This window comes from Poecilia formosa, unplaced genomic scaffold, assembly GCF_000485575.1.
Source record: "Poecilia formosa unplaced genomic scaffold, Poecilia_formosa-5.1.2 Scaffold150, whole genome shotgun sequence".
NCBI lineage: Eukaryota > Metazoa > Chordata > Actinopteri > Cyprinodontiformes > Poeciliidae > Poecilia > Poecilia formosa.
The window spans coordinates 643,463-711,990 of record NW_006800089.1 but is presented as its reverse complement, the minus strand read 5'-3'; the positions used below and the strand labels follow the sequence as shown (position 1 = coordinate 711,990).

Sequence of the window (68,528 nt, the reverse complement as noted above, 5' to 3'; positions counted from 1 at the left end):
GGGGGGAGAGATGATGAATGGCACACACACACAGCCAGTTTTTCATGTCTTTCTCCCAGCAGGACTCCCTGGAAATAGTCTCATCCTGCCCTTTATGGCTTCTCATACTGTGTCCAAATAACAAATATGTGGGGAGTGATGAAGCAGTGGCGCAAACATTACCAAAACACTGGCAGACTCATTCTGCCTGGCAGCAAATGTTACTTCCATGCACAGATTGTTAGAAAAATAAAATAAAATAAGGCAAAAATGGCTTTTGTTTCTCTTTCGTTTCTGATCGGTTGTGACGGACGGCATAAATAATGCATTTTGGATGTATTTACTGGGCACGTATCAGCAATACAGTAATGTGGAAAAAAAAGCAGGACACCCCACTGCAGTCTGTCTTTCTAACATATTTGGACATGTGGATATATATTTATTTCCCCACAATACTGAGAAATTCAAGTAAAACTGGAACCGCAAGCAAATATTAAAGGGTTCCAAACCCGACTCAGACGTACTCTGGCTGCACCAACACAAATCCAATATAGAAGCTTATATATCAATTTTCAATTTAACTGATTAAATATTTGAAATATGCTTTAATGAATTGCATACAATTCAGGAATACCTCTGCAAGAAAAGTAAAAGAATATTCAATTCAAGGTCACCTTCCATGTTTGCCTGTTTTCCCGGAATAAACTGAATGATGATTTTTTATTTTTTATTTTTTTTCAAATGCAGTTTTGGTTACGGAGATTTTTTGTTGTTTTGTTTGTTTATTTTTGGATATTTAAAAGTTCCAGTGTTAAATGTTCTTTAGAGATTAAAGTTTTTTGTTTTTAATCTTTGAGTGGATAAACCTGCATTCATAATCTACTATTCTTCTTCTTATTATTATTATTAGTAGTAGTAGTAGTAGTAGTAGTAGTAGTTGAAAATGATATTGTGAGTGTGTGTGTGTGATATAAAGTATATTGGTGAAATAAAGAGAGACGGCAACGGCCATGTGAATGCCTGCGTCATTTATATGTGACATAGCGCCACTACGGGTGAAAAACAGTACTGCACTGCCTCGCCCCAGACGTTTTTCATGTATAACAATGAATATATTCAGCGATTTTGACCATCAGAATGTTACCAATAAAAATAAAAAAAAATATGTAAAAGTCAAGTGGACAAAATAGACTTTCTCTCATTATTGTTTGCATATTTTTTAATTCTCATGTACCTATTTTATGTGCTGTGATTGCACATTGATTGATTTCCACTTAAAATGAGCGGTGAAGTTCCTCGCCTCGGGTGCACACGATGATGAGAGGATCATTACTCAGCATCTTGAAGAAGGTTTAGCCGGGGTGTGCTGCCGACTGCGAAGTGGGAGTGAAAATCACGGTGAGATCAAAAGAAGTTCTGGAGCGGCTTATGTGTCTGTTAAGGAGGTTTTAAAGTGGCAGCTGAACTTTAAATCTACCGTTTCATTATACAGAAAAGTCTTCAGAGGGAGGACATTGAAAATAGTGTTTAAAAGAACCAGGTCTGACCATCCAGCCAGGCTCAAACCCCAGAAAGCGTCTGGAAAAGTCCAAATTTCCAGCCGCTTTCTGGAAATTTCTATGACATTTTATTGTTTCTCCAGAAACAATAAAATGTCATAATATCAAAGAAAAAAACAGAACCTACATGTGACAGGGCAGCATTGCTAACCAATTTGTGTGAGTGCGTTCTTTTCTTTTTCTTCTTTTCACGCAACACAAATTACTGACGTTCAAACTATATGTCTCCCATTCCACAAATGAACCCTTTATGGAAGAGGTTTGTCACACACAAGCCCCTCTTGTTTGTTATATTTGGTTTGTTACAAACACTTAATGGTTGTGGCTGCGTTGTAAGCCCACTGGGATCTCTTAGGGTCTCAGTACTGTTTCAAATTGCTTTGAAGAGAGAATCTCTAAATCTTTTGCCATGTTTTTTTCCCCCCATGCAACAAAAACTCTTGGGTGGCCTTCAATTGCCAGCTATCAACACAAAGATGCTTTTGTTTCCATTTGGTTTGCCAGCTCTCCTCATTTGTTTTGGTTTTTGAGTCAATCACAACAGTGGCTCATAGAACACAATTATTGGAAAAACTCAGCCAGTTCGCAACAGGATATGTGGTGGACTCGGCAGACCAGTGAAAGAAGAGCCTCTGATCAGATGAAACCAAAATTGAACCTTTGAAAGAACGTGCAAAATATGTGGCATAAAATGAATGCAACACACTAAGCAAATCAGTTGAGACACATATTGATGAGAGGCAAACAGAACTGAAACAAGAAGCACCAAAATGCTTTGAAATGTTGCTGCATGTCTGCTCACCTTCTCTTTTTACCCGTTTCCTGTTTGATCTTCTGCAAATAAATAAACAATTCTAAAACTTGCAACACAAATACTGAGAAAATCAGGCAAGAAAAGGCATTTATTTTATGACCAAATCTAACCGTAGCACAAGAAAAGTCAGAAAATGTGTGCTGTGTTAGGACAACTTTGCACTACATAAATCTGGCCTTTATGCAAGAAGAAACCCACTGTTGGAAGAAAACCATAAGAGGTTCATCAAGAAGTGGAAGAGGTCAGATAAGAGCAAAATGTAACTTTTCAGTAGGTGTGCAGAGAGCTAAGTGTAAAAAAAAAAGAAAAGAAATAAAACCGCACAAAACCATTAACACATTATCTCCATGGAGTAACGTGGGAATTAATTCCTTCTGCAGAGACAGATCGGCTGATTACCGCTGATGGAAGCTGCTCTCATTGCAATTAACTATGTAGGGTAGCTGAACATATGCCCGCCACATTTTTCAGATATTTTTTTTCTAAAGTAAATCTCAACACCATGTACGTTATTTTTTCTCCCCCGCCCCCCGCCCTCCCCCAGTTTGAAAATTCTCAATGAAATACATTGGAGTTGACGAAACATGGACAAATGTAAAGAATGTGAAAACTTTAACAGTTTTTTTCTCTGAATCTTAAAATAAATAAATAAATAAACTCTCAATATGCGTCTCGTCAATACATTTCTCCTTCCTTCTCCGCGCATGCTCAGTGTCTTGACTCAGCGGACCTACATCGACGGCAGCTAGAGATCAAGCGGTCCGACGACAGATGGATGCCCAGTGAGAGAAGCGGTCCGCTCCGGCTAGGAGAGGTAAGACCGAGGCCCCCGCTTCCTCCAGGCGGTCCCCACAGCCTGTCAGGGCTGATGGGAGGCCGGAGGTGAGTGCGGTGAAACACTTCGACTGACGGCGCCGACGGAAGGGGGAAGAGGCTGCGCGGTTTGCGGTGACTCACTGTGAAGTAGTGGCAGCGGTTAGCTAGTGCGAGGCGAGCGACGCGTTAAAATGACCGCAGGACGGCTCGTTCCCGGCGGTTCGGGGGCACGTGAGCGTCTGGACCGCAAGCCGACTTTCTGTCTGCGTCATGGGAGGTAACCGCCGAATTTGAAACTGGGCCAATAAGGTCTGGTGTATCCGAACAATTTCGGGTTCAGTTTACCTTTACTGTGCCTGAAGCAAAGTTTTCAGCACGACGGACAGTTCCGGGCTGAAGTCCTAAATGGATGCGGCTCAATTCCTTTCCTTTTTTCACACTTGTTGGATTGTTCAGGTTATAAAGTGGAAATATAAATAGCTAGATATTTTTTTTAGGTATGCAAAGAGACCAGCTGCCCCCTCCTCTGTTTATTCACTAGGATTGTATAGCAGCTTGCAAAGTTGAACTTTTCCACATTCTTTTACTTTACGACCACAAAGTTAAGCTTTTGTTTCACTTTTGTTCCTATTAGTGCTCTGTATTGAACTCCATCAACTCTCTCCAGTCAGTGTTGAAGAAGGCATCCACGCACCATGATGCTGCCATTACTGTGTGTCACAGTTGGGCAGATGTTTTCTGCACGATCAATGTTTTTGGTTTTCTGCCACATAGTGACTTTGAATTTAGGTCTAAAAGTTGAATTTACGTCTCATCTGGCCTGTCACGGTAAACAACAAATCGCTTGATAGCATGATAAATTAAAACTAGCTCAATAACTTCAATTTCCATGATTTATAATTTTTTTCTCTTTCTACCAAAAACTGGTTGACAAAAGTCTGCAGGCTGGTGCTTTGGTCTCAATCAAGCCTTTTTTAAGGACAATTTTGTTTATAGATACTTCATAATTCTAAATACTTTAAAACGCTATGAACACTTATACAAGACTGTAGTTTTCGTGGCTCCCTCTTTTTCCATTTAAACAAAAAAAAGTGTGATTTACTTTCTTTTACTAAACATTTTGTTATTTAAGGAAAAAAAAAATCAAACGTAGAAACAGAACAAGTAAGGAGGTTCCTCCAGTTTTGGACATATTACTTTGAAATCTCTTCCCCCCCCCCCCTAACCATTTTAGTTGTGATGCAGCATCCTACGGACAGGTGAACCCGTGTCCAGGTCCAGTCTTTCATTAGAAGCTCTGCTTCAAAGCAAAGTGGTCAATGAATCAGCAACAAGCGGACATGAAGACTCCACACAGCCACTGGGACATGGGTGACTCATCCATAGGTGGTGAGAGAGGGAAGCATAGGCCAACAGTAGCTGTCAGACATTGTCATGTAAGCGGCTGATGATGATGATGATGATGATGATGAGTTCACAGGTCACAATGCATGACGCGTCTCTGCTGGGATACAAATTACACACATACATGCAGCAATTGTATTTTCCTTTTGTTGTTGCTGTGGTGTAAACGCAGACTTCAGTGTTTGTTTGGGTGGATTTGATGTGATGAGCCAATGGAAATTGTGAGGTTGGAAATGACATCGCATTCAATTTGCAAATGCATTTTGGTGTCAGACCATGCAAAACCCTGTCAGTGATCACGGTGGTAGCAGCATCATGATGTGTATGTGTGGGGGGGCATGATTTTCCTTATCGGGGAAGATGGGCCAAGCTAAACGCAAATCAACACAAGAAGGAAATTTGCAAAAGACTAAAGAAAGGGGCGGAGTTCCTCCTTCTAATAAAATGGTGACCTTTGACATTTGGACATAGTTAAATGGAATTGGTTAAAAAATACTTCATGACAGGGAAGCCTTGTCACAGTAAAGTGTTCCCAGACTTGAAAATTCTTGAGCTTGAGCTTTTTCTTTATTTTTTCGTAAAGAATTACAGGCAAACCCGGTAGAGAAAAACCTCCAGCTGTATTTCCAACACAAAGGTTCTTCTTCAAATTTTTGAACTCAGGTGGATTCGCACAGGTGTGTGCCACAGCTAAACATGTCGCAATAGACAGTTAATCGATAAATCAATTACTCACATAATAAATTCAAATGAGCTCGATAATTTCCATTTTGATGATGAATATTTATTTGAATGGCAATTTTGTTTATGAAAATACACATATTATTTATGGTCTTGGTTGTTTGTGGGATTTAGTTCCATTTTATTTCTTGTTTTCAGGTTGTGGCGTTTTATCTTATTTTGGATATTTAAAATATCTCCCAGTTCCAGTGTGGAGTGTTTGTTACAAAATGAAAGTCTGTTGTTTCTGTGATGGGGTGAACTTGCATTATTATGCCATTGTGAATTTATTATTTGAAAATGGTCTCATAACAACAATAATATCAATAACTATTGGGGCAATTTATCTTCCATCTGGAAGATAAATATCTATATCTATAACATGCACCTGTTTACTTTTTGTTCTTACTCTAGCTAAAGAGGTGAACAATGGTGCTGTGCCCTGAAGGTTGTACATCCGGATCAGGAGGAGAATCTTCTGGCAGTGAGGTGAGCTATCTAGCTAGATTACAACTGAGAACAATCATTTGGTGTATTGAATAATTTTGCTCCCAGTCTCTCTGTGTAGAGGCTGAAAGTGGTTCTCTAGCGGTAGTTTAGTTTCCTCCTACAGTTCAAAGCATATTCAATTCACTTCAACAATGCTTTGCTGATCCCAAAGGGAAATTAAATGTTGTTGGAACTCATTTCATTAAACAGTTATGGTAGATACTGATGTCTGTAGCATGAAAGATCTCCTGTAGCAGTCCGTATTACAGCAACATTTTCAAGAAGCCTCTGATTAAAGACAGGCTTTGTACAGTTTTTATTAAATCTGACATTAAAATGGCAATGTTTCAGAAATAAAACATCATATGGGTGACTTGTTTTGTCATGTCGTGTACTGTAGTCACTTTGGTCATAATGCTGTTCCAGGCGGGTTCCAGCTGTCTTCAGTTTGGGGTTCGCTCCTATCTGCATCACTTCTATGAAGAGTGTTCGTCCTCCATGTGGGAGAGGGACCCAGAGAATCGAGTATCAGTCCACAGCCACAGATCCGCCCTGTGGTGGAACTCAGCTGTCTGGAAGGTAAACTCACTGAGCACTGCACAAGGCAGCTTAAACACAGCCTTCTACGGAAGCCCTGAAAGACCAAATTTTACTTTGTTCTTGACTTGATTGATTAAATTATTTGAATGTTTTTTCCCCGCTTTGTGTTATATTTCTTTCATAAAGTGGAGAATTTAAGAAATTGTTCTCCACTTTAGGATAATAAATAAAAAACATTCGGTAAAATAATTGACCACATTTGGTCAATTTTTGCCTGGGCAAAATTCGACCAAACCTGTTGTTTTTTTGTTTTTTTTTCCTGCTATAGAATTAAAATAAATATATACTTTATAGGGAGAACTACTTAATAGAAAAACATAGCTGGTCAAATTTTACACATCAAAATTACCTGCTGATATAGTCTGCTACCTCTTATTGCTGGCTAGCTGTTAGCGCCTGTTAGCCATTAACGCCTGCTAGCCATTAGTGCCTGCTAGCTAGTAGTGCCTGTGAACCGTAATCTCCTGTTAGCTGTTATCTTCTGCTCTCTGTTGTTGCTTGCTAGCTGCTGGGGCCTGTTAGCGCATGCTAGCCACTAGTGCCTGCTAGCTGGTAGTGTCTGTGAACCGTAATCTCCTGCTAGCTGTTAACTTCTCCAGCCTAAGAGATTGTGTACTCTGTGCTTTGTCTCTTCATGAGAGACTGCAGACATGTTGAATGAGCCTGTGTATTTGTGTCGTCGAGGAGACTCCATGCAGACCTCCTGCTTTGTTTTTCCCTCTCTAATATGGCTAACCTTTCATAATAAGAACCTGGGAGCTCCATGCAGATAGCACAACCTATAGAAATTACCTCCTCAGCTCTTTTCGTGTCTTTGCTGACTACAGGTGTCCTTGGCTCTGGGTCTGCTGATGCTGACAGCAGGTGTTGTGTCTCTCTCCATCGCTTACTCCGCCCCCCACAAAATCGAGTCCTTTGGCGAGGGAGACCTGTACTTCGTGGACCCCCAGGCCATCAGCTACAACAGGGGTCTGCACTTCAGCACGGCATCCGGGATCGGGCTGTCGTGCCTGGGCTCCGCGCTGGCTGTGATGGGGGTGGTCGTCTGGGTCCTGCCCAAAGCCACCCTTAAAGAGCGGCTGTTCCTCCGACCGAGGGAAGCAGATCAGAGGGGGGAGCCGGGCTCGAAGTGGAGGGCATTCAGAGATGGACCAGATGTGATAACTAAGCCGCCAGATACAGGAGAAGGGAAGATGCCTTTTACTTTGGCTAAAGTGAAAAACGTGCAACCCGCTTCCTAGAAAGAGGCACAGTATCTTATTCTGAACCCCTGTTTACATCGCTTCTCTGTCGTCTCTGATCAGATTTTGTTCTGTGAAGTGAATGTTTGTGACTTAAGAGATCAGAAAAACACTTCCACACACTACAAACTCACACATGCTGGGTAGTGCGTTCACATTTTAAGTCTGATTTTAAATTAAAAAGTGTCCCATCACCATCTTCAAACCACATCAGATTTTTACATTTTATACAGATCTTATATAGAGTCCCTAATTTGGACTTAAAAAAAACGTTTGTTTGTTTTTTTATTACTGAAGTTCTAAGGATAACAATTATTTTCTTAAGATTTCCTTAAAATATAGGTGTTTTTGAACAAAACTTTAAGCCATATTTTATGAGCCCTAAAGAACATTAGAGCCACCTGAATAATCATAAACAGTTTTACTCTTTTAACAAAAATGAGACCCAGAGAAATGACCCAGTTAACGTGAAGCAGCAGAAAAACAGAGCCATCGACTGTGGGATGTATTTGTTCAGCACACAACGGTCATAATTATGGTACACACACAGTAACATACCAGATAATTTATTGAGCACATACTGTATTGACTGATCAAACACAATAAAAGTATTGGTACAATATAAGTTGTAAGGTTTACAAACGGCTTTCAGCTTGGGGTGGTTGACCGAATGGTTCGAACTTGAAAAATACAGTTATATTTTATATTTTGTACAGTGAATTTGCCCTACCTAAGATGATGTTTTACACCATTAACTACCACAAACGGTATTCACCACAGATGTATTCCTGCACTTTAAAGAGCATATATCATCATACCTGGAAATATTTTTTTTTCATACTTGTAGCTCATGATGGTTATAATAAAAGCACCACCTGTGAGACAAAAAGATTGAGCACAAGAACTGAGAAGTCAGCCTAGAACACAGAAGTCACCTCGGTGAAAGCATGAATAGAAAAGTGCTAAATAGAAACTAAAAACATGTCAGGAAACAGGTAAATGTTTTCATTTCTGCTCCAGTTCAGTGGTGCTCACATTTCCGCTAATCTGCCAATAGCAGTGCTGATTTTTAGCTATGCGCGTTAGTGGTTTTGCTAGCTTGAAAATGTTTGGTGCACTTAGCCTAAGTAAATTTTTCCAGATAAATCCCAAATTGATTATTTACCGGGCTATTTTGTAAACTTTCAGTTAAATGAAGTTCAACATTGTTGAAGTTTTGGTTATCCACTATTCATTCATGCTCTTATTTTGAAGTGGGTGAAGACTGTTTAATCTGCAGCTCCGTTTCTTTTCTTCACAGGCTCTTTTTTTTCTCTCCCTCCCAATAACTGTATTTAAAGTAAAAACAAACAAACACATGAACAAAATAAAACAGTAGAGGTCAAGATATAAACATAAAAACAATATGCAAAGGCATAATACAGCGACTTAAATGTGTGTAGCCCCTTCCTGGTTTCCTTTTTTTTTTTTTTTTTTTTTTTTTGCATGTTTGTGCGAGCAAATATTTGATTTACGTGTTTTGACTACATGCTAAAATCACAGCACCATCTGGTGGCCTGACATGACAACTACAGCTGATGCAGGGTGTCTTGGCTGTAGGGTTCAAATGTGGAACTTTTCCCCAATCAACATCTGAAAATGTCTTATGCCTTAGTCACATGGTCGGTACAATCAAACAGTCTCCTTCATTTGGCTCCTGCACTGATAAAAAGTAATTGCATCTGGCACATATTGTCATAAGTAACATTCAGGTGGAACATTTTAAGAGACAAGTGGTTTTCTTTTCTATTTATTAATGAGGTTTGCTGTTATCAGTAGACATTTTTTACCTGATGAACAGAAAAATTTAAATCCCACAGCAAATTTTCCTACTCGACGTACTCCGTGTCTCTCCAAAACAAAAACCTGTCATCACCTCAGTGGTTTAGCTGCTGAATCCCTGCTAGAGAAATCTGTCTTTGCTTTGACACACACCGCGTTGCATTTCATCCCGTACATTTGGGATGTTTGTTATCATTCCAGCTGTTTTATAATCCTTTCAAAAAGAGAAACTTTTTTTTTGCTGAATAAGAAAAAAAGAAATCCAGCCTCCTCAGCTACCTATTATCAAGAATCTCAAACACTTTTCTTGCACAGATCAAAGCAGAGTGCTTACTCCATCTTTTTCTGCGGTCTCAGTAAGCAGCTTCAGATTCATTTGATGTAATACCTTTGGAAAGGTCTTTTCCTCAAACACATTTTACGTTAACAAAAGCAGGCAGTTGAGCTGTCCTATCCCAGACGAGATGTCATCGTTCGTATACTTGAGCGCCTCTCTGTTTGAGACAGATAAGACTCTGAAGGCAATTGTGAGGTTTTTTGTTTTTTGGTTTTGTAACTCTTAAAATATATTTGTTATCCAAAATGCTCCCACTTTAACGGGTAACATAAGTTGTTTTCATGGTAAAGAAGTAGAAATCTTTTTGCAGCTGCCAGCTGTCAAGAAATATGCCTGATTTAAACACGTTAGCAGATACATAGTGAGTAAACTTTGACCCAGAGTAGCATATTTTTAACATCTGAGACATCCACATACAGACTGCTATTGCGGGTAGCTATGGCAACCTTGCAAATCGCACTAATTGGTCGTAAGTTGTACACAGTTCAAATCATTCATCTCTGTAATTGTTTTGTCTTTATTTTTATTAAAACTACATCCTAATTGCCTGTGTAGTTGCATGGAGCACGGCAGCTGCTTACTGCCACATTCAAATTAACTGATAAGGTTTAAAAGATGTCGAAAGTCAAATTTTCAGTTCGTCCAGGAGTTACAAACTTTTTCCAACTGTTTATGATGTTTTATTTCTTTTTTTTTTTTTTTTAGAGAGAGAGAGAAATCTGAATTCATTTAGCAGATCAAACAAAACAAGGAATCTCAGTTTGAGTCGTAGTGATTGGTGAATATTTTGCATCACATCATCTCTTGTCCTTACAAAGTCATATTAGTTAGGTAAGAATTATCTAACATGGAAAGAAACACGACAATTTGATTTGATTTCTTAACAAAAACTAAATCAAATTGAAAATGTTATCAGAAAAACTAATGAACTAATCTTACTCGCTTTAGCTTGAGGTAATCATTCCCCTCAATAACCTTATCAGTCTGCCTTCAATTAATACTCTTTTCACCAGCATCCTTCTAGTTTAATGAAGATTACATGTATTTGTTTTTGCGCAGCTCTTTTAACTGCAACATTTTATTCCACTTCAGTTTTGGAGGGTTGTGTCTGGGTTTTGATTTTTCTTTGTTTCAAGGGTTTGGCTGTAGATTGCCTGTTGTTTTCAATCACTGTCCAATGATGCAGATGATTCAGTGGTCTATGCTGTGGATTTTACAGAGCAGCAATATCTCCATCCTGACTAAACGACTTGGTTTCATAAGCTTTGTGGTTATTCAGGCAGTTGTTTTGATTTGTTTTAATTTAGAAAACAGTAGAAACACGGATGTCAGATCTCCTTTGAACTATGTTTTTGTTAAATTACCAATGACACTGTGTAATATCCCATGTTCTTTTGTCTACCTAAGATTTATAGATTATTTTATTATCTGTAATTCTTTTTTGTTTTTCCATATATTGTTAGACATGAAATGGAAGACTTAGAAAAGGGCATGGTTTTTTATTTTAATTAGATTGGATTTCATGTCTTTGACAATTTAGCAGTTTTGCTTTTTTAATTTTGTGAAATATCAAACGTTATTTTAAAATAATATGACATCTGCTACATAGAGGACCCTGTGTGAGACCCTCATCAGTGCGGTGACACGCAGACGGAGGCTCTAGATAAGAAAATATTCATTAACCAACTGGTTTTACATTTTCACACATCTGCGCTAATGGTTGGTTTTACTGTATGAAACACATGTAGAGTCACGTATGCTGCCACTCACCCGGTCACCCCACATACACTGTAATTTGTACTCCTTTGACAGCACCACCTATTTTCTCCCCACTGTAATCTGTTGCTGTAATTGCCAGTAATCTGTGTATCTAGGCAACAGTTGGGCTTCAAGTGCTCTATTTTGAACTCAGAACAAAGTCTCTCTCCTGATTGGTCCTTCACACCACCATCTCTCTTTATCCTCACATGTATCAGATTTGTTGTTTTCAGGTATAAACAGTAGTAACGCTGAGGTAAAGGGAAATTGCCACCTGTCCAGTTTTGTCCTCCTGGAGTTAACGGTTAACTCCAGGAGGAGTTAACCGTAGTGTCGGGATATGCTGCAGTTGTTCAGGTGGATGTGACCGTGTTTCGTCGTTTGCCGTTTTATTGTTTTCCAGAAATAAAACTGGGGTTAGCAACAGCAGTGAAAAGCAAAGGACCAAAAATAAAATTGTAATCTGCATACCAAGTATCTCTGTGTTTGGATCCTTTTGAGTTAAAAAAAAAAAAAAGGACAATACAGCAGAAAGAGATGTACAGAGACTTGCAAAAATACATCCCACCACCACCTTGGTTTTTTTAATTAAATTTTTTTTTGCCACATTGTTACCAGGAATACATCGATTCACTTTTTTCACTTCCAATACCGATATCTGAGATTTAGCATCAGCTGATACTGATCTGATACAGAAAAGCTGTGCTGAATTGACTTAAAACGGAATACAGAAATGCACCACTGATCAAGAAACAACCAATCAGAGCCAGGAGGACGGTCTTAGCACTGGCAATTATGCTCATGTACTTGCTTCTCACATCCTCCCACTTGCTTTTTACTAAGCTACAGCTAATGCTAGTTAGCGTAGGCACTGATGACGCGGAAAAACAGTTTTCCTGTAACGATAAGTTGTTTCTCCTGATTTTTTTCCCCCCACGTTTTATCTGTCTCAACACAGTGACAGTTTTAACAAATATGTGAAAATCATATTTTTCTCAACGGTACATACTGCAGGACTGTACCGTTTAAGGACTGTAAATACAAGGCACTGTGTACATTAACATGCAGAAGCTAGTGAGTCTGATTTTTTTAATGTAGCTATTACATTTTCACAAAGCTTGCGCCAGACATCTGGTGTCACAGCATAGCTTACGCAGAAGATCAACGTAAGCTAGTCACCATTCAGACACTTTTAAACATCTTCTACAGCATGTCACCACAACATGATATTTCTTCTTCTGCAGTCTTCTGCAGCGCCTCGCAGAGAGGAGGGTCTTTCGCCAGCTGCAGTCACTTGGGTTGAGTGAATCCCCGGGCTGGAGCTACAAAGACTAAGCCACACATGGACAGTGAGATTCTCAAGTCTTCGTACAGGCCTGAGGTCAAATCAGGATAGTAACTGCTGGGATGCTGCAGCTCAGCAGAGAAGTGTAGCTAAAAACAAGAAAACGTAATCATTATGTTGGTACTAGGAAGATGTTGTGATCTAACTATTCAGGCCATTGGAGACATTGCATGCTACAAAAAGCGCAAATATTCATGCACTCCACAAATCAGGTCAGAGAGACAGGAAAGAAAGACGAAAAGAATTCCCATTTAAGCCAAACACGTGGAAGAAGGTGCTCTTGTAACAAGATGAGATTGAAATTGAATTACATGTTATGGGCTGTGTGTGACATCAGCTTGAACACACTCACTGAGGTAGTGGCAAAAAAGGAGTTGATAGGAAGGAAATGGAGTTGAAGACAAGGGCATTTGCCTCTATTTATAGCCATAGCTACAATGGAATTGTTCAGATCTAAGCATATTTATATCTTCAACACTGGCCTAGTCAAAGTCCAGACCTAGGCTTTTGCAACTTGGACAAGAGGTTGTGGGAATCAAAGGTCTATTTTTACATCCGAGCGTTAATAGTATTGTAGATTTCCCAAACATTATTTTTTTAGAGTGTGTATAGCCCCCTACTGTAAGTGTATAGGCTTTAAAGAGAGAAAACATTCCGTAACATTTTACATTTGAAGATGTTGCCTGTTAATGTTTAATTGGATGTCTGTCAACTTGAAGTTCACGGTTCAAAATTTCTACTTTCTCTTAACGGGATTGGACAAGCAGGTGTCGTTTCCCAATAACGTAACCTATCAGGTTAGGGGGGCGGGTCCTTGATTCGGCGGCTTGGTGAAGAGAAGGTGATACGTGGAAAAAGATAAGAGTGACATGGCGGCGCTGCACGGAAGATTCTTTTTGTAGGTTTGAGCTGTTATTTGTTTTAGTGTTAGTACTTTTAATGTTACGTTTTGATATTATTTAGTATAAGATGGAGACAAAAATTACTCAATGTCTGTGAAGTGTCTGTGTTTGTAAACTCTGTTAGGAATGAGACATGGACGTTGTTCTGTTAGCTTCAGCCGAAGCACATTACTCATGGGCCAAAGGTTTCTGCACCGAGTTCTTAAGGTGGAAATATTGCATTAGAATGTATTTTGGGCTTTGTAATATGTATTATGAGCTAATTTGGGATTTGTGTAATGTCTTAATAGTGGACTTAGATGAGCTGCTCCTGAAAGTGCGGCACAGGATGCGCTCGCGGTCTCACCGCTGTGTTTCCTGAGGTTTTAACTCCTTTCCACGTGCGGACAACAGACTTGAAGGAGGCTGAAACTTCATTGGTCCGGACAACAGGAACATCCTATCGACTGTCAGTTTTTAAGGTAACTGATGGAACACATCATGAAAACCACAACTCTGAACTCCAACAAAGTGGTGCCGCCAACTTGTCGTTCACACTGCACTTCGAAGTCTTTTGTCAAATCGGATTTATATTATTTTATTTTATTTTTTTGCCGTGGCCGTTCACACTTCCAAATATATGCGACTTGTATGTGATCTCCAGTGTGAAGTTCAAATGATCTGAAAGTGTCCCGCATGAACAGTAGAGGGCGCATTAAACCCAGTGCTTTGCCAACCACCATAAAAAAACATGTAGTGCTCAGTGTTTTTGGAAGTAAATACGGATGCTAACGGTTTAACATATCTTACGATTTTGAAGTTGTTCGACCAGAGCCAGCACACGAACAACTTAATCCTCAATATAATTGCCCATGGTTTGCATGCATCAGGGCGCAGAATGGTGACATTGTTGAGTATCAGTGACGTTCAGGTCAGACGAATGCAACATTTGAATAGGGTAGCATTTGAAAACACATCCGACCAGTGTTGTTCAGACTGTCATAAAAAGATCATATGCAGGTCACATTAGGGAAAAAAATTTGGAATTGTGTTACTTCAGGCTGCAGTGTAAATGCAGCCATAAAGAACTAAAACTCCAATGTATTTTGATTTAACACGAGTTCAAAATTTAGGTTTGGTTGGTCTTTAAAGCAAATTATTAAAATTATTATGGTTTAACCCTTTTTTAAGGGTATTTATGGGAGTTTGCCATCTCTGTAAACATTGCTTAGCTGAGCCGACTATTTTAAGCACCTATTTTTGTCAAAATTTAGTTTGTTTGCACTATATCAATTCACTTCAGTATTTTAGACGTTCATTATCTGGTTTTGATGCATAAAATAATTTATTTGACCTTAAATGTTTTAGAAAGGTAAACTAAAGTCAAACTGGAGTGGGTGGGCTATATCCCTGGTTTTTGTTTTACTTACACAACCAGCTAGAATCAGCAAGATGTAAAACATTGTGCATTAAATATCAACGCTACAAACACTGTATGCAAAGTGTTTTTGTATAATGTGTGTGTGTGTGTGTGTGTTTATGAGCTCCTTATATGCCCGGGTGAGTACATTCTGCTGCTTTAACGGGATGACTCACACTCTTGGATGTGAGTCATCCCGTCTTGTCTCCCAAGTCGCATACTAACAAGAGAGACACTTAATGTTCGCCAGTCGAGACAGAATGTGCTCAGACAGTTAAACGCAATCCATATTTATTTCAGGTCAACACTTTATCGTCACAGTTCTGTTTGTTCTGCAGTTCTTTTGACCCTGAAGCTTTTCACTTCTTTTGCTTTACCTTTTTTGAAGCACGTTAATTGAATCTTATTGCATTGCTGAAAATATACTTGCAATGAAGAGAAAACATTGTTCATTAAAAGTGTATTTATCTTTAGTTCTGTAATGAATAATTACCAAATGCAGTAATATGGAAGATGCACATTTTCCCTCTTATCTGTCTGTTTATCTTCTGAATGATAATTGTTCTCCCTCAACAGATGGTTGTGAGGCTGTTTGTCAGTGTTTACTGGCAGACCTCTGCTCCCTTCACAGAGTATCTGTCTTATGATAGGAGTGCATTTACACCACCCCAGTGTAGTCCGCTTTAAGTGAACTCCACTTCATTTGTCCATAAACTTTGGTTTGTTTGAGGAAGTGTAAATGCACAATCGAACTCCAGTGTGGACCAAAATATCGAACTCTTGTCTGCCTAAAACTTAGGTCTCTGTTCGGTAGAAGAACTCTCTGGTGCGGTTCAAAGGCAGATGTGAATGCCAATTGGACAGCAGGCCTCTCCAAAAGCAGGAAGTGAACTAAGGCACAGGGCATTATGGGTAACAATAACCAAACAAATAAAATAAAATTTCTCTCGGCGCTAGCAGGAGAGTTGACTCGTGGTCTTTTACCAAAAACAAGAGACTCCTATAACCTAACATCTGACGCAACTCCTATTTTTGTTTACATTTAGTGAAGGAGGAAGTTGCACTCGTGTCTTCTTCAGTGGTTCTTGGTGCAGAGCCTCCACAGGCGATGAGGGGAACATGTTTGGTTCGTTTAACACAGCAGCTGAAAATATAACAAACTTTGGTCCCAAATTGAACAAGTCTACTGGACTGTCAAGTGTGAAAACACCCTTATATGAACTCTATTAATTAATTAGGTACTCAAGCAGATTTGTTTGAGTATCTCAAACTGAAAGGTGGCCTGCTTTTCTATTCAACCACTTTTTATCTTTGAAGACCAGGTGTATTACTTTTTCAAATCAATTTCAAAAATACTTTATTGATCTCAAAGATAAATTAATTGTTGTTGTTACTCGTATTAATTCAAAATTCTTTAGAGTTATTGTAGATGGTGATGATTATTGGCAGGAAAGGCCTCCTGTAACGGTCTGTTTTGCACCAAATAACTTTTTTTTTTTTGTTTACTTTGTGTTGGACTATTAAATGAAATGCTCATAAAATTCAAATGTTGTGAATACTTTTTCACCATTAAAGTTGCCATCTGTGTCACAAAATAAAATTCCCAGGTTCTCTGTTCCTGCTTCATCCTTTATGTTGATTTCAGCTGGTAAAGCTTTATTAGTGAGTGCAGATGAGGAGAGTGAAACCTGAAAGCGGAGCCAACGTTTCCTGTGAAGATGGAAGCCGACGCGCTCCACCGACCACAGAACCTCAGAGAGTGAGTCACGCTGTTGTGGGAAGCTGAGGATTGTGGCTGCCGTCTGGGCAGATGATTGGCAGCTACTGCTGTCCAAATGTGCCGGCGTAGTTGTGTGTGAGCAGGGGACGGGAGCTGCTTCCCGGGCTTCCTCTGAGTCCGCTGCGTGGATGTGGTACCATGACATCACATCTGCTGTTTACGTTTGATATTACAAAATGCAGAAAGTCCTCCAGCCAAGCAGTTACCTCCCGGTGTGCTGCTGCTTGGGGGGAATTATCGATGGCGGCGTTTAGTCTCGAGCCAGAGATATTTCCAACTGTTTCCTGCTCTCAACAAACACATAGAATTTTAGAACATTATGTAAATTATCATCTGGTCAGCTGAAGACCGTTGGTGGTGTTAAAGCTGATCACTGTTTCTATGCCAGGTTGGCCCAGATACAGAAAAAACATCCTGAAATAAAAAAGCTTCCAGTGGTGAAGTGGTGTTAAAACCAAACTTTCTATTAAGATATTTAGTTTTTTAGATCCTCTATGCTTTGGAGGTTGAATATTTTTTTTATCTTGTACTTTGACTTTAGCACGTGGTTTAAAACGGCCCAGTCGAAGTTCAGGTCAACTGAGAATCTTTTTCAAGCTTTAAAGGGCCAATACCATGTAAAAATGGACTTTTTTGAGCTTTACACTGTTGTAATGTTATTCCTTCATCGAAAGCATACCTGGAATGTTGCCTTGGTTCTTTCATGGATAAGACATTGTGTGTCTTATGTTAGAAAGTTTTAATACATATGTAAAATCTTGTTTGTTTTGGTTATATGCTTCAGCTTTAAGCAGACGTTCGATGTGAGTTCACTGCCAGGTGGAGGTTGAACGGCTGTAGTGCGTAGCGGCAGTCCAACAGTGAGAGCAGAGCCAGCGTCTTTCCCACTGCTAGCCTGAAGACTTAATTATTTTTTGGGTTATTTGTTTAGCTTTCTGACTGTGATGCTAATCTGGATGCTCTCTGAGCGTTGAAGTTCCTCACTGCCGTTGAAGTTACTGCGCTTGTGCAGTGTGAAGGAAAGAGGAGATGAGCTGCACATGCAGGCTGCGAAGTGAGATATAGGTGATCAGTTTGTGTGATTGGCAACACAAGACCGTGATCGGCGATCACCAATCATACACTTTTTCACGGAAATTGGCTAATTATGATTGGCGGCCAATCGATCGGCACACTTCTCTGGTTACTTGATTATGCTAAAAATGGAACTATGTGCCTGGAAAACACGATATATGTTTTTTTCCTCCGTGGCTTTTCACTCAGCTTTTAATGTTGGTTTTAATGTTTGAATTGTTTTTAGTGTTGTGTTAAAGTTTTACATAATTGAAGTTGCATTGTATTGTATCACATAAAATTCACTGAGCTTGTTGATTGCGATGTGTCAGTCAACACCTTGCAGGAGTAAAAACATCTGCAAGGTGCTGTAATGTAGTATCCCCCATTCTCTTCTTCCTTCAGTTGTTACTTGTTCAGGGTTTGGGGAGGAGCCTGGTCACCTAGGTTACCAGCTTAACGCACACCGGCAGGCAAAGGGAGAGAGAAATTTTGCTTAATCAGACGGGAAATTAAAGAGCATGTGGAACCTAGTTTAGTTTGAGAAAACCCAACCAGAGAACAACGTTATGAATACCACATAGAAATTATTATTATTAAGTTCCAGAATGACTGTGTGGCAGCCTCTTGGAGATGATCCTGGAAACGGGTGTTAATATGGAGTAATAGCACCTGTTCCTCTGATCCTTGTCAGTAAATGAACGCTAGACCTGGAGAAATGACAAACAACAAGTATCAACAGCATCTGTTCCTTTGTTGTGTGTATGATGTATGAATTCTGGTAATAGCGAGACCTCGGTAAGAGGGGAATATTGACAATACAGACTGCTTTTTTTATGTCTGCCCTTGAACACGATGTGAACCTTGTTGTGATGTGACCTCCTGTTCAAATAGCCTTGGAAGAAAGCTACTTTGTCCTGGAAATATATGGGAGTGCGTATCTGCAACATATCCTGATAGACCAGAGTCTGTCTCTAGCGGTCAGGGAGTGACGGGTGGAGGCACACTGCAAAGCCACACAATCTTACCAAGTATTTTTGGTCTAGTTTCTAGTGAAAATACCTTGGTACACTAGAAATAAGACAAAAACAACTTACTCATGGATTTTCAGCAAGACATATGAGCTTGTTTTACATCAATAATTTAACATTGATGAAAAAATATTAGTTCTACTAAGAGATTATTTCACTTATAACAAGACATTTTTCCCATTATAATTGAAATACTTAATATTTTTCATCAATATCAAGGAAATATTGACTTAAAACAAGGTCCTATATCTTATTAAAAGTTGCTTGCAAGATATTTGCACTAGAAATGAGACCAAGACTTGGTAAGATTTTATTTTTGACGTGACATGGACTTCATAAAGCTTAATAAGTGTTTTACAATCACAGTGGACCCACAGCAATTTGGCATTCAGTTCTTGGGGACATGCGCATTTGCAGAATGTTTAGTAGAACGTTACTCTACAGTATTCACTGATCTTTTTGGTTGAAGAAAATTTTACTTCTGGGTTGTCCCTGGCAACAGAGTAGACAATGTGCTGAATGGAAATAATTAAATATGAACTTCATTATGGTTTATGTACATTTGAATGGGTGTGAGAGGAGGGGTCTGTTTGTAGAGTGTAGCTACGTTTCATTACAAATGCGCACAAAATATTGTCAGTGTTTCGCTGATGTCAAAAAAACAAAACAAAAGTTTTGCAATTGCAATGTTTCCCTTAAATCACATGAATACGTTTGTCTACACAATACGTCAGTAAAAAAAAAAACACGCCACACCCTGGTCTTCCAACTATTTCCAGTCATCTTCCTCTTCGTGGTTTACACCTACAGAAACATCTGATTGTTGGTTATGTGACAAAAAAGTGTTTCCATTGCAGTTTTGCAAAATAAACCAATTTAGATATGGCCAGAAACACCCACCTCATCCTAGCACAAAAACATTTGATTGAAAAACAGGGTTGTTGTTTTTTTCTTCTTCTTTCTTTAAGCAAATGTAATTTCTGAAATGAATCTCAAAACATCTGTTTTTAGGCAGAAATGTACTGTTTTGATATCTGCATAGGGCCTAATGCGTCACCCCCCCACACACACACAATCACGTGCACCCAGGTAGAAATTAAAAATGTTCCTCTAAAGGAACCAGAGATGCATGCACAGTTCCAGTACAAATGAAGTAGCAGTAGGCAATCACAGCGCCGATGAGCTCATCAGAATTCTGCTGAAGAAACGGTTACGGTCGACCACGCTGATGTCTCACACATCACGACATGAAGAGATGTTATTTCCATCTGCAGCCACAGCTCAATCTATCCACACGCGGTGGCCAAATTCTTATCCAGGGAGCGTAATGTTCAATTCATCACCATGAAATACTCTACAGTAGGTCACAGTACGCTGCACGCATGCACAAGGCTGATGGTATGTACAGTAAGGTGGCGGCGGCCGGTCAGTGGAAGAATGTGTCTTTTGAGAATGTTTCTGCAGCTTCAAACTCATGCGCTCTGGTCGTTTCGCATGCACTTGATTTAACAGGAAGTTCTTCACATTTAAAAAACCCTTCGGCCTGAGCTGTGCTGATGTTCCGCCATCTGAAGATGAAGAAGTCCTGCTGGGAAGAGGAAACTCCAACGTCCAAGCTGGAGTTCTCATCAGTTGTTGGTTTTGACACATCTTTGATTTTAACATGAAAGTGAAAAATGAAAAAAAAATCTGATTTGTATTGCTTTGCTTCAAATGAACTGTTTAAACAAAGACTTTCCTTAGCAACCTGCTGTAGAAATTTTATTTAATGGGTGAAAGTTATTTTTATGAAAATATTGGCATGACAGCAAAAGCTTTATACCAAATACCGTAACAACCAGTTGTTAGCGATGTGTTAAAATGTCCAGATTGGTGAACCCTTGGTATTTACAGGCCTAGCTAACATCCACAAAAACTTGAAACCCTTATAACTGTGTAATTTAATATTTCAAACACAAGATATACATTGATATACATAAATACACACAGTGAAAATTATCATGGTACTACCGCAGACGCTAAAATCTAGTCTCCCTTATCTTCAGCCTTGGAGCTACAGCCAATCAGCACCAAGTAAAAGCTGCTCTGGGAAAAAAAACAGCCAATAGCATGTCAAGTACCATTGTGTCTAGGTATTTGAGATACAGGGCTGCTTTTTCTTAGAAAAATTTTAGCAGTGCTGTACAAGAAACCGTGCTGGGTTAATCACACCAATCAGGTGTGAAACTTTGAAAAACTAAGTCATACTACTATGTTTTTTTTTTTGTTTTTTTTTTTAAGAGAAGATGCTCTCTCCCTTTCAAATTATTTGAAACTAAAGCTGGTTTGGTTTTGATATGCTAGAAAGTCTTCATGAAAAACTTGCCTTTTTGTCCTCAACTTATTTAAAGAGACTTTTAAATAGTCTAAAATGAAAGAGAACTCAGTTTTCGTGTTTGTGGGATTTTACCTGCTTGTTGACACTGGGTCAGATCAAAGTACCACGTGAACGAAACGATTTCCCTCAAATCACAAGCAGTTTACTTAGGGTGGAACAAGTGGATCAAAACTTTGTCAACTTTGTTGATGCTGAAAACAACTTTTCACTTTTTCTCTCGTTCCCCCTGCAGCTCTTGCCGCAGGAGAGATGGGAAGGCTTCATTGGGGGATTCGTCTCCAAGGTGGTTTTTGGCTTCATTGTGAGTAACTGAGTTTTTACAGCTTCACCACATGCTCAGCATTTCCTCTTATACGGCTTCCAAGAACCCAGAGAAGGGTAAAGATCTGGGTTTTACAGGAAGCGAATGATTTAACAGTCAGTAGCTAAAACTACATCACAACTTTTGGATGTAGTTTGGCTTTGGAAAAATCTAAAAGTAACCCGTGATGCTTGTATCACAGTTTGACAACCATGGAAATATGAAATAAAGTAATCTGCTCATTACTTAAAAATATTGCAAGCAACACAGTTTTATAACATTATTAGCATAAAAATGAAGGCAATTCCTCATTTGTTTGTATACAATTTTTGACAAAACACCATAGGTCAAAACAAAATGCCAAAAAATGTATAATTGTGTGGGGAGTGTTGTGGAAATTTTTCTGTAACAAAGAATGAAAAAAAAAACTGTTTCAAAGCCCACAGAACCAGAGAGAGAATATATTCTTAATCAGTATTTATTCGAAGGCTTTATGGTGTTCAAAGTCTGCTGACTGAACAGTCAGGAGGAAGAGCCTCCAGCAGAACAAAGCTTACAGTTTTATAGGGAGGGTTTCATTCCATTCACATAGTTTGACAATCTACTTGGTTACAAAACACATTGCAGGCATAAGTATGTTCTTTCAAACAGTTTAATAACTTTATTATAACACCATGGCCAAAGAAATAGCTTCAGAAGAATTTCTCATGAGCATGTGCATTATACAAGAATCACTATACTGTTATGCATTGGTTTACTCATAATCGTATAGTAATCTTAAAATTTTCCACTGCAGGGGGAAAAAGTAAATAAAGGTCTTTTGGACTATGGGGAAAAGGCTTTTCTACCTTGACTCCTGGAGTTAGCCGTGACTGGAAGCTGCTTACTGCTAGCTGCTGGGGGAGTGGCTGAGTATGGATTTCATACCCGTACCCTCTTGCTTCTGTTGATTCTGGTTGCTAGGTAACGAATAGCTGTTGCCGTTTTGGATTGACACATTTTTGAGGTGAAAAATAAAGATACTTATATGTAAGAGTTGTTGTGTTAAATTGTATTATTCAGGGGTGACAGTCACAGTTGGTAAGAAACAAAGATTCCCATTAAATTCCATAGGAAATGAATGCGGGTCATTTTTGACCCACTTATAGAAGAAAGGGTTTAGTAATAGAAAACATGCTCTGTCGTAAAATGTATAAAAGCTAATTTGAATTGCATGATATTAGAAACATGTTTTTTAAGGAATACCTGGAATATGAAATTATGAAAAATTTTCATTACAAAGATATTGCAGAAAAATGACCTCACCGGGTCAAAAAAGACCCACTTATGCATCAGAGGGTTAAACAATGAATGAATTATTTAGTGATTATTGGTTCAGGCTGTTTAAACAAAACAGAAAAGGTCCATTAAAAGAATAAAATATAAAGCCTTTTCTGCAGTCAAATAACTGTTCTTGAGCTCATAAGCTCAAAAACAAACCTGTGAGCTGGCACTCTGCATAAATTAACAGCGCAGGTACACACCAGCTGTTTGCTGCTTTCACTTTCAGACACCTCATAAAAAGAAAAAACCAGACACAGCAAGAGAAACTACGGCAGCAAACATGTAGAAATGACAAAGTTCAACGTGTTTTTTTAAATTCAGGGCCAATAGAGAAGAGAGTTGAAACCTTCTAATTTTGCTCCTGTGATATTACTGCACCCGTTACCTCCGTCCTGATTGAAGCAACAACTCACAGCTTCCCTGCTGGCTGTCATGAGTCAGTCATGAAAAGAGCAAGAAATAAGTGAGTGAAAGGAGGAAAGTGTGACCAGCTGAGGGGGGAGGCACGGAGGAAGAATGAGGAGGGATGGGGGTAAATTAAAAACACTTCATCACAAAATAACCTCAGGAACACTTTCAACATTAAGATATTGATGATATAAAACAATGTTAGACTATGCAGGATGGATTTTATTATTAGCTTTAATAACTTGCAAAAAAAAAAGTCTGTCTTCCTCCTCCATTTAATCTACTCTGTTGTTCTGCTGTAGTTAAGTATTTATGAGACGAAGGTGACAAAGAGGGAGCTAAATTCAAGGCTGCAAGTTTGAAAGTTTTGAATAATTATTGCTTTGCAAAGGAAAGTATTCAAATTTATGAGTCATCTGCTTTATATCCTGATATTAATTCTCAAAATATACAGCAGCACCTCCATTTCCTAGGATTACATCCATTTCAGTTTGGATGTAATCTTATCCATCACAATAAAGCACCTTCAGAAAGTATTAAAGGGGCAGTTTTATGTGTTTCCCTGGCAAGTAGTGAAATTTTATAACGTAATCAAGTAAGTACGTTACCTTCAGTTGTAAAAATGCTGTATATTTAAAATATAATTTGTGATGTCATTTAATTGCTTGAAATTGGGCCTCTGTCCCTTTAAGAACCTTCTGCTCTTGCTGAAACTACCTTCAGGATGTCATCACAACATGGCTCCTCTATTAATCCTTCAACATTTTTACCAGCGTCTCATTTAGAAGAAGCTCATGAAATGAGCTCAGAATGCACAGTTCCACCAGGTGCTAATTGCTGCTGGCTAGTCTGAAGGAGCTGAGTGGGGGAGTCACGGGGGAGGTCAGATCTGTGAGGTGGAACCACAGAAGTTTGGAAAGTGCAGGTCTGAGGAGGAGCTCTGTCTTGAAGTCGGATCTCAGCCCACCCAGGTGTTTTGCTCAGCTGAATGGTTGCCATGAGAGATTAAAGTATTTTCCAAACATGCATAAAAGAATCAAAGCAACACTCGAGGTACGATTTGATGAGGGAATAACATTATATCATATTGTAACATAGTCATTTTTACTTAACATTGCCCTTTTAAAATGCTGAAAATATCTAAAACTCACCTGGGCAACGACCCTGAACCCAAGCTACAATGGAGTTATTTAGATTAAAGCATATTCTTTTGTTAAACTGGTCTAGCCAAAGTCCAGACTGAAAACCAATTGAGAAATTGTTCAGATTTGCTTTTCTGAGTGCTCTCAAGCCAACCTGAGTTTAAGATCATTTGAAAGAAGTATTGACGATATATTTTGTTTCTAAATTTCCAAGGCTAGTAGAGATACACCACAGCAACATACAAATGTAGCCATAGCAATTACACACTGCATTTAGGCTAATTTAAAAGATGAAATGGAAATAAAATACATTGTGGTTCCAATGTGGGATGTAAGGGAACATACATCGCTATCTGCTAGCTTAAAAGAACAACAGAAGGCAACTTCCATTTGTGATTCAAACAACGAAAGACAAATAAGGGCTTTTCTGATTTCAAGGTCCCCATTTCCTCTCCTACACAGTATTTGAAGATTAATTTTTTTTTCTAATCTCAAAGTTAACTGACAGGGAGCGTCCAAACGTCATTAAGCTAATCAAAAGTTAGCAATGTGCAGAAGTTATTTTTTTTTTGTTCTTTTTTTTTTTTTTTTTTCCCCCCCCCCGTCTTCTTCTTCCTCTGAATCCCATCAGGAGATTTAGCGCAGTCAAACACCTCTGCATATTTTGCCGTCACCATCGGTTTGTTGAGCATTAAAAATGTTAATTGGAATCTTTTAAAAAGGAAAGAAAATATCGCATTACCATCCCACCTCCTGCAGTCACAGCCTGTCAAAATGCAATATTCCAAATTAGATTGTATTTGGATAATCTTTTGAACTGTAATAGGTTTCCAGCCAGCAGGCATATTACTATTGGCACATCATTATTAAACAAAAGTGACACCGAACCATCACTTTGCAGGCGGTGCCAGATAAACGTTCGACACCGTGCAAATAATATTAGTTCTGCTTCCAGAGTCACCGGCTTATCTCTGGGATGCTATATTGGGTTCATATCCCTGTCGGCTGGTGAAGGCCTTCTGACGGAAGTGTCTAAATTTATGAGTAGCCCGTATGTGTGTGGTGAATGTATGAATAGGTGGTTGTGTGTGTGTGTGTGTGTCGCACATTAACACTTTTATATGTAAATGCTACTATAGCTTTGTGTGTGGGCGGCTAGATGAGTGCGTGCAAAGCTGGATACATTCATATGTAAATAGGTGGTGTATGTGTGCCTGTATGTGCAGACGGGACCCGTATCATGGTGTAATGAGATCCGCCACTGTTGGTTACCCTCACACAGTGGTAATTATGGCAGCGGTGAAAAGGACTGATGCTGAAGGCAGGATGGATGCTTTCACAAGCACATTCAGCCACACACCGGTCTCCCCGGACAGAAGGCTGCGGGCTAAATGACGACCCGTCCGTGTTTTTTTTTTTGTTTTGTTTTTTTCCAGAGGGATGGCCATATGACTGCGTTAACTGGAAATGATGAATTAGACCTGCATGCGCCTTCTCATCAGCCCCATCTACCTGTTCACGCACACAGTAACAGATTTAGAGGACATTTGAAGTGATGTTTTCCAGCAGGGTGTAGAAGAGATAACAATAAAAACATTGAAAATGTGAAGAGGAAACGTGTTTTGTTCATTCAGCTGTTGGAAGATCCTCGCTTGATTTGACTCGTGGTGATTTCAGGAATGAATTGAATGTTACACATTGTGGCAGTAGCTGCAAAACTGACACTTCTAAAATAAATTTGCTTAACAGGACACCAATTTCGAAAAAACTAGTTTTTTGGTAAACATTTTTGGTGCAAAGATGGGATGATTTTTGGCATATCGAAATTAATTTTGCAAAACTGCAATGAAAACACTTTTTCGCATCACACAAGTCGTGACCCTCCGGATGTTGCCACTGGCGCAAACCAGGAAGACGACAAACAGGAAGTAGCTGGAGGATGATGCCGATACATGTTTTTTAATGACTTATCGTGTGAACAAACTTATTTACGTGTGATTTTTAATTGTGTTTATTTCTTTAAAACACTGCAATTGCAAAATAGTTTGACATTAGTGGAATATTGACAGAGTTTGTATTGGAAATGCAGCTTGTGAGTCAGGTGATCTGGTAAACAGACCAAAATGTAATCCTAATGAATTGCACTTCTGTATTAAACACGCCCCTTTCCCAATGCTTAACCCTGATCCGCCGGCTTTATATAGAAAACAGAGACTCAACAATCTGCCATGTTGGATCGATGACAGATGACAACGTGAAGAGAAGCATGGTCTGAACCACCCCTCCTTCGGTGTGCTTGCATCCTGTCCCATGTTGGTTCCTAGCATCTGTCATCTCTGTAATTGTCCTTGTGCTTCCGCTTCGCCTCGGCAGAGTGGCCGACCCGCTCGGCGGTGCTGCCGACAGCCCGCTCTGCCTCGTGGGCTCTTCGTCTCTTTTCCTCCCAGACAGTCACATCAAACAGAGTTCTGATTCATTTCCTCGGTGCTCGCCTTGAACCTTTCAACCACAATTTCGCTCCTTTTTACACCTCTCCGACTCCGAACACAAGCATTTCCTCCCTGCTTGTCTCTGTGGCTAATGGACTCCATAGTGCGTCTTTTGTGCCGAGGGGCCCTTAATCAAATGCATTTTTCAGTGCCTCATATAGGCAACGCAGTGGAGAAGCATAAAGAATATGGCAATATTCTACGAGTGGAAGCCATCGACCATCAATATGGTGCACTCAGAGTACACATGTGCATGTAGCCATTTTCCTCAGCTTTTTATGTGGATACCTCTTTAAATGGCTGAGTTGAAAGGCTTTTATAGCTGCTTGTCAACAAGGCCATTTCTCCCAAACTCCAAAACATCTTCATCAAGCTTTTGAATGCTCCCAGCTTAGAATCCATCTAATCATTGTAGCTGTAATGGTAACAGGGTTGAAGAGTTCTTGGAAAAAGCAGCCTTGCCCTTGGCACTTTCCTCTTGGCGTGGTTTTGATGTAATTGGATCGCTGTGACTAAAGCAGCAGGGGGCTTGTTCCTCCTTCTAAGGATTTCTTTTTAATTTCCTTGCTTCTGACATTTGATGTTTACAAGAAATATATATATAAAGAGATAGAGCTATACTGTTGGATGCAACAGGATAGATGTTCAAAAGTGAGAAGATTGAACCATGAACATGTGGAAAGTGACTCAGAAGAATTTAGAACATGCGTTCCTCTTGTAACACCTACATCGCTCCGTTTTTGAAACTGAAAAAAATGGAAAGGGGAGTAGATGAAGAGGCCAGAAGAGTAAGCGTGTACAACCGCTACTTTAAACCCAACATGCTGTGTAAACCACTGCTGAAAACGGGTTTTCAACAATTTCATTTCATTTTTGGACCAGGGTGTCCAACGATTTGTCACATGGGCCAAAATCAGCGAGTCAAAAGTACTGAGGCCAAGAAAATTAAAGAATAAAATCAAGCAAATTAATTGGTCTGAATTTTCTTTTTGTAGGTAATGGTTGTTACTCACTGTAGATCCAAAACATTATTAACACATTAATAAAATGTTAATACATTTGTTGTATTATCATAAAATAATCTAGTTTTCAGATATTTGGGGGGCTCGTTGTTTTAGTAAATTTATTTTCAGTTACAAAAACAGCGCTTGGGTTTAATTTCTTTTAAAACACTTGTTTGATAAATAAAAGCAGATTTGGGTTCAGCAAAGTCGTTTTTTTAGTAAAAGTCTCTGGATAAACGTGGCTCTACTTATGATAAAGCTTGATTGTAAAGCCATGAATACGGTACTTAATATTTTCCCTTGTTATAATATTACCTCTAATAATTTTAACCTGATTAAAAATAAAACATCTGCATCTGCATCAACCACCTGGCTGAACAGGACAAAGTTGTATCATTCTTTTAATTGTAGTTGGGGGCCAAATGGGCAAAAGGGCCCCTGGGCCGCACTTTGTGCCCACCCGTTTTAGACACAGCTCGATACAGTTCACCCCTCCTTCACAATACACTTTATTTTAAGGGTAAAAAAGTGCATGCAGCAGAGTATACCTAGTAAATTTATTTAATGAAACGTTTCATAAACAGTTCTTGTCTACTAATCTTTGGTTTCAAAATTATAAACCTGCTAGGCTACAAATATGCTTTTCACTCAGAGCTCAGCAGCAAAACATATTTTTTGTATTTCATTAATAATAACACAGTTTTCAGACTCGACTGTTTTCAGTGAATGACGGTGAAGGAGCTGAGCTGAGAATTTTATTCCTTTGCTCCTCTGAGATCCTCAGGATTTAATCAAAAATAAATAACCTGTTCAGTATTGAAAGCACCGCTGCAACGTTTTTTAAATGAGCAGAGTTGTTACAAAGGAGGACAGGGAATAAAACACTTGAGACCGCATGTTGCTGCTTTAAGTGTGAAGACAAGTTGTGCTAATTCACAGCTAGCTGATGTTTGCATTTTTAGCATGCCAAGAAGGATGAAAACAGAAAAGGCCAGAAAACATTCGTAAACAAGTGTGAATATGGAAATATTCTGTAAGCAAAACCAACAGATGTGAACAGCTTGGAGTTTATTCATCTATATAAACCCTAAAGCATAAATGAAAAACATCCTTCTTACTGGATAAAGGAAACCGAGATGTTCAGCCTTGGTGCTGGAATGCTTTCTAAAGCTTTTTGAAGCTTACATCAAAGCAATCAGTTCTATCAAAGGGCAGCTGGTATTTAGTTATTAAGCAGTTATTAAGAAACCCTGATAGGGGACTGTGGAATTTGAACATCTGACATCCCTATCAAAAAATACTTAAAGCTGCAGTATGTGACTTACATAAACTATATATATATATATATATATATATATATATATATTTTTTTTTTTTTTACATATTTTTTACATATTTGTTGAAATTGTCACTGTGTCGTGACAGTTTGACATAAAACAGATAATCTGTGAATAATCTGAGCTTGTCTGCCTTCTCCCAGTGTTTGTTAGAAACAACCAGTCAGCCAAGATGCGAGTCTCGTGTGGCACTCTGCTGCACTGCTGCTAACATAGTCGTGCTCAGTCTAGTTAGCATAGCCACCGATGTCGGCACATGGTAAGTTGTTTACATTTAGCAGTGAGTACATGAGGTTGACTAACAGCGCTATGACTCTCCTCCTGGCTCTGATTGGTTGATTTTGGTTGAGAGCGGTGTGTTTCTTCCAATAGTAGCTCAGGAAGGAAGTGGAGGAGATTGATCTTTTCACAGATTATCTGTCTCATAACACACTATCATAACATGACAGTTTTGGCAAATTTGTAGAAATCATGTTCTTTATGAAAAAAGTTACATACTGCAACTTTAAAGGAGGAGGATAAGTGTTATAGGTGCTGGAGTATTGAGAATGTTATGTGCAATTTGGAGGTGTGCTTCTGGAGAGGGAGGCTTATTCCATAGTTTGTGGCACACATACCGATTGCTACGTGAAAGCAGATTGAGTACAGCACTTTGTTTTTAGATGTGAAAATAATGCATGTTTATTTAAGCAGAGATGTTGGCAGAGAAGCCAAGTCCCCGCTATTCTTCCTCCAAGAACTACAGTTCAAAAACTCTCGTGCTTCATTGTGAAAATTTAATCGCAGGTTCTTGATTTGCCGCAGATGATTTCTCACAAATGTTGGACCAGCCACCCACATTCTGGTTGAATTTGAACTTTTGCCATACTTAGTGTGGTGAAAATGGGCTTACAGGAAAACCAGTTGGGTATGATTAAAAAAATAAATATCTAATAGCACAATATGTAAACACCAATAAAAATTAAATTGGTGACAATCGGGTAAGTGGGTAATAAGTTACTCAGCAATACAAGCAGCCAGCGGCAACAAAGGATGCAGAACCACAAGCAAAGTTGACATTTTCCCTCTGTGTCATCAATCACTAACTCGCCACCACACCTCCAATAATATATTCTCTTTAACAGTGAATAGTTTAACAGAATCAGGTCACAGCTTAAATCCGTTGAGAAGCAGAAATATTTAAATAACGCCAACTCAACAGGAACGTGGCTCTGAAATCGGAGCCAAGACGTAGCTGCAGTCGCTGGTTGAATAGAGTTGAAAAGACGAGATTTGACAGCTGAAGAGGAGATTATCCAGCTTCCAAGTTGGACTTTAACACAAGGATGCATAACGTAGCTATTATGTGTGGAGCTACACCAGCTTCTTTTTACAAACAACATGATTCACGGTTCCCATAAAAAAGTGTTAAACACCCTTTAACTTTTTTTTTTTTTCTAACGCAAACTTCAGTGTGTTTTATTTGGCTTTATGTGATTAGAAAATAGAGCATTTTCATCAGGTGGAAGGAACTGGTCATATAATTACGACCATTGTAAACCAAGCACAAAATTCGTTTTATCTAATTTTATGTAGGATAAGGAGAAGTTGTGAATGGTGACATCGATTTTCTACACCATGCTAGAAATGTGTTCTATAGTTTTAACAACGTTAGTGGTGGAAATGAACGAAGCCGTTTGGTCTGTGTTGGCCATGTTAACAGCCGTCTCATTCAACATGGCACTTCTTTCTTCGCAGTGGAGGATGGTTGTTTATGGTTAGTTTCATAGTGTCAGGATGGTACATTACATTCGTCACGGCAAAACGTTAGCGAATGGCTAAAATGTAAACCTTTGAGTCCACACCTTCAACAAGCAGTTGTCTCTCTATAGCTGAGGCTCCAGATCAGTTCGAGGGCCAGAGTCCTGCAACTAATGGTGAAACTGAATCACCTTCTGTGTTTCCGTTACGAATGTATGCGAGTCTTTGTCGATGTTCTGCCCATGTGGTTTCCAGGCGTTGATTACGTCATTCGTGTGATGAGAAAATAGTGTGTCTAATTAGATACGACCAAAGAACTGCCTCATCCTAACTCAAAAGCTTTTAAGCAAATTTAAGTTTATATTTTCAGTTTGTGCAATCCTGTGGTTAATGGAAACACACATGCAGTCGAGCTCTAAAGGCTGGAGGGTGGTGTGTTGAAGCAGAGTGTACAGCAAGGGGGAGATTTCCACCAGGCTACCCACCATGACACCTGCTCACATATTTTAATTAATTAAAAACGCTAGTTAAGTAAATCCACAGTTTATCCACTGTTGCTTGTTGGATAGGATCACAGGTTATAAGATTGCACACTTCCTGAAAGGTTGAACAGATTCACCGTCATAAACAATACTTGTAGTCAATGATGCCAAATTAATCTTCATTACAAATTTGTGTTCTGGACTCGGCCGTCCGACAGAAGTCACCAGTTATCTCCAGTGGATTGGTTTGAATGTTTCCTGAAGGGCAGTGACTGGGATTAGATGCAGGTTGGGATGAACCGTAAAGAAATATTTTGTTTTTTTCTTTGACAAGATAAGTGGAGATGGTTTTCTAAATACCCCAACCAGATTTAAACCCTTTTTATGATTTTCTGGAGCCACTTTTGTTGAAGCAGGAGAAAGTGAGGATGACTGCAGAGGAAGTTGTGTGTTTTCCACAAAGCTGCTGCTTCTTCATCCCCTGAAGGCTGGTCTTAATTGTTCGACGTGATATCTCCAGTCTGCCTCTCCTCTTTCTTTGACTGTTTTCTTCTTCTTCCTCCTCCTTCCCTTCTCTTCCCTCCCTCCCTCAAGCTATTAGGGATTGGATTTGGAGCAGAACGATCCATTTAGTCTCTCTCCTCCACACCGATCCCTCTCTCCCTGCTTCCACACCTCCTCTGCAGGTTTGGCTCATCAAAGCCCAGGCTTAATCTGTCTATTTTTACCTGAAGGAATGAAAGGAAGGGATGAGGTAATGCTTTTCCTGTCCATCAGGTGGGCACCGGTGCATGGGAGGCTCTTCAGTTTGTGCGTGTAGCACAGGGGTTTAGCGCCACCATCTGGACTGAGAGCAGATGACAATCTAAACTGCCTATGCTTTCTACATATCTCTGAAGAGACTAATATAAGCAGATTGACATACAAGGTTCCTTCCTGTTATAAATATTTAATACTTTTTCCAGATTGTGAAGTTCCCTTCATTTTAATTCCACATTTAAAATGGAAATACAAATGTTCACCGAAGCTTAATGGATGATAAAGTAAGCAATGAAGGAAGGAAGCTAGAAATAATGGTGGGTAATTAGTCGGGTAAACAGGAAGAAACACAGGAGAAAGGATGATAGGAATGAGAAATGAACAAAGTAACTTAATTTGTTCAAAGGTACGAGGAAAGGAAGGAAAAATTGAGAGAGAAGAGAAAAACAGAGAAAAGAAGGAAAAAGGACAAAGAATGTAAGAAAGAAAATAAAAAAGAAATGATGGAGACATTATGGGTCTAAGTTTAAATTCTGCTTTTCGGTTTCAGAGAAGTCATATATTTTGATTGAGGAAAAGCAAAGCGCCGCCTGGTGGACATAAACAGAAACTGTCAATGTTACAAGTGAAATAATTTTAATTGTGCAATAATAAAAGCTCTTAAATCTGATGGTTGTTAATGATTCCTGTTCAGAAACAGAAACATGTCGGTGCAGCCACAGGGTAGAAAATGTCTTTTCATCAAGACTCTTCTGGAAAAAATGGAACTTTTTTCCCCAACTAACAAAATTGCTTTGTGGAAAAAGGCCACAGAGCTGAGATATTCTTTCAACAGTATCGTTTTTTCAGCCCTTTAGAAAGTTGATCATTTTCACTTTCTCACAGTTTTTCTGTTTGTTTTAAACTGGTTCTAGGAGCACGACTCTCCTTAAGCGTTTAATAAAACCACCACACCAGTTTTGCTCCTTGCATAGAGCAGTTGATGTTACAGGAAAGCAGTAGTAACATGGCTTTTTAATTGTTTTTGTTTTCTTTCACTGGGAATGTTGCTCTGTCATTCATAAGTAAAGATAAGTGAGCTGGTGTCTGCTGTACCTGAGAGCTTTCTACTTAAAGAAAACTATAAAACTGACTTCTTACATTTTTGAATATTGGTATAAGAAATTGTTAATCTTTTATATATACATTTTAAAAAATGCTTCTTTACACTAAAGTGTACTCTAAAAGAAAAGGGAGAAAACTGAATGAAGACTTTCTCTTTCTTTCCCTGCACTTTAAGGCACAGAAGTGGCAGGCGATTCACAACGTCTCGATAGAAGCATCAAACCAGGCACAAGAACACGGAGTCTGTTTAGTCGTCTTTGTTGTGTCCATTGCAGTAGTTGAGTCGACCGATGCAGCCGCGACGAGGATGATCCTTAAAACTGAGGCAATCCACGGAGAAATGTGGACGTTTCTTTACGAGACACTGAAGCTCATCTAGGGAACAGGAAGAGACAAAAACAGGTTCAAGAGGTTTAGGAAGTAAGCTACAGCATGTGATTAATAAACAAAGATCCTTTCACATCAACAGATTAGAATCTGTTTCACACCTGTGGATCTGAAATGTTCTGGATTGTTTTAAAGACGAACAAGATTTATAGCATGATAGAAACAGTAGCTGCATAAGTTGGAATTACAAAAATAAATTAGCTTAATGGAAAGGAGTCAAATTGGTGGTGGAGGAAGACACTTTTTTTCAATAAAGCTTTTACACTAGGAAGAAGTGGTTTTTGCATCGAAATTAGGGTATTTCACAAAAACTGCAACTGAAACAATTGTCAGATCACACAAGTTGTGTGATCAGCAACTGGATGTTACTGCAGGCGGGAACAGATGAAGATGACAGGAAGTGGTAATGAATGATGGCAAGGTATGTTTTTTGATTGACTTATCACGTGAACAAACTTATTCACATGTGATTTTAAATTGTGTTTCTTACTTAGTGGAAACGCCACATTGCACTAATGTTTTTTGACATCAGTGCAATGCCAACAAAATGCTCCGCACATTTGTAAAGGAAACACAGCTAACGATGTGAAAAACAGCTCTAAAGCTTTGCAGAAAAAGTATGTGGTCAGTATAAAATCCTTAGCAGATGGCATTTATCTTCAGTAAAGACAAGAAAATATTAAGCTACTGCAGCAGCTCAGATGAAGACTTTGAGACACGTTGACAGAAACCGTCTCACACGGTTTCATTTATGCAGTATAGCTGAAAAAGCTACATATTAGCATATCCAGTCAAAAGTTTTCATTGTGACTCTCTCCAGAGTCACAATGAGGCTTTTATTACATAAAATCCCAGTAAAACGGTGAAGTAAATCATTTGTAAGGCAGAAAATGACAAAGTCTTACCATAAGTGACCTTCGCTGTGTGTTGAGCTTCAAGTTCAAGGAACAGAGGAGCGAGCTCCACTTCCTTTACTCCCAACATTATTTCTAAGACGACGGCCAGGTCTTCTCCTGTGACTCCCCCGCTGTCCTCCTCATACAGCTACAACACAGCGACGGGTCAGTTTAGCACAGTGACCCAAATGACCCACACAAACACCAGCAGCACCACTCAGGCTGCTGTTCTCACCTGGAAGGCCAGCTTTAATGTGTCCAGGGGTTTATGAGGTCGCTGTACAGTAGACAGAGCGGTGACATAGTGTCTGACGTCTATCTTTCCGTCTCCATCCTGATATAAAAGACGAATTTAGTTCAACATGAAACAGGAAGTGCAGAACATCTGGAAAGTATTCACAGCGCTTCACTTTTTCCACATTCTATGTTACAGCCTTATTCTAAATTTTGCTCTTTCCTCAAAATTCAACACATTAATACTCAGTTATGATGATGTGGAAACTGTATGTTTGCCAAGGTTATAATAGTTTGGGCTTTTTCATTTTTGTTTTGTTGTGACTTTTTGTCTAATTCAGTTAGTTGTAATTAGTTTTTGACATTTTTTATTAGTTTCTATTAAATATTGTTTAGTTATAACAGCAGTTGTAGATTTTTTATACTTTGGTTAATTTTTAGGTGCAGAATTCAGAAAGGTCAAAGTGTCGTATGGTGATGATGTGTGCATCCATTGGGTAATGAACACTGAGCAGAAGGTATCAATTTCAAAAAATGTATTCAATTATTGTTGAACAACCAACTGCCTGGAGTTTCCCTCCATTTTGTTAACGTCACATCAGTTTGAAAGTTTAATAAATAGATTCATCAATACGAAAACAAAGGATACTACTATTATATATCTTTAATTTCAGTATGTTTTAGTTTTATTTGTAATTTTTCCCCTTCTATTACTGTTTTTATTTATTTCAGTTAACGGAAATGTTTTCTCAATTTCAATGTTTATTTCCTTAGCTTTAGTTTTTATTCTCTCTTGGAATGAAGAAGAACATTTCTATTTTTTTTTTTTGCCTCTGGCTTATTTGTGATTCTCTTGAGTTACAAAAACCTCTGGATATTCTGGACACTCACTGATATTTGAAGTAGTTTAATTTTGGAAGGTGTTGCCTCCATCCTTCCTCACTGACCTGATGGAAGAGGCTGTGGATTTGTCTGAGCGTGTCTGTAACTGGAAGGCTGAGAAACTGGGCAAAGTCCTCCAGTCCCAGTCTGTCCCCCTGCAGCTTGGCGGCCCTCCTGGCCTCCTCGTCCAGCCGGCCGCCTCTGCTCCCCGACTTTAACCTGTCGTGATGAGAACAAGAGGGGAAAAGCTCTGACACATGCACCTTCATGGGCCTGTTTTTATTTCTGTTTCAGACATTTGGTTATGCCATTAGCGGAAGTCGTGATGAGTGGATTATTTGAAATAATAAACTAATGGATTAATCATTACCTGGAGTAAACAGTCATAAAAACAAAACACACCCAGAGGAGTAATTCAGCCAAAAACCATGCAGACATATTTACATATTGCATTTAAGGTAATAATAATAAAAAAAACACCTGGTGACTTCATCCAGTTCAAATTCTGTTATAGAAAATCTATTATTAAGCACTTTTTGCTATCCAATGATTAACTGTTTGATCGACAAAAAACAGTCAACCGATCAGCACATTTCTGTGTTGATGGTAAATGAAGCAGAAAGGGCTGAACTCTTCACATGTTGATGTTAGAAGTCTGTTTCTGTAGCTGTGTTCACTATAAGAACAGTATGTTATTGCATCTTAGGCAATAAAATGTTTCTTATTTTAAAAATAAGTTTAAGTAATTCAAAGAAAAATCTGCAGAATGTGTCCATTTTCTTGTCTGATTGTTGATTATTAACGATTATTATAATAATAATTAGTTGCAGCTCTAATTATAGAAATGAATTTTACAAAGCAAAATACACTGGGAATTATTACTCCTACAATTCAAAGTGAGTTAATCGTATCCTGGACATTAATAATAACAATAATATTTTTGTTAATAAAGGGAAAAACAGGATCTGGGTTTGATACACATATAAACACATTGATTCAGTTTAAGCTACACCCAGTAGCAAGAAGTGTATGGAACGCTTCAATTTCTGACTTCACCTCAACTACATCCCAGTACAAACATCTTAGATCAGTGGAAACACCTGCAGATTTAGCTTGCAAAATCAAAGTTCCAGTAATGGCCCTATGAAAGTGTGTTTCTCTCCTTCCTCCAGCAGGGGTCAGTGTTTCTACACTGTGATCCTCTCCCCTCACTCACCCCAGTTGGCCCAGCAGCTGGTTGAAGTGCAGCAGGCTGGTGCAGTCGTGTATTCTCAGCGGGCCGTGTGACAGGATGATGTCCCGGTCGTCGAAGGACAGGTCTGTGAGGGGAACCTCCAGCGCCCTTCCAGGACGGAGCACACATTTGACCATACATGAGATGGACAAAAAGGACAGCGCGTTTTAAACTTGACCCAAACATAAGCAGACGATCTGCTCCTCGGTGTTTGTGCAAACACGGCTGCACGTGAACTCACTCGGCCATGAGCTTCCTGACGTTGCTGGCAAACAGAGCAGGGTTTTCCCTCTCCTTCGCTGACGGGCGGTAGATGGGTAAATACTGCAGAAAACGGTGAGAGGAGGTGAGCCGCAGTGTAATCGCAGCACACCAAAAACATCGTCACTTTTTAAGCGCTCACCTCGATCTCTATAGAGTTGTGAGGCTGACACAGAGTGAGCCACAAAAGCTTAAACCTGAAGAAGAAGAAGAAAACAGAACTAAATAGCTGACGTTCTGTAGTGTTTGTGTTCACTTTGATAGGAACAGATTTCTGGTGTCTCTAATCACAAATACAGCCCATCAAAAGTATTCACACCCTTTCCTTTCTCGTGTTTTGTCACATTATGACCACAAACTTAAATGACGTCTTAGGAATTGATGTGACTGTCACAAAGTAGAGCATTAATGATGAAATGTGGTAAAGTTATGGGGGTTTTTTACATATAAAAATCTGACAACTGTGGCGAACGATGATATGAAATCTGTTGAATTCTAATGAAATTTACTGCTAATAGTCCAACAATGTGCTATTTAATATAAATTCAGCTGTTCTTTGGAGGCTTCAGAGATTTGTTAAACACTTGTGAACAAACAGCATCATGAAGATGAATAAACACGGCAGACAACAATAGAATGGTTTACATCAAAACACTTCATATGTTGGGACGGCCAAGTCAAAGTCCAGACCTAAATCCAACTGAGGTCCTTTCAGATTACTTGAAAACCAATCTTCACCGATGCTCTACAAATAACCTCAGCGCTTTACCAAACATTTGATGAAAAAGATTGTTATATTTTTAAAGCTGGCCAAAAGATTTAGACTGGGTGAATAAAAAAACACGTTCAGGTTTTAAACGATGTGTAACTTTACTTCCACCTCAAATGGTGTTGGTGTGGTACATAAAATCGAAGTAAAAGGAGTTACAGGGTGTGGTTCTGATGGGAAAAGGTTCAGGAGGTGTGAAAACTTTTGCGCCGTAACCAATTATGCACAGATAGAAACTCACGCTCCAGGGCCGCGCCAGGTCCACGAAAACGTGTCCTGCAGACATGGAAGAAATATGTTACAACACATGCAACAGGATCCTTTCTGAATATTTTGGATCACTTTATTCAAAATGTATGAAAAATATATTCCTCCTATTGCTATATTTAGCATGCTACCAGCAAACGGTAGCTGGAATTAGCAAGGCAAATAAACAAACAGGGCTGGCAGCTGCCCCGAAAGTCAGGACGGTGACTAAACAGAGAAGTTTGAAACAAAGACTTTCGAGGGAAGCGGACATGCAAACCTTAGTAATACCAGCTGCATCATTTATGAGCGCGTGAGGAGAAGCGCTGGAGGCGATGGCAGGGGAGGAGATATGACACCTGTCTGCGCACGCCTGCGAGCGCGCGGGGCGAGGAGCAAACGGGTGAAATATCACCCCGCTGGAACACGAAGTCAGTCGACACACGAGGGGAAACGCACTCTGACACGACAAACGGCAGCCATTACATCAGAGGCGGCTCGGAGCGCACAGAGCCTGAGGTCACGGTCGGACCGGGTCGCGGGTCTGAAGGTAGACATGTGGAAGGATGAAAGGAGACGCTCACCAGTTTGTTTGGGTATCGCAGCACCACTGGCTGCACTGGGAGTCCTGGGATGAAAGCACCTTTTAAACACAAAAATGAGAGAAAATTAAGAGTAAGAACAAAAAAGCATGAACCTACTGGCAGACGGCTTCCCTGTTGGGACTTTAATGTATCCTGATGATGACAGACGAGCTGAACAGCCACATGCAGTATTAATGGCTTCAGGAAAGACCTTTCCAAGCTTCTGTCTGCCTTTTGAAGGCTTTATTATGTGAAAATAAACAGTCAAAAAGGCTACATGTATAATTTATCTGCAGGTCTTTAATAAAAGATATACAGTAACATTCATTTATCACCTAAATCTAAATCTCACGTAACAAGACGGCTACGGTTTCCTCATCTCTGTTCATCATTACTGAGGTCAAAGCAAAAAGCATAAGAATTTGTTACATTTATTCAAGCCTTTTGCTTTCTTTTCAGGTAGATCTGACTACCTGAAACGATCTACCTGATCATCTGACATATGATTCTGACTTATGTCAGAATCATATGTTGTGACATATGATTTAAGCAGCAATCATGAACTGCATTCAGTTGAGAGATTAAGCATAAACAAAGCAAATATTTTGCATAGTTCCTGGTAGAGCAGCTGATTGGAGATTCAACAAACCGTTTAAAGAGAACTACGCTGCTACAAAATGCTAAAAATTGAATATTAAGCTAAATCAGTGGGCAGCTAATCATTGAATGATGATTCTCTCCTTGTAGTCCCAGTCAGTCATCCCTGCATATCCATGATGGTTTCCCATCTTTGACCTTTATGAGGTGACAAATTTGCTTATTTTGTGTATTTAGCTTGTAAATAGAATTATGGGTAATGTTGAACATTTTGTTAAACAAATCTGTGTTCTTCTAGTCAAGTCAAGTTTATTTCTATATCACATTACAGCTAATAACAAATTGTATTATTGCAGGATTAAACCTTGAGAAATTGCCTATTAACACAAAGTAGTTCCTGTTCTTTACGTAAGATCTGGACCAGCTAAGTTCTGGACCAGAGAGTCCAAACCAGCTTCTCAAATGTGGGTCAGAACGAAAAAAAACTGTAACAGAATGTAATATGTTTTTAATACAATACAGTTGAATTAAATTACATGTCAGATTTAAGTACTACATGTCCATTTATTGACATGGTACTATTAAAACAAAACCGGTACACCATGGGTACGAAGTGGTTTTCGTAGTTAAAGTAGGAAGAAAAAACAATTGAAAGAGAAGAAAAACTTCTTGAATTTAGGAAAGGACACAGAAAGCAAAAGCACATCTACACAAACTCCACATATAGCTGGTGTGCTGTACCGAGAGACAAAGCAGGAGGAGACATGTCCAGAGAGGACTGGAAGCACACGGCACAAAGATCAAGTTGGCTTTAACCCACATATACGCAAACACAACCAGAGCTGCACCAACCCACAGGGCTTACTGGGAAAGACTGAATAACAGACTGGAAAAAAGGGGATTAGAAGGAGCTGGCATCAGACAATAGCTGACCACATAACCCCCCTCATGCGTCCGCACATACACACGGACGTTAGCGGAAAAACAAGTCTGATAAAAGAAAGCAAAGGGTCGGACTTTTATGCACGAAGCAGCAGGGCGCCAAACGTCCCTGCCTGCTGGGTTTAATTTGTTCTGACATAAACGCTGGGAGCTGGTCGCAACAGAGTCAGAATCCATTCACAAATAATCATATAAAAGTCCAAACAAACTAAAATAAAAACCCAGGCTGAGGGAGTCTGTTGTAATGCGGACACACCCATTATTGGAAATCAGCCGGAACGTCAAATGAAACGGTTCTGCTTTGGTTTGCGCAGTAAAGGCTTCACCTGCTGCTCTGGATCAAAAACAAAACCTACTTCTAATGTGACAACAGAGATGAATAGTTTCTGTTTTACTCCGATGGATAAGAGTAAATGTTTATCCCAAGTGAAATCAGTCTTGTACTGAAATGGGCTGAAAGGCCGCTCAGCCAGGAAGAGGCCGTTACTCTAAAAGCAACGTAGAAAAGTCAGATTTCAGTTGTACTGAGGGACAAAGATCCTAGTTTTTAATAGACATGTCTCAGTGTGATGAATAGGCCTGTCGCTAAAACCAATAAATTCCATAATAAATTAAAGCAAGCTTAATTTCTATCTGCATGATTTATTATTCTTCTCTTTTCTGTTTCTACCAAAAACTGGACAACAAAAGTCTTCAGTTTGGTGCTTTAGCCTCAACGAAACTTCCCTTTGTTTTCTTTTTTTAAGAATAATTCATTTTATTTGTTGTTTCTGTTGTTTAGGTTATTTTGGATAGTTAAAATGTCTTTCAGCTCCAGTGTTGAATGTCAATTAAAATATAGAGTTTCATACTATTTGAGAAATTAATCAAAATTTGTCCGATTTAAAAGTTTGTCCTTTTTATACAGTGTACGTGACAGTACCTCCAGTTTTTTTGCAATTCTGCGATCATGGACATTCACACAAAATCAAAAGATCTCTGCATATTGCAAATTTTCTGCAAAAATGGTGAAAAACATTGGGTTTAAGTAACTGCTAACTCCCACCTGCAGGTGGCAGTATGTCTTACTCCTGCATTGCTGCCTTAAGCAAACTTGATGTCAAGTTTGAGTCTGTGATCGTTATGGCGAGTAACAAAAATCAAACTAATTAAGTTCTTTAAAGAATAAAAATGTTTGTGTCCAATCTGTCTGCTTGAGGAAAAAATACAGTAAAATTCCTTACAACTATTTATAAAATAGCACCACAAAATCCATGATTTTAATTGAAAAAAATAAAATAAAATAAAATAAAAAATCACAAAAACAATTACAAAATCCTGGAGGGACTGATGCGAATGCACTGTTTTCATTTCCTTCTAGAATTTAAGAATGAGGGTCAAAAATAACTTCCTGTAATGTTCTGGTCATGTTGTAGCAGGAAGGGGACTGAAAACATACCAGCCTTGAATAAGATGAGACCCGACCTGTTGGTGCACGTCCCCTCAGGGAATATCATGATCTAGAACAAGGAGTTTAACATTAATATAGTATAACACGTAAAAACACGGCAAAAAAATGCTTTAGTTTCTTTGAATGCGTTTGAGGTTAGACTTGTGTGTGTGTGTGTGCGTTTGTTTGTAATACCTTGTGGGGACGATTTTCCTGACATATACTACGTTGTGGGGACCAATCGCTCCTCGTGGGGACCGGAGCCTGGTCCCCACGAGGGGAAACTCTGTTTTTGGGTCAGGAGTCAGATTTAGGGCTAAGGTATGAATTGAGGTTTGGTTAGGGTTAGGGTTAGGTATGTGATGGTTAGGGTTAGGAAAAGGGTAAAGGTTTAGGCTGTAGAAATGAATGGAAGTCAATGGAAAGTAGGGTTAGGGTAGGGTTAGGGTTAAACGTGTGTGTGAGTATGTGTGTGCGAATCGATGTGTGTGAACACAACACCTGGGGCCACTTTCCTCCAGACTGGGCTCTTCGTTTGATCTCCTCAACAGTTTTTCTCCTGGAGTGCTGATCCGACCGGAATACCAACACAGGCCTGATGTAGCTGATCAGAGCTGGAGGAGGCCATGATGAAGAGATGCATTTTAGAAGCCAATATGAGAGAGAAAAAAATCTAAATTATTAAGAAGGAAAATATGTGATTAGAAATTTAAGAAAATGCAGCAAAACAAAAAATACTGCAAGCACCAAAAGTCTGTCAACATACATATAACTACTTCTAATTTTACAAAAGCAACTAATAACTTTAAAAAATTATATAATCAAAGTAGCTGTGTTGTATTTATTATTTTAAAAAAAACTTTGGTAAAGAGCTTTAATGCTAACTGAGAAAGTTTATGTTCCTCAAAACTGCAGCACTTTTTAGGGGAGTTACTTCATTATTGACTCCTACAAATAATAGATAAAAATCATTTTCACCATCCAAGTTACTGAAAACACTTGGATGTGTTTTCAGTAACACATTTGGGCAATGAAGTGTTTATGTTTTAAAAAGGAATTTAATCATTTGTTTATTTGCCTCTTTTAATACATTTCTAATATCTAATAAAAAAGATTGAGGTTTTAAGCTTTTTTTGTGCCAACTTTATATCCAATTAATCAATTAATTGGCAGACTAATTGATTACTAAAATAATCATTAGACGTGTAGATGTGTTGAGAGGCTAAACTCTTTAAATCTAGAAGATTTCCATACAAACACTGCACTCTTCTTCCCTTTTTGCATTTTTCCTATTGTAAGCATGGAAATGTCAATGACTCACTGCCCCAGACTGGGACGCTCTGGCTCTCCAGCTTGGCGACAATGGAGCACATGGTCATGGTGACTGGGATCGCGTCGAAATAGGAGGAATGCGGGGCTACGGTGAGGATGGGAACTTCAGAAGGCGGCGCTCGCTCCCCTTTCACTTTGATCCAATGGAAACCACCACAGAACCACATGGCTCGCATAATGACCCGAAGACAAAGATCTATTATTCTGACAAAGCAAACGTTTTATGCATTAATTTCTTTTTGTCAGACCTAAAGACATTACAACCCGCCTTTGATAAATGTCTCTTACTGTACCATCTCGCCCCAACACACCTCCTCCACCACGACTGTGGATCGGGGACAAGCTCGGAACGTCCCAGCGAAGCCGTGAAGGCGAAAGGCCACGCCAGCAGCATGAAGAAAGAGACCAACAGCAGCCGGACTGGAAAAACTGTAACCGATATGAGTCCGATCTGGAGACGAGAGAGAAAAGACACAAAAATACAAATAATCAACAAATTACTGCAGTGCCGCTACTCAGTGTGAACCCAGTGCCTTGCAACAATGTTCACACCTGATGAGCTTTTCACATTCCTGTCATAAAACGACCTCAAACGTTCACTTCATTTTTTGTCCCAAGCTTGTTTCATTAGTTTGTTTTTTTTATTCAGTTGTGTCACATTTCAGTGTCAGATTTACATTAGTTAATTTCCAGTGAATTATTCCATTTGTTCATGTCAAGTTATTTCAGTGACCTTGTAGGTCTTTTGGTCATTAACAAACTTTATGTGTAACTTTCTTGTGTTTTTTGGTATGAGGACCTTTGCAAATGACTGTAAGTAGTTCAAACTAAATTATTGAAATGTGCATCACACATTCATATACAGCAGAGAAATGTGGCTCTATATCCTGGAGGGGAAGGAGGAGGAAACTCACATTCCGTCTGAGCCTACAGGAAGGAGCAAACACTCATCCATCAACATTCCCCTTCTAACACCATACGTTTTGAGCATGCACATTTTCAAGTATATCACAACTTCAGCTTAACCCTACGACTAGGTCATAACAGTCACATTAAATCTTGTTGGTGCAGATAACGTGCAAGTAACTCAGAAATGTCATCAATCTGTTCAGCCTGACTCTTTTCCAGGATGTTTACTGGAAGTCACTGCACACTGAAAAGTATTGTAAGTTGTTCTCTATTGATACTCTGATGAGAACAATAAGGCCTGATGGACTATTAATATTAATCCTAGGTCTAAACTTACTTCTTGGGATCACTCATAATAATTTGGACAGTTTTGCCAGGAATAGGGGTGTCTGGGTGTCCATCTTGGTCCTGCTATCCCCTGGACCAGTGTTTAACTCCAGTCCTTAGAGACCACTGCCCTGAGTATTTTAGATTTGTCTTTGTTCCAGAAGACTTGATTCAAATGATTGCATGACCCCCTCTGCACGCTATCAAGTGCTGCAGAAACTTGTTAATCACCGACTTATTCAAGTCAGGTGTGTGTGTCAGAAGGGATACACCTAAAACATGTAGGGTAAAGGTCAATGAGGACCGGAGTAGAGAAACACTGCCCTAAACCCCATCTTGTATAAGTTGTAGACAATGGACAGATGAACTCTTTGCTGTACCTGTTTTGAGCTAAAATTAAAGGCTTTGCAAAAGAAAGTCAAGTACCAAGCTCTTGAGCGAATGCTATTTCATGAAGCTCCTTCCCCCAGCTCCTGAAAGCATTGTCTAGGACTGGACTGTGAAATACCGTAAACATCTCTTTCAACTGTCCAAAGGCACATGTCGATTTTCCCTTTGATTTAAAGCGTTCCCCAATTTTAAACAAATTTAAATTAAGCCACAGAGTTTGCAAACCACCTGTTTTGAGTTAATGCCTGCATGTTCCATGAAGACTTTGCATAGTGAAACGAGCAATGATCAGGAACTAAAACACATCCCTTGTGCAATCCCCAAAGGAAGGGTGATCAAGTTGGAGGAGCTTGTCTTGCCACAGAGAGATCACTGACCAGAGAGAGTTCAGCTCTGCAAACGTTATGGTTGCAAAGGACATGAAAGTATCATAGATGTATGTTTTTCTAGCACATGATGTACTCTGTGGTCCTCAAGGGACATAGAAAAAGATCAGGTAGAAGTGACACTCCCACTGCTTGAATAAGTAAAAAGATGAATCCCTTGTTCCATTGACCTTATCACGACATCAAGGCAACAAAGAGTTTTTTTTCCAAAAGGCAGGCCCTCTGGCAGTGATTTTTTCCCCCACAGTGTTGCCTTTTTTAACGTAACGTAAGCAGCAGCCGTAGAAGAAACCCGGTGACTAAGCTGTCATTCCTTGTCTCTTTCGGTGTGATGAAACAGACGCGGTGCCGTGGATAAACTAACAGACTTACAGAGTCCCAGCTTGCTGAGTAAATTCAGACTGTGTGACATCTCTGGCTTCCTCCAGCTTATTGCCCTCCCTCAGTTCAATCTTCTCATCTCCCACTCTGATTGCTCTCTTCCCCTCTTTACACCTTAAAGGATCTCAGGTCCCCAGAGTCTTCCTCTCCTCAACCATCAGCCCATCAATCCCTCACTCTCCGTCTCCATCTGCTCCACCACATGTTCACCCATCACTCTGCTCTCCTCTTACTTTGGAATGACGCGCTTGTTGTCACCGCCCCTGGGAGTTGTATCTAAGCTCCTCTTCCTTCCTCTGCCATCTTTCCATCCTTCGTGATACATGTCTGAATGTGGAGGACCCAGGTGCGGGCTTCAGGGCTGTATTAATAAATAAAAACCACCGGGTTGATTTATGAAGCTCAAACACTCTTCCCGACTCTCCACCCCTCCCCGCTCCCTGCAGTTGTGCGTCATGGCTGGAGCTCGACAAATCCGTCTGGGGTGATCCGCTTGACATTTTCTCTGGAGGTGGTAAAAGAATGAGCCAGGGCAGAACAGACTGAACCTGAATTTTATAGGGAACAGATATCAAAAGGCTTACTTGGAATTCGCAATAGTAATAATACACTTACGCACTTTTAGCAGCCTATTAAAATCAGAACGTCAGCTTTCAAGTTCAAGGAAAACTGCCTTTTCCTGTTTAATGTTGTGAATCCCAACAGCAACGTTAGGGTTAGGGCCCAGCTGTGAGAAACATTTTCTTTCCGTTCTAGCTTGACAATATTTATTTTCCAGTGGGAATAAAGGAAGCATCAAGTTCTCCAGAAGTTCCTGTAAACACCGGCGAGCTCAGACTCTGGGACCACACCGGTACCAGCAGATGGCTTGGCTCCCAAAATCACAGAGGAAACATTACATTGGAACTAAAGGTTTGATTCTGCCTCTCCGCTCTTCCTTTAGACTCTGGAACCTTGATGTCTTTTTTTCTTCCACTCAACTTTCCATTAACATGTTCACATTTCGCATATTGTAATCAGCCAGATTATTTGGCAACAGTGGCGCAAAAAGTGGGTATGCAGCACATGCAACGCATAGGGGCGCAGCACCGGAGAGGGCGCCAAAACCCCGTCTGGAGAGTGCCGATTATGTTTTCCCATACACTTTAGCGCGCCTTATGCTCCGTCACCTCAAGCACATAATGAGGTAAATGTAGCGCGAGTCGCCTCGCGGGGGGGAGCGAGCGTATGTTTTCTACGCTGACGTTCCTTCCTTCGGGGGTTATGTCTTCGCATCCACCTGAATAATGTGCAGTTGCGCCACTGTTTGGCAATCACCTTAAGCTCCTAAAGGAAGAATACAATGACCGCCTGTAGGTTAACTATCAAGTCAGCAGTCTTCCCCATGACTTTGTAGGCCATAATGTAATTTATCTGCTTTTTTTTAAATCCATTTTTCTCTTGCGTAATATTATTAAAAATAAAAAGGACCTCTTGTGATCGACACGCAACATTAATCGTGTGTTAACAAATAGGTTTCCGTCTCGCAACCTTACTTGACATCCAAAAAAATGAAAACATCTCTCGAAAACCGAGTAGAACATGTTATTCTCCGATGAAACTGAACAGACATTTCATCCCCAAATATCACTGTATCCGCATTGAAACATAGTATGAGCATCATGCACAGGGGTGAGTTTTCTCCAAGTCAAACAGAGGTTTGTGTAAAAGTGGAGGAAGTTTTAAGGTCTGGAAACAATTTAACTCCTTCTGTTTTTGTCATGATGTGTTGCTGGTGGTGGTGAGAGAGACGCCGGGGAACCCAGGTAGTCATGATGAAAAGGTGATTTAATGACAAACCAGGAGGAACAACAGAAAATACTGGCCGCACAGGAACAGAACACAGACGTGAGACGAGGGTGAGATAAGACGAGGATCCGACGAAGAACACAGACACAGGTGGGTTTAAATACACAGGGAGGGTAATCACAGGAACGACACACAGCTGGGATCAATCAAGACAACACAGACTCAGGGGAAAACAGGACTAGACAGACAGAAACTCAAACTCAAAACACAGAACCTAACAGTTTTCCCTAATCTGGACAGGGAAGGAGGAACAAAGCCCAGGACGATGAGCTGAGAACAATCTGGAACATGTAATGACCCGATCATATCAAATCTCTTTTAATGTGGTCGACATTTTAAGTTGATTTTCTCTTTTTTTCTGTCACTTCTGGCAGGTTCAGTCCTGTTTTTAGCTCATTCTTCTTCATCAGATAACTCAAGCTGGCTCAGATTACATCAAGAGAATCTATAAACATAAATGTTCCCGCCTTGACTCATTTTGATTTAGGCCTGGACTTTAACTAGGCCATTCTAGAAATAAAAAAATGCCTACATCCCTCTTTTTCCCCATAGCATGATGCTGCCACCACCACATTTTGCCTTGGTGTTGTTCAGGATAATTGTCGGTGTTATTTTTGTATGTAGGCCAAACAGTTTTGACTGTTGGTTATAGAGAAATATACAGTTTAAGCCCCAAGTTATTAATACAACTGGAAAATTTAGATTTTGAATTATTTTTATTCAACCAAAGAGTTTGTGATATAAAATATGACAGGCATAAGAAATGAGTTTAAATTTAGAAAAATAACTGACATTTTTTCTGTTTAAATGAAATGCCATGTTGAAATAGATTTTTTTCTCTTGAATTTTTGATTATTTTTGATAATAGGCTCCAGGTCTCTGAGGTTGGAAGGCCTCCCTGCCATCACCCTAATCTGCCTGCACCTGCTCTCTTTCAGGTTTAAGTCGAGTCTCTCCAGTCAAAAGGAAGAAGCTGGTAAAATTAAAAACACTTTCATTTAAAAGGTCAAACTACAGGGCTGAACTCGTACTGTAATCCCTCAAAAATGAAAACAGATTTAAGAGGAAAAGTTTAGTTTCTTCTTTTTAACCTCTCCATCTTGTTTGTTTTTGGCATGCAGGCGTGTTTGCATACAACTGCACACGTTTGGGCAAGTGGAAAAACAGCTTTAGAAAGCCGGTGGCGGAAGGTGTGAAGCAGACACGTGATGGCTGAGCTGCTGCTGCTGCTGCTGTCATCTGCCGCACGCTGACAACCGTTAGCAATCATCTCCTCCAGGCCTGAACGGAAAAACGACCCATTCCTGGCAACGGAGGAAAGGGGCGGGAAAAGCATCCTGCAAGTCTTGGGGAAGTGTCTACGGCCTGCAGCAGGGTTTTTCTGCTCATCTCAGCAGAACGGCCGACTTTTAAAGGATCGGTTTTGCCAGCATTACTGCCAATTTGCTGAACATTTACACATTCCACTCAGAGGGAAAGCAAACTTCTCTAAGCTTGAAGCAGAACTTTATTTCTCCCTTTAAAAGGAACTGAACTGTGAAAAGGTGTTTGCATGGAAGTTGATGCACTTCCTCGTTTACTGAACACACACGGATGATGTGTGTTCAGGGGATCGGCGTGCTGTCGACCCAGAATGTTAATCATGAAACGTGGCTCAACAGCTCTTAGATGATTTGGGAGCACACTGGGTTTCCAGCAGGATGACAAGACAAGACAAGACACAAGACAACATGTAAGCACTGAAAGTTGTTCAGAGGTAACCAACGGTTAGATGTCTAGGATACAATGAGCTACATCACAATCACAGTGCTCACTATCATTACCAAATGGGAAAGGTGTTACAGCAGACCATGCATAGTCAAGCAGTATACTAAAGTCAGAAGAGGCATGTCGTGTATCGTCTTGCGCTACACCGTAGCGACACTGCAAAATGTGCAACATGGGAAACCAGTAAGACGATCTTTGTCGTTTGAGGACTTCTTTGAAGAAAAATCAGGAAATATAAAATACAGACGTTAAAATGTTATCAGGAACAACATTTAGAGGAACGAGCTTCAGATTCTTCCCTAAACTTAGCAACCATGAACAGGAGCACTTGGTTTGCATACTTTAGATCAACATTAGATTCTTTTTCTCTTTTTTTTCCTTTTTTCCTTTGGTTTGTTATTTTTGTTTGTATTTCCTTTTAATTCCTGTAAAGCACTTTATATTGCTTTGTTGCTGAAAATGTGCTATATAAATAAAATTACATTTACATTTAAACAGCCATTCCATTATTCTCTTGAAAATTGTAGTGAAACATTTAACAAAGAGAATCAAATAAGACAGAAGATGTATCCCTCAGGACATGATACAGTTCCAAATTAAAGTCAGCCTAATAAAGCTTAGAGTGTCAGTCTGCGGACATTCACAGCAGGTGCTCGGTTAAAATCAAATGCAAATATAGTAAACTGATGTTAAACTATGGTTGTACCTTCATCCAGGAACAGAGTGGTAGCTGGGGTCCCAATGAAACCACAGGTTTCAGATAAAACTCTGGCAGTTAGATTATGACTGACCAATTACTGATACCAGATCATAAAAAAGCAGCTAGTAGTGAAGCAGCACAACTACCAGGTGGTTAACAGTGGATTCAGGTAGCGGTAACGCATTTTTCCACTTTTCCGGACTCAAATTGTAGTGTTCCCTTCCCTTGCCCCCATTCCAACCTTTTTGGAAATCTTGAGGACTTTTGGGGACTGGAGGAAAAAAGACTTACCTCAAAAGATTGGAAAGCAGGTAGATTTTATTATCTGGATTTATCACCAATCATGAGAAAACTCCATGATTCAGCAGAGTAGTAAAAGGTTGTTCCCTTTTTTCCCCCTCGGGCCGTAATGCTTAGACTTGTCAAAGTAAGATTGTTTTTTTCAAGCACAGTTTGTGAGCTTTGATTCACCGATTAGGCCTTTCCTGGTTCACACTGATTTTCTTTAACGATGATCTATCGACTCTGTTTTGGAGCAACTCAAGGTTTGATTTTTTTTTTCCAATTTATTCCAAGGACCGAATCATAAAAAGGAGAAACTTGATTGTGGTAGCAGCTTTAAATCCGTTAGAATTACAAGCTCATCTCTATCATCACATGAAGCTGCAGACCTTGTTTACTTTATTGAACTTAAAAACTGTGCATCAACGTAGGCGTTCCTGTATGACGCATTTATAGAGCTATATGTTTTTATGCACTGAATAAAAGGGATGGGTGACATGAGGTTAAACTCTTAGAGTATTTTGTGGTATTTGTAATGGTAATGAAAAAAGTGATAAAAAACCATTTACAGTCTTTCTTTAAGCAGCTGTATAGCTGTGACTGCATTTAACTGAAACTGAAGTCCCACAAATATAAACAAAGTTTTCAGGTGAAAAAAAAAATAGTATTTGCCAAAACTGGATTTGGCAAGTCGGGCTCTTAAATGACTGGTGATCGGCCAAAAAACTGCAACCTGTGCACCGTTAATACTTACTGACACTTTACTGGAATCAGCATTGGAGAAAACTGCAAAAATGGTACAACTAACAATGCAGCCATTTTTGGGTTGTTTTTGTTGTTGTTAAAATTAATTGGAGTCTATTTTTGGCATTATTTGGACTATCAAGTATGTAATATTCAATTTCAATTTTACTTTATACCAGTTTGTGTGTGTTTTAATGGATCTTGTTGGTAACTGAATTACTTTTGACCAAGATCAACAACAGGTCCAGTTGAAACTGCATCTTTCTGTTCATTCTGGAACTTTCTCAAGCATCTTGTAGAAAGTACCTTAAAACTGACTATAAAATTGAGTTATTTTTAAATCGAATCTTTTCCACTGATTGTTTCTAACACTAAATGCCTTTTAGCACAAATTAGAGTGCTGAGAAAGTCTAAAAGTTTTATAATTGTACAGTAATGAACGTATTTTAATTCTGCATTAAAACTGTTATTGGCTGGCTACATCCAGCGAGTCCAGCTGTCACAGAAACTACAGAGGAAACACATTTCCTAGAAGGATGCAGCGATCCGCTTCCTCCAAGTCTCCATATTGTTCAGCATTCTTTACATTTTATTTCAGCGGAATGTGACTGCTCGCAAGGTGTCTATCACCTCATACTGACACACAAAATATGCAACAGTGGAGTAATTCCGACTGCAGAGTAACAAAAGTACTTGTTGACATTTAAAAAAAAAGTCTCACCTTTATTTTATCTGTCATGGAAAACTTCAGCTCGTGGACTAACGGGTTTCTGTCAGTTCCCGCAGGCGGACTGCTGGAAGTCTTCATTGTTGTACGGTCTAGTATATATATCTATTTGAAAGGAAACTTCGGTCCTGAATTTCTCGAAACGCAGCGGAGAGCTTCAACCCGCCTGCTGTGGCCGAAACTGATGCTGTCTGAGCGGAGAGCAGGGAGGATTCAGTCCGCCTCTAGCAAGTTATGCGGCGTTACCCACGCTTCCGGTTTGACTTCTTCCAAAATAAAAGCATCGGGTTTGCGTCTTAGGATCTTGGAAAAAAATCACTATCAGTAGCGGTTGAAAAACAATTAATCTGAATATAATATCAGTTGTATTTTCAGTTGTACTGTAAGGAGTTGCAAGTTTTTTTTGTTTTGCTTTTATGTTTATACAAAAGAAACACCAACACTAGGCTAAAGTCTACAGAGAATTTAATATAATATTAATAGCAATGCAATGTAATAAATATGACAGTGGGGAAATTTAGGTGTGCCAACAGCAAGTTATAAGTAAACAGAAGAATCTGTTTTCAAAACTAAGGTACAAATATAAAATCAGTAAACAGGAATTGGACGGACTTTAAGGGCAAATTTACAACAAAGGAAAAATACTTTACCGCTATTAAAAATTGTATACTCAAATGAAAATGTGTAACTGAGTAAAACTATTTTAAAAAATGGATGAGATGTGTATATTTGCGCATCAAAAGCAGCAACAGGCTACAATAACTTTAAAACGACTGCAAATATCAGTCTGCTTTTACTTTGAAAAGAACAAGAAAAGACCATAATCAAAATAAAGTCTGTGAACAACTTGTAGATGGCATTATTAAAATTGCATGACCTAGATGCACTTACTGCTCTGCTCTTAATCTTCTCATTAGGAAGAAAAGTTTTAAAATCCTGATTGTGTGGATTAATAATTAATCATTCTTAAGTAGCATAATGTCAGAAAGTGCTTGAGAGGTGTTTTGTTTTTTCTTTTTCCTTTTGCTGCTCACACTAAATGATTAAATGCACTGTTAAGGCACACACACCTACATTTAGTTATTTCCACATTATAACATTAACTTTACTAGTTTTTATCTCTTTTGTGTTTACTGTCCTCCTGCTGGAGCTAATTGTGTTTTTTATAGTCACTTTAATTATTATTTCTTACATTTTCTATCTCTTTCAACCAGTTTCAGTCGGTTTCCATTTGGAAAAGTCCAAATGTATCTTAAGCTGACGTAGATACTCATTCATGGTGGGATTGGGTCTCAACTCGCTGTATTAGCTTGCTGTCAGAGTTGATCATGTTGAATTTTGACGGATTGCAGTTTTTCCCTTGGGTGAAAAGCTTTTTGATATGATTTCATTATTGTTGCCTTGCAGGCTGAGCGTGGGAATTATGCATCATGTTTCCAAGCTCCAGACAAGAGATAAGATTTGCGCAGGAAAGAAACAGACTGCAGATTCATGTGCAAGGGAACAAGAACTGGCTTAATAATTAAAGTAAACATGTGAATCAGCTATAATCTTCAACCAATAGAAATTAATATTTAAGCAGATTCGAGTTCATCTTTGCAAAGAGTTTCATGATCCTTCATTATGTAATTAATTGGATTGTTACAAATGATATGTATAGTGAGATTCATCAACAATTATTACTTTTCTGCTTAAAAAAATGCAATTAATTCAGTTTAATTTGTTTATAATTGTTCATTATGTTTTAATGAAAAAAGTTACTAAGAGTTATTAAGGTGGCTGCAGGTTGTAATATAATGCCAATTCACTACAGATGTTTACAACATAGAACTTCACAAAAAAAAAGAACCAAAAGAAAAAAAAAATGTACACAGAGACATTAAATATACAGAGGAACTGGTTCATCTGCAGATAAGTTCCCAGCCTGTCGTAAAGTCAATAGGATGACAAACAGTAAACACAGTTAGTTGGCAGTAGTAGCTCAGCTTTTTACTGCTCCTGCTACTCTCCTGCTACTGGAGAGTAGTAGGAGAAAGAAGCAAGCTGCGGAAAAGTGGTCAGCGTGTCCTCTAGCAGTCTGAGGCTACAGCAACACACCTACAGAGACAAACAGGAAAGTTTGAAGCCTAGAGTTTAAAACAGACGGTGTGTCTGCCTGTGATTTGGTTTCACAGGAGAAGTCGTGGAAAACTGGTAGATCTACTTTCAGAAACCGTTGGAACCAAGAGTAACACTTAAAGTTTATCTGTTGGGGACATATTTAGCAATTTCACCTCTGACATACACTGGAGTTTGTTTATTATTAGCCATAACCTATAGAGCTATTTTTATGTACAGTGAACAGTGTAGACAGCATTTCATAGTTGGAAAAAAAATATGGATCAAGACCATCACAATAAGTGGAGGTTTCTCCACAACTGATTTTAAGATAAAACAGAAAATCGTCATTGAGGCAACAAACAGGCCGTGAAGCAACAACTGAATGAACTGCAGGAATTCCCCAGAGCTGGTGTTGTATTACATGTGACAATAATTTCCAGTATTCGCCCTATTTGGACTCAGTTACTCAAGTTACAAGGCAACAGTCTTTTCTTCCAAAGGTCATGTGAAGGTCTGGCTGAAATCTCCCAAAATCTTGTGGGAGAATGTGGTAACATTTTATAAAGCCAAACTTGAACTTAGACGTCACGTTTTCTAATTAGCTAACGATGTAGCTAATTAGAACTGTTTCCCAACAGTTCTTTTAGAAACTGTTTTCCAACAAAACTATTTGGGATTGGAGCAACACCGCACATTGCCAACAGAACACACCAGACCCAAAGTAAAACATGGTGACAGCATCATCATGATCCAGGGAAGCTTCTTTTTATCTCCAAATGGGGTTTTAGTTAGGGTGGATAAATTCCAAATAGCTGTCAGTGAATCTCCTAGTGTCCGGACAATCATACATCTAAATCAACCGCAGAAGTTTTGGAAACGTCCAAGCCAGAATCTAGAACAAAATCTGACAAAGTCTCTGGATGAAGAGGACAGTGGACAACACATGTCCAATCTTAGGTCATAAGGCTTTGGAGAACATTGACATGTTTGAGCAGCACTTATTGCAAAGTCAAGATGTAGAGTACTGATGGGTTCTTAAGAGATGGTACTCTTTTGTTTCTTCACAAATCAATTGATCTAATTCATTTGGGCCAGGAAGGACCTTGTTGGGATTCAATTGCAGGATACTTTTGGTGCAAGGCAAGAGACCTTGAAATTGGGCCTCTGTCTCTTTAAGAAGCTCTTCCCGAAAGTCCGCCTTCAGCACTTCATCACAACGTTTCTCTATCAAGCATTTACAAACGTTTGTCAGAGCATCAGATTGAGAATAGCTCATATGATAAGCAAAGCAGATGTGCAGTTCCTCCAGGTGTTAATTGCTGCTGCTGCTAGTTCATTTTACTAACCCAAATGGTTGCCACGGGAGACTCGAGGATTTGCTTTCATTCAAACATGAATGAAAGCATCACATCATCACTCCAGTATCTTTTTTATTGAGGGAATAACATCATAACACGACGTAAAGCTCAAAAAAGCTTTTATGTAACACTGTCCCTTCAACATGAGAGAGTACACTCTAGACGTACCTCACCCCAAATTTGTATCTTGTCTCGCTTTTCAAATGATTAAAAGTGAAAAGCAACTCTGAAACATTAGACAGGTAGAGTATAAAAGCCTGAATCACATGACACCTGCATAAACAGCCGCACACTCGTCCTCTTTAAAGCAACATGTTTGCTGTTGTGGGAAAGTGGCTTTTCAAGTCAACCAGAAAGTCTGCCTCACTAACAAGCTGAGGATGTGCACTGTAGATGTTTCCAGGTGATTGGCCCCCATTGAAGTACATTTATCTGATGCTTTGTTTATTCCACATTTGATCTGCCCACTAATTTCAGCTCTCTTTTATTTTCTACAAGACAGCAACTGTCCATGTAAACAGACTTTGTTTGAGCCTCAAAGCCACAGATGGCTGCTATCCTCAGCGGACCGGGTCATCGGCTCCACATCAAAAGTTGGGATCAGTCAGTATTTACAGGTGGAGTCAAACCAGCCTGTTAAAAAAAAAGATATCCTCAACTTGCAAGGCTGTTAATTGGCATCCCACGGGGAATTTTAACGCTTTCTCACTCATTCAAAGAGTTGTAATTTCCCTCATAATGTGGTCTCTAAAAGGCAGCTACTGCTGTGTGTTCGTATATAACGCTATTCATACGACTATTTTATTGTTCTGTGTTCCTCCATCAGGAAATAGTAACCTTTTGGTAGCTCATTCAAGCAGAGCCATGTGTACTGTCGTTGTTTGTCACCAAACATCTTGTAACCAGCTGGGTTAGCTCAACCTGACTGCTGGTAGGGTGAGGTAGGTTCAATGCCATTCAGTGTACACCAACTGGCAGTGGGTGTAGCTACGATATTTCAGAAAAAAGAAATGATTTATTACATTACTATAACAAAAGAAAATAAATTCAAGAGGAAAGAGAGTAAAAGAAAGACCGTCTTTATGGTTTTTTTTTGCGCCCCCTTCACTTTCGTCCTAGGTTGCTATGTAAGCGACTTTGGCGCTTACATAGCGCCAAAGTCGCTATGTAAGCGCTTTGGCGCCAAAGCGCTCGCTTCATTCACGAGCGCTTTGGCGCTCGTGAATGAAGCGACCCCCTTGTGGATTAACAGTGACATAAACCATTGTAAAAAAAACTTGCCCCTTACGCATTTCTTCTTTAAGCTTTAAGTATATTAAAGCTGCAACATTTAACTTTTATATAACTTTTTAATATATATATTTGTTGAAACTGTCACTATGACAGATAATCTGTGAATAATTGGAGCAACCTTTTCTCAATGCTAACTGGAAACAACCAATCAGAGCCGGGAGGCGGGTATTAGTGCTGTCAGTCATGCTGGCGCTTCTCTCCCTCCTCGTGAATGAAAAAACAAAAAACAAAAAAAACTTTAAAAAGTGCTTTATGAAGCCATGAAAATGTTCAGAAGTGAAACACTGAAGTATGGGGGAGAGGGGAACTAAATGGAAGAAATGTCTGAAAGGGCAAATAGTTTCTCAAAGCGAATTTCAAGACTTCCAAGTCTGAAACATAAATTGAAAAATAAGTTCCTTACAGAAAACCTTCCTATTTTCTATTTAATGAGTATTTAGTTTGTTTTCTTCCACAAGGGTTACTCATGTTTACAAAAAGACGTCACATAAATCCCAATGACAATGTCACGACAATTTATTATTACTGCAGTGATTCGGTAAATTCTTTGTACATCTCTCGGCTCTCTCTCAACAGTTCAGCCCTGCCTCTGCTTGTGTCTCGGGTTCGTCTTGCAGAACACAAACAGGTGTCCCCTCCTTCGGACAAAGAAACAGTCTTTGCAGCGTTTTTTCAGGGCCGACTTGGTCTTCATCCCCGCCGAGGGATGGACGCCGGGAAGACGCAGCAGAGACGGCCCGCCCTGGACCTGGAGGACCGACGACGGAAGAGGCGTGACTCTGGCCGCCAGCAGGAGCATCGAGCGCGGGGCGGCCGCGACCGTCCACAGACACCTGTACGCACTCGCCGCTGTCGTGGAAACGGTGGGATTGAAACGGCTCATCTGGAGAACCTGTCGACTCAGCGAGGCAGCCAGGTGCTTCAGCAAGAGGGGACCCATGGTGACAAAGGCTGCAGAGAGATTCATGAGAAATATTAGAGGTTAAATAAGTTACAAGCAGTTTAGGCGAGTACAGTTTATCTGAAAAATACGGACATTTTGCACCTTGAATTTTTCAACGTTTTGTCTAATTCAATATAGTTTAAAGGACTTTTGTGCAACAGACCAATACAAAGTGAAATTGTGAAGAGGTAGCATCAAATATACAGTTTAAAAAAAAAGAAAAAGAAGACTGTGAAGCATGGCATACATTCATTGGATTCAACCCAATTTATTCTGACAGCCTTCAGTAACTAATTTCATTTCAGAATAGCATGTATGTTCCGTTAGATAACAAACTGCATTGCAAACAGCAACAGTATCGTGTAGATGTCAAACTCATGGTAAAACACGGTGAAGGCAGCATTAATCCATGGGATGCTGAGGTTCTTTTCCTTCCACATGATAATTATGCGCTACTTTGTGTTTGTCAATGCCATTAAATTCAATAAACACAGAAACGTTAGTCAGTGTTCCCAATGACAAAACGGGGAAAAACAAGGGGTGGAAGTAACTACTCAACACAGCATTAAAGGGTTAAATATAAAACAGCTTATAAAACACAACCATACATAAATTAATTCCACTTAGTATAACTATATGTTAAGTATTTGTAAAACGTCTATAAACAGCTACACGATATAAACCAGACGGCTCAGAGTTTGACCTGCTAGTGCTAGAGTCTAACATAAAAAGTATTAAACATGAAAATCTCGTACATAACGCTATTCATTTATGAAGTCAAGCATTAAAACACACCACCTGAGAATTCTGAGTAGATTCAAAGCATGTGTTATACCACCGATATTTGCCTTCGAAACGTCGAAACAAGACCACAATGCTACTCTTGCGTTTGTGTCACTAACACTTAACGCTTCCGGGTTAAGTGTTAGTGACTATTGTTTCCCCCAGTTTGGTCTTTAAGGTTGTTTAACTGCGTGGCTTTAAAAAAAACGGTACGTTTATGATGCTCTAAAATAAGACTTGGTTAGTTTCTATTTCTTGTTTTACCAATGTAGTGTTTTAAATGTACGAATTTAAGTTAAATGTATTTGTAGCCTCCAGCTTGCACTTCTACCTGACAGGCAGTACCCCGGGAAAAATATTTAAAAGTCTCCTTCCCAACCTCAGCAGCTTGACTCTTGTAAACATGGCGGCCGCTGTGTGCAGAGTTCTGTCCTTCACTAGGAACGCTAAGGTGCTCGTTCAACCACTAAGGTTGACTGCTGTACCCGTCCACCGATACAGCGTGGAGGTTTCAAGTACCGGCGAGCCTATCACGCATACCGGCCAGGTAGGTCCAAAATGTCCCCTGCTTTTAGTGCTTAAACGTAGGCCTACTGTTAGCTCGCCTTAGCCAAATGTTGCTATAGCTCCATTATCGGACAGCACCTTTACTACAAGTTATGTGCTTCTTATTTTGCTCAACATTCATTAAACACTAATAGAATTGCATTTTATCTCAATTTACAAGCATGTGATATAGATAACTTCGATGAAATCAATGTAAAAGCTGACTGGATTGTGGTTTCCTTTAGGTGTTTGATGAAAAAGACCCGAGAAGAGCTCGGTTTGTCGGAAAACAGAAAGAGGTAAGAAGTAGTCAATACAACAACCTGCAACAAACTATCAGATGAATTAACCAAATGAGATGCACTATATACGTAGATGGACATGTTGAAATACAGATGATTAGCTCTAAAACAGGGATATGAAACTCAATTACGTGATTGAAAAAGACCTTAAACTTACACGAGCCCAAACAGGATTATTATTATTTTATTTTTTTTCATTAAAATAACTTAGCTGAGCTCCAGTCAGAAAAGTTTGTAGTTTTACAATTGTATTGAATCATATACATACATATAGCTTGTCATGGTTGCTGTGAAGTGTTTTAATATATTTTTTTATAGCCAGAAAATCCAAAATAAAGAATACCAGAAATGTGTCATTGTCATTTTTTAATTAATTTGCTGCCTTTTTTAAAAACTAAGTACTGGTTAAAAGGCAAATCTGTAGTAATTTTTAGTTGCTATGTGAATGCGTTTACAAAAGAACACAAAAGAAATATCTTTAAATATTTAAAGATTTTTTTATATATCTTCATAGAAAATTTACATAAATATTTGCTCTCAACTACCTTTTATATATAACTTGTCTGCTCTGCTACTAATATCTAATATCTTCTATGCTTATATTTTGTTTAATGTCTTCTCATAATAAAACCTGCATGTTAGAGAAAAACAAACCAATGTCGCTTCTGGGCAGTTAAAACATATGTTGGCGGCTTTATTTGAAGATTTGTAGCGTTTTCTTCTATTTATTTGTGTGCTGTGTTAAGGTGAATAAGAATTTTGCCATCAACCTCGTGGCAGAAGAGCCAGTGACACACTTGGAGGCCAGGGTGGTGTCCTGTGATGGAGGTGGAGGAGCACTTGGACATCCCAAAGTCTACATAAATTTGGTAAGATTCATATATGTAATTGGTAATATAATGAAAATTGTGTGAAATAAGTACAAGGAATGTGTTTTCCACCAAAGAAAAGGTGAATTCTAAGGAACAAACAGCCCAATATTACAGTAGAGTAATGATCCACTTTTTTATCTTTGTAACAGCCCTCCATTTTGTCACGTATTCATTTCCCATGTAAAACTAACATCCAAATGTTACAGAAGCATTTTTATACTTTGCACACATTAACTCTGTGAGTGACCGGTGTCCAGACGAGGGTTGGGCGATATGACTTAAATAATGCCTTTTATTTCAGTCGTCCCTTCTGTGAGTTGTGCTACAAGAGAGTTTTGTTGAATTACAAGAATATAGTCGTGATATCATCGGAATAAAGACATAAATTATCTAGAAGAAAGTCTTAAAATTATTAGAAAAAGGTTGTTTTAATTAGAGAAAAGGTTGGTTGATTTAGTGGGTTTTTTTTTCTTTGTTGGAGTTCTCATGAAATTACTACTTCATTCTTCCTAATATTACGACTTTATTCTCATACTATTTTGACTTTATTGTCATATGACTTTATTCTTGTATTACTATGATTGTATTCTTATAATGCTATCACTTTGTTCTTGTAATGAGAAGAGAAACAAATGTTTAGGCTGTTATATTTCATCATATCGTTGATCAGAATTCAAAGTCAAAATAAATGGTTATAAGTTATGAAACCTGCTTGTCAATCAAAATGGTGGACACTGAGCGTGCTGACGTCACTCTGAACTATGGGAACCCAAGGAGTGCATTGGTTAAAAACAAAATCCTGATTTTTCTAAAAATTAAATGTTCAAAAACAAAAATTTCAGCTACTGATAAAATTGGTTTATTGCCCAGCTCTAGTCCAGACGTTAATGGATGGAGCTACCTGTGGAATGCCCACCACTGATGCTTATTTTTAATGCCCGAAATGGCGACGTTGTGTAATTGTGAAGAAAGAAAAATGTAACTAATGTTGATTATCACAATCAGTACAGCTATTGTAATTTTCAGAATGCCGTGTTGCAACGAAGTGTTTTCCCAGTATCGACGTGTCCTAGTTTCTCGTAGTGGATACTCTCGTAAAATCCGTTGAAGTTTTGTAACGTGTTCGAGTCTGGGGAAAAATCTGCAATGATTGTTGTGTATGGCGCTGTAAATGTATATGGACTAAAAGTGTTTCCACTAATGCAGACGTCTTGTTGATTCCACTCAGGATAAGGACACAAAGGTGGGGACGTGTGGCTATTGTGGACTGCAGTTCAAGCAGAAGCATCATCACTGAAGCATCAGCCCTGTATTTGCTTCTCTGTATAAAATAAATTATGTTGTCTAACTGGGAGAGCTTTTTTTCTGTTTGTTTTAAACAAAGCTTTTCTTTAACGAGGGAAAAAAATGAATGTGATACTTATAAATGTTTAAAAAGAGATGTTGAATTTTCCTCGATTCTGTTTAATGCAGTTCTAGCATTTGACCAACAGAGGTCAGTGCTGTGCTGCATATGTACTTCAGCCAAACAGTGAACTGCTTTTTAGCGTCTAACTCTAGCTTTTTCTGTTGTTGTTGTTGTTGCTTTTTTTAAGAATAGGTATGGAATAAAAGAACAACATATATTAATCTACGTTGCTTTCACAACATTTGCAGGACTTTCATAATCTTGAATTAGTCTCGTCTATAAAAGATTAGGCTCGTGCCTGCAGAGAGGACCTTAGCTTCATAATGCATCTCCTCTCTACGATCTGCCTGGAAAACTCTGGGCTCTTCCTGCTGAGACACAGCAGAGCGGAACAATACATGTTTGAAGAAGATCATATATATATTTCATCAGCTCTTATTCTCCATAGACCTCTGCATGCCAAATTGGCCCGTGCTCGGCTCAGGCTCCAGACACCGTTGGCGTGTTCGGTCCCTGGTGATGCAGCCAGTGGAACTGCATTTTTCCACTCCACGGGGCTCAGGTTGGGTGGGGCGTGAGTTGTCAGGCTGATATAATTGGCCCTTGTGGCTCCTGGAAGTACGCCTGATGCTGTAGTTAACCTCATCTCCAGTCAGACCACAGTGGATGATTGAAGGGGCAGGGAGTGGGGTGCATTGTTAAATCGAGACATGTGAGCCGGGTCGGTGTCAGGGAGACGACTGCTTGGTCTGGCGGTCAGTGCGTCTGGTTGGTTCGAAGGTGACGGGTGGCTGAGTTGGAGGCATCGCCGGCAGCAAAATTTTACAGATGAAACTGAGCATATGAAATGAGCTGAATGACAGAGTAGTGTTTTTTTTATACTACGTTTTGCTGCACCTTTAAATTATTCACTGGTATTAAACATGCTTTCTGTTCACCCTGGAAAAGTCTGGATTCATTGAAGTATTTTCAGATGTTTAAGGAGTATTTGTATCTCTGGACTTGGTCTATCTATTCGTCCGTCCCATTTCTGTCCACTCATCTGTTTGTCATCCTTAGTTCTGTCTGTACATTTATCTGTCTATCCATGTCTCCCCATTTATAGATTTTTCCAATATTCATCCATTCATCGGCTTATTTCATTATCTCTATTTTTTGCCAATGTATTTGGTCATCATTCATCCACCCATTTTTCTGTTTGTCATTTGGTCTATTATTCATCAGTGTGTCCATCATCCACCTATATGTTTGTCCACCAGCCCATTTGTCTATCCATTCATCTGTTTTTCATCCATCAATTATCACTTTCTTTGCCCATCAACTGTCCAAGCATTTGTCTTTCCATCCTTCCATCTGTTTGTCTATCTCTCATCAACCTTTCATCCGTTTTCCATTCATTATTGGTATCTATTCCTCATCCATCCATTTGTCCTTCAGTCCACTATGTCCATTCATCCATCCATCGGTTTTTCTACCGTCCCTCTTTCAGTTTCTTTGTCCATATGTCCGTTCATTTGTCCATTAGTCAGTCATTCATCAGTGTGTCCATCGTCCATCCACTCATTTGATTAATTTGTCTATGTTCCACCTTTCCATTCCACCATCATGCATTCATTGGATTTTATCCATCCACTTTCATATTGAAATGTCAGGCATTAATTTTCTCTCAACTTTTTGTAGTTATATTTGGTCAAAGTGGATTTAAAATGGCTGGGAATTTGGCTAATTCAATGCTGGAAAAGTTTGGATTTTGGGCATTAGGAATGTGTAGGAACGCTGTAAACTCATCACCCAGTATATTATCGTATTCTCCAACAGTGTATGTGTCAAGTAAGTCCAGGTTATAATTGTACATTCAACCAATTTGCGGCTGGATTCATTGAAGGGTTCCGTTTCAGAGTGGTTTAATCAGCGCAGGGTCGACCACTACATCCAGCCATCCTCTGTCCCTCTGCATAATATCAGAGGGTAATTGCAAATACAGCTCTGCCTGTTGTTTGACCCGCACTGCCGGGTCAGAAGCATCAGAAAAAGATACGCTCAAATGAGACTAATCACATTAGAAATGTCCCCAACGCAGAGCAATAGATAATGGAGTTAAATGCCAGGGAGTTCCTTAATACAAAGTCCCGCGCACAACAATCACTCACTCCACACAAAACATCCTCCTCTCCTCTGTAATTGCCCTATTAAAATATTTCTACTTTAAGATGTGTCACATTACAGAGCCCCAGGCTCATTATGGAGCTCCATAACTCCAATTATCTGAGGCTCCACGTCCGGAAGCCAACCTGACCCGAAAGGGGGCTCACGGGCAGATCTGGGAGCAGCCCCATCCTCCTCAAGTCCACGCTCGCTGCGAGAGAGGCAAATCAGAAAGCTGACCTTTGGTCATTGTCTCGAGGCGACTCCACTCGGCTCGGCTTTTGGTCAGGTGACAGAGCCTCTGACCTTTACCATGAAAATAATGACTTGTTCTTGTGCCAAGAGCTCAGGGGGTTACCGTGGGGAGCGAGACACCTCTGGCGACACGTGACGGTATTTGGAGGACAGAGTTTGCACTCAGCGCTTTGATAGCCCCGGAAAAAAAAAAACAAAGTGTGTGTGACACGACACAAGAGACTTGGAACTGTGAGTGTATATATGCCAGTGGGTGTGTTTGCGTGTTTGGATTTGCAACAGAGGCTCAGACGGTGTTGAAAGGAAATAGGTGTCAGACTGAAGGTGCAGAGGGGAGTAATTTGAAGTTGTCAGAATTTTGTTTCAAGACATTCCATCAGAATTTTTTCAAAGCATAGAAAAAAATACACAGCTAACAGACACCAGTCTGAGTTACATAGATACAAACCTCTTTCCACTGATCTTTTGGGTCTAACGTGGCCTGAACTGTCCTGGAACGCCATCAGTTTATCCATCCTGTTTCACTTGAAAGTTGAGTCAGGTTTGTTTGTATAGCACATTTCAGCAACAAGGACGTTCGAAGTGCTTTGCATCGTAAAAACTATCAATTATGAATCAAGCAACAAACATTACATTTTGTCAAATGCCATCCTTAAAATCATCAAGAAAATACTCATCAAATATGTTGATCAATGTTCTGGTTACTACTAATCCAAGGCAACTCTTAAAAGGTGGGTTTGCAGCTTTGATTTAATGGAACTCAGCTGTTTTGCAGTTTTCTGGACGTTTGTTTCAGATTTGTGTTGCACAGAAGCTGAATGCTGCTTTTGCATGTTTGGTTCTGGTTCTGGGGATGCAAAGCAGAGCAGAACCAGAAGACCCGAGGGGTCTGGAAGGTTGATACAATTACAAAAGATCTTTTATGTAGTTTGGTGCTCAGTGATTTATAAACTATCTGATCTACAGGGAGCCAGTAGAACTGGGGTTTTACTGGTTTTAGTGAGAACGTGAGCAGCAGCGTTCTGGATCAGCTACAGCTGTCTGAATTTTCTTTAGGCAGATCTGTGAAGAAACTATTGAGATAATCAATACAACTAAAGACAAATGCATGAGGGAGTTTCTCTAGATTTTGCTGAGACATTAGTCGTCTAATCCTGAAAGTGTTCTTCAGGTGATAGAAGGCCGACTTTATAACTGTCTTTATGTGACTCTGAATATCTTAATCCATCTGGATTCAGGGCCTAATCAAATAGTTTCTGCTGAAACTACTTGCTGACTCTAGGTCATTACTCTTTGGGTCCAAAGATAACTTCAGTTTTGTTTCTGTTCAGCTGTCTTGATCAACAGTGTCAAAAAAATATTTTGGGGGGGCAAAAACAGCAAGAAATTTGTTGTTGACTAGTTATTTCTTTACTGCAGCTATGTGTCTTGGTAACTCATCTCATGGTGCTGGAAAGTCCGATGCGTGTGTGTGGCCCCCATGGAAACTTTCCAAATCCACTCTGCAGTAAATCGACCATTACCAATTCTTTGAAGTAGGTGAAGACTGTTTACTCAGCAGTTCTGTTTTGTAAATCCCCTAAAATCTATTGATGTCCAGCGTGATCAGTTAGGCAAAATCAGAAACAGAGAGTTTTTTTTTTTTTTTATCAAGATTTATTTCATTCTCTACCATTTAAAAATCTAATACTGTTGGTTTATTCCCTCTTTTCTGGACAAGTTAAAAAAAAATGCATCACCCAAACAGCAAAAGGTGAGAACAGGTTTACATCTCCTAACTGCTATACTGTTGCTGGGCCAGTTTCTTCACGACACCGCCACTTCAAATCTGCCTCTATTCCAAGACGGGAACAAAACTTTGTTGTTCCTGGCCTGTTAAATTTAGACAAAGTGAAAAAAGAAATTCGGCGTAACTATAAAAGATAAATTAGCAGCCAGCCACAGCGAAGGTCCTGTCAGGATGATCGCAGGAGAAAGAAAAGTTTTATCGAAATAAGAAGACAGATGCCATTATTTATCATCTCAAGTCTGACTTATTTATGAAGCAGAAACAGAATGAAATTCTCGGTTGAATTCATCCTGAATTATTTAATCTGAAATGGTTAATTCCATACAAAGCCCAGGCAGATCCCTCCTCTGTTCTGATAAATACTTTATTACCACTTCTAAATAAGAAAAAAAACAGGAGCAGGAAAAGGATAAAGATGGGAAAACAAGTTCTTTGCATTTCTTTATGCGGTGGTTGAGAATTTTTTTTATTGATTTTTAGAAAAACGCTAGGACTTAATGGCCTTTAAGCATAAATTTTAACAATTTCTGTTACGTGCAAAGGGGGAAAAATATTTTGTTTCAGATAAAGGTGTGACACTTGGTATTATCCAGATGCTTTCATGATTTTTTATTTTTTATTTTTCTATTTGTGGGAGGGATCTTCCTGCTGTCCAAGGTTGACAAAGTCAAAAAGCGCCTAATGAAAAGAGACGCATCGCTGATTGCAGCTATATCTGGAGCCGAGGTGGAAGTGGCATCGATTTAACAATTTAGCAGCACCCTCCTCTGTGTGTTTCCATTAGTCACGGCTGAATACCACCCACTCCCCACCGTACACCCACTCTCACACCGCCCCATTCCACGCCATCCAAACACACACAAACAAACTCTGTGGCGCACATACACACTCAGCCAAGGCTTCAGAGGTGTATCCCTGAGCTCCAGAAAAGGCTTTATATCATCTAAAGGGATTTCATTATAACGCCAGGACACACCAAAAACACTGCCATGCTACAGGATACACTTTTTATTTTTGTGACTTAGTGCATGTGCAGGCCATGGTGCAAGTGTACAGTCGTGTGTTTTTCATTTCATGAGTGGAAACTGTACAGGATTTGACTCTGATCACTGAAGTACATTAGAGCCTACGAGTTATAAAAGAGTCGAGGATTATTATGTTTTCAAAATAGGATTATGTGCTACTCACTGACTGTTTCCTACAAAGGAGCTTTTCTCAAAAAAAGGAAAATGTTCTGTGAAGTTAAAATAGCAGTAATATTTCCCTTAGCTTTAGGTCATAGATGTCGCATGTAAGTTTGGAGATAAGTGAAAGAAATCTCAGAGAAATTAAGACCTAACTGCTAGCCATTTTAGATTAGCCTATCAATTTGAAATCACTGAATATTAAAATGTTACCCTAAATGGGGATATATTGCGTGTCTAGGCTTTAACTATTACCAACTTTTCCAAACTGAACACCGCTCATGGTACTGTGCACCGCTAGTGTAACTAGCAGACGCCACCAGCCTTATCGATGTGACTCGCCACCTTAGACTCAATCCACTCTAACCCCGCAAATTTAGCATTTGCGAGGTCATCTCTTCATTTATGCAGTAACATTGCAGATGGTATTCTCCTTTGCTTTTAATAGTTTGGAAATTATGTGCCCAGAGTCACGATAAGCCAGTCAGGCAGACTGATACATCGAGCAGCTTCTGGAAACATATTTATGGATAGTAACACAGGCAATGTTTGTTAAAAATGTTCTATTCTTAAAATAATCAATGGTAACTAAGATGGCTTAGCTAGCATTGATGTTAGCTAAGCTGGTTTGGCTTAAATTTCTAAAATCACTAAAGACTGGGTCTGTGTAAATAGCTTGCTAGCCTTCCCTTAGCTGTGAGTCGCTTGGACAATTTTTGGTATGTACCATCTTTGATGCTGCTGACCAACCCGACGACCATTTATAAATTATAAAAATTTCTGCCACTCCAGGTGGATTTAGAGCAAACTGATGAATCGCAGCTGATGTATCGATACAACTAGCAGGGCTAATCAATGTAACTTTAGCTTTGTTAAAGTTGCATATCGTACACACCTCGCACAAATGATGGTCGGAAATCCAAAATTTGCTCCGTTCTTGGAGAACATAGAGTGAACTGATCAAGCTGGCTAACACAGCTAGCAGCCCTAACCACCATTCTTTTAGCTTAATAACAGTGATGTTATTCGGCTAAATACAAACAAGCTGAGTAAGCGAAAATGTGTAGATTCCTAACATATGCTAGTATAACTTTTTATAAATTTGAGTCGTTTTAAGTGGACAAGATCAGCTTGAGCTGAGACCCCTGTCTGACCTTTGACCGGTCTGAGGATTTCTTCACTTTTTCTCAGATTTGCAGTAAAAAGGCATCCATTGAATACACATACACATAGGGGAACTTTACTGATGATACCTTCACAGAATCTCATTTTAATATCTAAACTACAAAATGTAATTCATACTTTATCATCAGTTTTCATCAAGCAAAACTTTGAATTTCTTTCTGGGTGGTAAGTGTAGGAGTGTTTTAGGACCAGACCAGCCTTACAGTATAAAACAGACACAAGGATGGCTGCAGGTTGCATCACTGCTACATGGAAAATTCTACTGACTTTTTTTTTTTAGAGCTAAAATAATTTCTTTACCATTAAGCTCTTTATGACTTACAGTATGGTGGCAAATCCCATTTAAGACTCTAAAGTTTTTTTGTTTTTTTTTTTGCAAGGAAGCAAGTCCTGCATTGGAGAACTTGATGTTTGACGTGCAGTCCCTCCGTTCCACCATGAAAAGCAAAATGTAGACTTTTGTTTTTAGTCCATATGTCCCTGTGCTACATTGTTCATAGACTACAAACACGGTGTAGACTGCAAGAGTTCAAAGGACTGAACAGACGTCCCGCTGTTGTTGAGGCCTTTCCACGCCTCCGCTGGTTTGGGCTGCTG

At 39.3% G+C, this 68,528-nt stretch overlaps 4 protein-coding genes across 7 annotated transcripts; 2 read left to right on the top strand and 2 right to left on the bottom strand.

Annotated features, from left to right (window-relative positions):
* The first annotated feature begins 3,053 nt into the window (after positions 1 to 3,053).
* Positions 3,054 to 12,013, top strand: nrsn1l (neurensin 1-like). Of its 2 annotated transcripts, none has more exons than XM_016677225.1 (4): positions 3,054 to 3,166; positions 5,707 to 5,781; positions 6,208 to 6,360; positions 7,209 to 12,013. In XM_016677225.1, exons 2-4 carry the CDS (start codon positions 5,722 to 5,724, stop codon positions 7,620 to 7,622), a joined length of 627 nt encoding a protein of 208 aa, XP_016532711.1. In that variant the 5' UTR covers positions 3,054 to 3,166; positions 5,707 to 5,721; the 3' UTR covers positions 7,623 to 12,013. The 2 variants fall into 2 exon arrangements, with proteins under 2 accessions (XP_016532711.1, XP_016532712.1); XM_016677226.1 differs by lacking the exon at positions 3,054 to 3,166 and adding an exon at positions 3,188 to 3,445.
* A 21,441-nt stretch (positions 12,014 to 33,454) lies between these two features.
* Positions 33,455 to 52,006, bottom strand: lpcat1 (lysophosphatidylcholine acyltransferase 1). Of its 2 annotated transcripts, XM_007563741.2 has the most exons (14): positions 51,763 to 52,006; positions 43,619 to 43,758; positions 43,297 to 43,511; positions 42,477 to 42,589; positions 41,985 to 42,045; positions 39,008 to 39,066; positions 38,419 to 38,453; positions 37,551 to 37,605; positions 37,389 to 37,471; positions 37,130 to 37,255; positions 35,979 to 36,132; positions 35,033 to 35,131; positions 34,807 to 34,945; positions 33,455 to 33,889 (listed from the first exon to the last, which is right to left on the bottom strand). In XM_007563741.2, exons 1-14 carry the CDS (start codon positions 51,847 to 51,849, stop codon positions 33,762 to 33,764), a joined length of 1,494 nt encoding a protein of 497 aa, XP_007563803.1. In that variant the 5' UTR covers positions 51,850 to 52,006; the 3' UTR covers positions 33,455 to 33,761. The 2 variants fall into 2 exon arrangements, with proteins under 2 accessions (XP_007563803.1, XP_016532710.1); XM_016677224.1 differs by lacking the exon at positions 51,763 to 52,006 and having other exon boundaries at positions 43,601 to 43,711.
* A 5,007-nt stretch (positions 52,007 to 57,013) lies between these two features.
* On the bottom strand, positions 57,014 to 58,385 carry mrpl36 (mitochondrial ribosomal protein L36). 2 transcript variants are annotated; one of them, XM_007563739.2, is made up of 2 exons: positions 58,261 to 58,385; positions 57,014 to 57,470 (listed from the first exon to the last, which is right to left on the bottom strand). In XM_007563739.2, the coding sequence occupies exon 2, from the start codon at positions 57,457 to 57,459 to the stop codon at positions 57,097 to 57,099; it is 363 nt and encodes a 120-aa protein (XP_007563801.1). In that variant the 5' UTR covers positions 57,460 to 57,470; positions 58,261 to 58,385; the 3' UTR covers positions 57,014 to 57,096. The 2 variants fall into 2 exon arrangements, with proteins under 2 accessions (XP_007563801.1, XP_016532698.1); XM_016677212.1 differs by having other exon boundaries at positions 57,014 to 57,477; positions 58,305 to 58,361.
* Positions 58,386 to 58,493: 108 nt separating this feature from the next.
* Positions 58,494 to 61,319, top strand: ndufs6 (NADH:ubiquinone oxidoreductase subunit S6). The gene is made up of 4 exons (XM_007563737.2): positions 58,494 to 58,792; positions 59,037 to 59,090; positions 59,840 to 59,962; positions 61,194 to 61,319. The coding sequence occupies exons 1-4, from the start codon at positions 58,526 to 58,528 to the stop codon at positions 61,260 to 61,262; spliced, it is 513 nt and encodes a 170-aa protein (XP_007563799.1). The 5' UTR covers positions 58,494 to 58,525; the 3' UTR covers positions 61,263 to 61,319.
* Positions 61,320 to 68,528: the final 7,209 nt, after the last annotated feature.

Excerpts from the sequence above, each read along its gene's own strand:
- nrsn1l (XM_016677225.1), top strand. The coding sequence starts at position 5,722 with ATGGTGCTGTGCCCTGAAGGTTGTACATCCGGATCAGGAGGAGAATCT. Across the intron at positions 5,782-6,207 it reads GAGAATCTTCTGGCAGTGAG|GCGGGTTCCAGCTGTCTTCA; the intron begins GTGAGCTATCTA and ends ATGCTGTTCCAG. Across the intron at positions 6,361-7,208 it reads GGAACTCAGCTGTCTGGAAG|GTGTCCTTGGCTCTGGGTCT; the intron begins GTAAACTCACTG and ends TGCTGACTACAG.
- lpcat1 (XM_007563741.2), bottom strand. The coding sequence starts at position 51,849 with ATGAAGACTTCCAGCAGTCCGCCTGCGGGAACTGACAGAAACCCGTTA. Across the intron at positions 43,512-43,618 it reads CCACAGTCGTGGTGGAGGAG|AATAATAGATCTTTGTCTTC; the intron begins GTGTGTTGGGGC and ends TTGCTTTGTCAG. Across the intron at positions 33,890-34,806 it reads CACAGCGAAGGTCACTTATG|ATGAGCTTCAGTGTCTCGTA; the intron begins GTAAGACTTTGT and ends CCTGTTCCCTAG.
- mrpl36 (XM_007563739.2), bottom strand. The coding sequence starts at position 57,459 with ATGGGTCCCCTCTTGCTGAAGCACCTGGCTGCCTCGCTGAGTCGACAG.
- ndufs6 (XM_007563737.2), top strand. The coding sequence starts at position 58,526 with ATGTACGAATTTAAGTTAAATGTATTTGTAGCCTCCAGCTTGCACTTC. Across the intron at positions 58,793-59,036 it reads CTATCACGCATACCGGCCAG|GTGTTTGATGAAAAAGACCC; the intron begins GTAGGTCCAAAA and ends GGTTTCCTTTAG. Across the intron at positions 59,963-61,193 it reads CCAAAGTCTACATAAATTTG|GATAAGGACACAAAGGTGGG; the intron begins GTAAGATTCATA and ends GATTCCACTCAG.